The sequence below is a fragment of the Hyaena hyaena genome, unplaced genomic scaffold (genome assembly GCF_003009895.1).
Source record: "Hyaena hyaena isolate Hyena2069 unplaced genomic scaffold, ASM300989v1 scaffold_288, whole genome shotgun sequence".
Taxonomy (NCBI): domain Eukaryota; kingdom Metazoa; phylum Chordata; class Mammalia; order Carnivora; family Hyaenidae; genus Hyaena; species Hyaena hyaena.
The window spans coordinates 1,916,889-1,988,977 of NW_024080922.1; the positions used below are offsets into that span (position 1 = coordinate 1,916,889).

Here is a 72,089-nt window from a genome sequence, read left to right on the forward strand (position 1 = left end):
AACCTGTTTGCAAATACTGTTCTTGCTTTAGGTCTCTGTTGCTGCATTTTTCCCCCAGCCATACACACACACACACACACACACACACACACACACACACGTACAGATAGATCTGTTTTTGCTTTCCCTGGGTTTCTCAGGAAAGAAAAATCCCCCAGGATCTTCCTTTTCTGTCTGCCTGACAAACCTAATAGGAAACTTACATTAATCTGTAAGTGAGGGTAAATGGTTTTTCTGCTGTTTCATAAAGTGCCACATTCAATTCATGGATCCTGAAGAAGGAGGAGCCCCTGGGGGAGCCAAAGTCACCTCTGCGGGGCCAGGGGACCTGCCACTGCAGAGGTGCTGGGTGAGGTGCACGGGGGCTCCCTGCTTCTGCCCGGGAAAGTCTGTCCCCCACCCCTGCTCACGCTTCTCTTACACTGAGAACACTGCCCCCTGAAAAGAAGGCCCAGGGAACTGGATTTCCACCCTCATCTGAGGCGGAAAGGGCAGGCTGGTCTTCCGGCAGCACCCAGGGAGGGAGACACGTGTTAATCGGGAAGCTCAGCCGTTTCCTGCGCTCAGACATCGGGCAACACTAGGTCTCCAATGAGCCACAGGGACTCGAATCCATCCTGACCCAGTGTTGCTTGGAGAAAGTCACTGGTGAGCATCTCCTTAGCTGCAGCCAGCTCTGAGCACAAGACCAGGCCCTGCTCACTTCGGGGGGTGGCCTCTCCGCAGCCTCCAGGAGCCTGTCCCTGCTCAGAGGCCAGAAGGCCCCTTGCCCCGCTCTGGAGTCACCCCCGGAGGACAGGGCACTTGCTGCTTTGCAACAAGCTTTTCTGTGCTCTGTCTTCCCGGCCAGCCCCAGACGTCTAAGCCTCGCTAGCTTCTATCTCCTCTCCAGACCACAAGGCTGTGTGTGCTGTTTGGAGGAACCCACCCCCTCACCCCACCCCTCCCGCCCATGCCCTTGGCTCTGGAGACAGCCTGGGGGGGGGTGTGGGGGGCATGGGGGCTAGGGGGGCGGTCCAGGGTTTCTGTCCTCCAGGGATGGGTGATGAGAACGTCCCTCTCAGGGCCACTGCTCTGCCTGCGGAAGGCGCCCCCTCCCTTGCATCGCCATTGTTCACCCCATGCATCCTGAGAAAGGCAGTCAGGCCTGTTCTAGAAGCAGAGAGGGGCAGGAGCAGGGACTTCTGGGATCTGGCTCTTATTTGTCAACTTCTTCCTCCATGACCTTGAGCCGTTTCCTGCCCGGCACCTCTGCTGCCAGCCGTGGGCGCGGGAGTCGGGCACACAGGCCCTGGCAAGGCAGAGGGGGTCCCCTCTCAGAGGGCCGATTGTGGTGCATCTGAAGGGAGCCGTCGGCCCATCTGTTTGACAGCAAGGCGCTGGAGGCCTGGTGCCGGCGCCCCCACCTCGGCCTTTCAGGCTCCCACGTGAAGCCGCCAGGAAACGGCCAAGTCAGCCCCTGCCGCAACACCTTCTAGAACAGAAGAGGCCTTTCCGAGAATCTTGCTGCACCCCGAGGGCGAGGAGTGTCAGATTCTGCAGCGGGGAAAGCTGGGACGCCTGCCAGCTATGTGCCTGGAGACCTGCCTTTGATCACGACTTGTCACCTCCCAGGAGATGTTCCACTTTCCAAGCAGGTGAAAACCGAACCCGATTAAAAATAGTCAACTGGACTCTTCACACAGTCCCCTCGTAAAGCCAAACAGCCCGTGCTCCGCCCAGTGGCCAAGAACTCGCCCCCCCCCCCCCCGGGTTCCCGGGCTCCGCGGGGGGCCCGTGTGTGTCCCGCAACCGCGCGCGCAGCCCGAGCCCCGGGGTCATGGCTTGGCTCTTGGCCAGCAGGCCGCATGACCCTTGGGCCTTGGCCGCCGGCCCCTGCGTTCACCTTGGTGACCGAGGGGCCCCCGTGACCGTCCCCGCCCCCCCCTCCCCCGCCCTCCTTCCTGTTCTCTCCAGCGCTTTAGGGACCCGAGGTTTCTGGAGCTTTCTCAAAAACTGTGGACGCGTTCCCAGTGGAAATCATGACATTTTCCGTTTCACATTACGTACTCCACAATGCCTCAGGAAAGGAGAGAGAGGGAGAAGGCAAACAAGGCCTGGGAGCCAGTCCCCACCCCCCCCCCCCCTTCTCTGTAAACAGCAGGGCCAGGCCTCGTCTGCGCCACGGTCCTCTGTTTATCCTGGAGTCACCTCCCCGAGCCTGACAGCTCGGCCCCGGCGCTTTCTCCCCCAGCCCCAGGCCTGATGAATAGCGCACCGCCTTTTCTCTTCGCTCCTGCAGCACATCTGGATCAGGGCGTGCCTCTCCCCTTCGTGTGTGTGTGTTTTAACTTTACTTTCGACTGCCATGGTAACTGCTCCATGTTTGGCAAAGGGAAAGAGGAAAAAAAAAAAAAAAAGGCTTGGGGAGAAGAAAAGGAGCTCTGAGCGCGGGGCTGGCGGCCGGCCAGGGTAATCATGCCGCAGAGCTGAAATGAGGCCTCTGGCGGGCAGCCAAGTGACAAAGAACAAAGCTGTCAGTCCCCAATGTTGGCGGCAAAGCCTGCTTGGCACCCTTATATGGTTTCCCAGAACTCCCTGCCTTGGCCGGCTTCCATTCCCTTCAGGGCAGCAAACAGGATTAGCACAGCTCCGAGTTGTTTTTCTCCTCTCTCCTCCAACTGCTCCAGTGACATCATCCGTGCTGTATTCATTTGCCAGCAGGGTGGTTTTTTTTCTCTCTCTCCACCACCTTCCCTCCCTCTCTTCTTCCATCTCTCTCTCTCTCTCTCTCTCTCACACACACACACACACACACACACACACACACTCCACTTCCTTCCTGTAACAGCCCCCTCTCCTCTCTGACTTTCTTGAAACGCAATGTTTTAAGTCATTCTTCTGGTCCATCTTCCCTGTTAACTTAAAAACGCCCCGGTGCTCGTACATTTAGCTGAATCAAGCCAGACGTTGTATTTTATTTTTATAACTGAATTCCTGTGAGATAAAAATCTCATTTTCCTTAGCAGGCTGTAATCAGCACTCACAGGGCTGTGGTTTCCAACTGCCCCATCTCCTGCTTCCTTATGAAGCTCAGCTCAGAAATGAACTTGGCTCCCGTTCAGGTTTAAAGGGCCCGCGGCCGATCCCATGTTGCTTGTTCTCTCCCTCGATCTCTCTCTCTCTCTCACACACACACACACAGGATGTGCATCCAAAGGCCATTATGCACACACATACACGCGCACACACATCCTTAGCTACACAAAGGGTGTGAAGCTACCCACCAAGACAGATGAACACACAATCAGTACACACACAGTGTCATTTCTCTCCCTTTGCAGAAAGAACATAGGTAAATAAATAGAAGCCAAAAGCTGCTTCCGAAAAGACTGGTTTAAACGAGCAGGCAGGCAGGCGTTATGCAACTAATGGCTGGGTTCATGAAAGAAACTGAGGTTCCTGACTGCACAAATGTTCCCCCGCGCCCCCCCCGTCCCCACCTCACTCTGATTCATGAACTAGTTTTCAGATTCATGAATCACTCGGGAGCCAGCAAGAGAAAAATGAGTAGTATTGATCTCATTTCAATTGAAATTGGCTCATTATGGCCATTCTGGCTGTGGACAGCTTTCCGTGACCAGACGCTGGCTGGCATCCGAGGTCTGCCAGCAGGCGCCCCCACCTGCGGGCAGAGGCAGGAGTCCTGGGGTGAAACCTTCCGCAGAGTGTTCCCCTTCTTGTTATCCTCAAATGGGCAGAATAAGATCTTATTATTAAAGGGTGACGGGACTGTGGCTGGACCCTACTGTCTTCCTCCGGCAGATCTGTTGTCTGCTTTTAGAGTTCCCTGTCTTTCTTTGTTTTTACTTTTAATAGATCTTTTACGAGGCATCTCAGGGCACATTCTTTTCTGGATTTCTGGGGACTTCTCAAGGACGACCTAACACAGAAAGTCACCTTCGACTAGGTGACTTCAAATTCAAATCCAACTAGGAGGTCTTGGGGTTCGTTTCTTTGTTTTAGGGCCGACTGCTGCTTTTACCATTGGCTCCCCACCCCAGCCCCCCTCTCTCCAGCAAAGAAGGATGGGTGGATATGGACCTCTAGATTTGGGATGATCTGACTTCTTTAAGGACCAGTTACCTACCCATGGAGGGCTGTCTTCACATGGACACGGGGCTCTGGGATTTTATGAAATGGGTGTCTTCCTTCCCAAATGAAGTAATTAATGTTCTTAGCACCAATTGTCCAGGAAGTGGTCACTGAACCTTGGTCCAGGGGCAGCACAGAGAGGCTCCAGGTGCCAGGCAGGTTCATCAACGACTGCCCACCGAGGAACCCTGCTTCAGCCCAATCGCTTTTCTTCTCTCCACTTGAGTTCCAAGTCCGCCATTTTCCCTCTCGATAGGTGGTCCCTGCTGCAACAGAGCCCAACACGTTAGACCGTCCGCACGGCCGAGAAACCCTCTCTTCCTCTCTCTGACGCTGCTCCTGTGTGAGCAGATCCGGATAGGCTCTTGGCCTTGATTTGCAGTTCACACGGTATTCTGTGCGGTGTCTGTCCCCATGCCCTTCCGCGGCTACGCTTTCACCCCAGGGAGATTGAAAACAATCGACTAGACTTATGCTTTTCAGAAACCCCATAGAAGCTGGCAACCAGGACCAGAAAAGAATTCGATCCCAATCTGCATAATTTTGGATCCAGGCATTTAGAGATGAGATTCTTATCCATTTACTTCAGATATGCAGTCATGCCATTAGACGCATTTTACTTGGCTGGACTTCGATGATGCGACCTGACTCCCTTTTAATCCCTGCAAGGGCCCCGAGAAGCTGAGAGCGGCCCAAGAAGGGAAGAGAAGTTGGATCTGTGTGAATTTCAATAAGCAATTGGTTCAGATGCAAAAAGAGCTGCTTGGCGTTGCTGTGAATTCTACATGAAGGTGCCTTTGGGCTCCGAGCCGCCCAAGCATTTGGGGTGCTGCCTTCAGCCTGCAGGGCCCCATGGGTTAAAATCACTCCCACCAATTTGCTGGCTGGCCTCAGAGCAAATGGGGATAGTGGGTTGGTTCATGTTTTGCATTAACTCGTTTGCTTTTTTTTTTTTTTTTTTCCTATTGCAGCCTCGCATTCTGTGATAGACCTGAATTGCTAAGAAAGCTTTATGTAACACCCACTGGCCCCAGCTTCTCAGAGTAGCAAGTGTTCTGTTTCCAGAGTTCCCCATAAACCTGGCAGCACATCAAAACCTCTGTTTCATAACAGACCAGAAATAGGATTTTCTAATAACATTCCAAGGACTGGACTTATCGTGCAGAGGTCTGGACTTTTATGAATTGTTAATAGTTAACTAAACAGAGACCCCCAGGACGCCCACCCGGCTATCTTTGGGGTCGGGGAGGGGAGGGATGTCGGAAGAAATGTGGTTTCTCCATCCGCGATCTGTTGGTTAGTGACCCGAGGCCCCTTTCAGAGAATTTGCTAAATAATCTCAAACATATTGAGGATCTTACTCATGTTTTAAAAAAAGAAAAAGGAAAAAAAAACTACCTTCTTCCTGCTCCTTCCTTCATTCATGGAGTGTGTGGTTTCCTTCTATTTTGTTCCCAGATGCACTGACAGTTGCAGATTTAACCCCGAGTTTTCATTCAGGAGAGGCCAGCTGTCCCAGATGGACACACCTACTGGGGGACCTGAGTGTCCTGGTGCGACAGAGAAACTGCACATTCGAAACTCAACCACATGAATCGTGGGCTGATTGTGGGTCGCAGAGAGAGAGAAAGAGACAGGACGTGAGGTGGCCATCCTTGCTCACACCCACGCTCTCCCCTTCTGCTCCCCACCCCCGAGCAGTCCACCCTGCCTGGTCCGGTCCTGGTTTAGGTTAGGACAGGGAGTTCCCTGCAGAAGGCCATTTGCAGCCCATTTAGATGTCACTAGGGAGACTTCTTCCCGGGGTTCCAACCGCATATCTCTTTGTTCCATTTCATCAGCTGTGCCTTCCTTCCGGTTCTGCCTGGAACACCATCGCCCGGCCTTCCTGTGCACGTGGGCAGCCCTTCACAACAAAAGAGAGCCCAGGTACAGCGCGGCTGTTGAGGGAAGGACTCAGCATTGGCCAGGCTCACCTCTGGGCAGAACCCAACGTGACTCCAGCGACATAAGATGTTGAAGAGACACCCTCGTCACCTCCCGCATCCCCTGGCACCTCCCTGCTATTTGTCCCTGGGTCAGCAATCTGGACTCACCCCAACAATGCGGGGGCGGGGGAGCTCATCTCCCTGACTGGGATCTAAGCTTCATCTCCCAGAGCCTGGAGCCCTTCCCTCTGGGTTCCTGTGTGGTTTCCCTGTTTTAAGCTTCATTATTGTCTCTCTCTATCCACTCCCCTCCCCAGTTCCTCAATTCCTGCACTATGAGTCTCTTACACCTTCTCATTTTAGAATTTGGCCCCCAGTTGTGCCAACTCAGGACTTTTCCAGGACAATTCTCGCTCGGTTATTTCTTTCCGTGCCATTGACGTAAGATGTCGGGTCACTCAGGTGTTTGTAACACATCCGCATTTAGTGCCACGCGGATTTCATTTACCCGCCGTTTCCTCTTCTGGGTCATTAGTAAAAATAACGAAGAACAGTGTCTCTCCTTTTTCACTCTGTCCCCGTGCTCAGCTGGGCCTCCGGGAAGCCCCTCCCCCATGCCCCCGAAGCCCACAGCGAGAAATGGGTGGGCTTCCAGCACCAGGCTGGGGTCTAATATCCTTGAGATCCATTTAGTGTCTGGACACCTGGTTGCTATGGAGACGGTTGTCATAAAAACACACCGGTCTGTAGAGAGATACAAAACCATCCCTGTGGCACACAGTCGGACGTGGTAGCTCAGAGACATGGCTTGCCGCCTGTCACTTCCTTTTGTTGATACAGTGCCTCTGCCTTTCAAATCCGACCCCGTGGCGACCTTCTTCGAACCAGGCCAATGCAAATCCATTTTCAGTTAATATTTCGTAAGGGACAGTCAAGGGCTTCACCAAATGCCAGATGCCCCTGCCTTCCCGTCCCAAGCTGAGTCAGCCCAGAACAGGACATTCTTCTTTGGCACGCTTTGTTCTCTGCTGCCTGTCATTGATCCGTCAACACGACTGACCAGGCAGAATAGAAACACCGACGGCGTGGACACTTCGGATCAGGTGGCTGGAGATGAGTAACAGGTGTGGAGGGGGAGGCCGGGATGCCCAGCCCAGTTCGGAGGGGCCGAAGCTGGAGGGGACCCCAGAGACCGCTCCAGGACGTAGTGCAAACCCGTGTCTGCTGTCTGCCAGCTCAGCACGGGGTAGTTCAGCAAGAGACCTTATAAGGTGTGCAGGGGTGCCCACTGGCCACCTTCACCCCCTTACCACCTAGATCCTCTGCTTACCACTGGCCGAGGTTAATGTCTCCCTCGGTCTGGTCTATGTGCAGAAACCAGTAAAACACCTCACTCCCCTCCCTCGACTGGGCCGCTCTGGCCGCATAAAGGGGCAGGCACAGATTTATTCTGCAGTTCACAAAGCGTACTGAGAGTCCTTCTGAAATGTGCCTGGGGAAGGGGGTGAAAGAATGATTTGGCGTTCGTAGTTTTAGCTCTGCCATTGGCCGAATGTTCCTTGGAGTAGGAAGATGGCCGGAGAGAACCAGCTAAGGCGGGTGTCACATTATGAATGCGGGCAAGGTTGGCTTTCCTAATGGCTCCCAGCGCTCGACGCTGCAGCTAAAATGTGAGCACCCCTGCCCCCCATAGGTGTGTGTGCATAACACACGAGACCCGGGTGGCCTTCTGTGCTCTTCCTCTGTTTGGAAGATGTGTGACTTCTAGAAGACGGGCCATGACGTCATCTTTGACTTTCCTCCTCAGCAATTCCTCTCCTTCCCCAATGCCTTATTTCCCTTCTTTTTTATTGGGAGATGTGTTTCTGTTTCTATTTCAAACCAAAAAAGCAGTTTAAAAATAAAAGAAAAGGGAAGGGAGCACCGGGTTGGCTCAGCCGGTTGAGCGTCCGACTGGATTTCGGCTCAGGTCACAATCCCAGGGACATGGAATCGAGCCCCGTGTAGAGCTCTGCACTGGGCCTGGAGCCTGCTTGGGATTCTCTCTCTTTCTCTCTGTCTCTCTCCTTCTGCCCCTCCCCTGCTTGCTTGCTCTCTCTCTAAAAGAAGAAAGAAAAAGAAAAAAGAAAAACAAAAAACATTTTAAATGTCTTTTGCTTTAGTCAAACCTATCACATTGCTAACTAAGAGAGGAGGGAGAGATGAGGCCCAGGCTAACAGGTCTGGTTCTGAGAACAAGTAGTGCATTTATCATGCATGATATTAACATGAAATGTGATATAATTTTAAGACACCTGTCCTTAGTGCCCCCGCCTATGGGATGGCATTCCAAAATCCCGGCCTCTGTGCTCTTGTAAATGCTTTAGCCACTTCCATTAAACATCCTGGCATGCGTGTTATTTCAGCCTCTCGTCTACACATCTTCAATTTTTTTCTCCAAATGCCCACTTAACACCTCTTATCAATCGTTTATCGACAATACCATCCTTAGTTCCCAATTGTCCTTCCCCCTTATCTCTGTTGGTTAAGATCATTTTTTAGGGGCGCCTGGCTGGCTTAGTCAGTGGACCATGGGATTCTAGACCTCGGGGTATTGAGTTCAAGCCTCACATTGCGGGTAGAGATTTCTTAAATACAAAATTAAAAAAAAAAAGATCATTTTTCCAAAAGCCGTCTAAAAGCTGAGCCAATATGGAGTCATTTACCTTTCAACTTCCTCCTCATTCATGAAATGGGCCTACATTTTGTTTCTGCACGCCTTCCCCTGAACCAAAGAAAGAAAGAAAAGGGAAAAAAAGAAAACATGTTTTAAAAAACACACTACACCCCTCTCAGTTCCTTTGGCTGGCGTTAAATGATCCTGCCCTCCCTTTTTTGTTTTTTTCCTGCCCTCATGTTGTTCCTGAAAACTTTAACTTAGACCTGATGTTGTTGTTTTCTTCCCGCCGGGTCTCCATTTCTCAAGCAAGTTTAGGAGGGAGTTGCTCTCTGGACTTTTTCTGCCCTGGCCCGGCCGAGAGCCCACGGAGCACTCCTTTCTTCGGGTTTTTTTTTTTTTTTTTTTTGGTCTTGTTTTCACGGGACCTGTAGTCCTGGCCCTGGAATTATGGCGTCTTGTTATCTTTCTCCCAAGGCAACAACAGCTCACATCCTGGCAAACCAGACAATGGCCGTGTGTGTCTTTACTTAGCTTTTATACCTTTTGTTTCAAAATGCAGGATTTCCTTATGGTTTGTTTGGGCTTTTCAAAAAGCTTATTTACTGATCCAGAGAGGTGCCAGACTCACACCCTGAAGAATACAGGCCAAGTTTATATGTGCCTGAAAATACGCCATCATGTCCAGGCCTATTTGATGTTTGGGGCCAAGTGAGAGGCTGATTTGATTGCTGTGTGCAAAAAAAATTTTGATTTGTTGTTTGCCAAAAAAGTGGCTGCTTAAACAGGCCAAAACCTCAGCTCACGGAACCTCTTGTATAGCGAGAGCAAGGCAAACAATGCAGACCAAGATAATGTCTGAAATGGAAAGAATGAGGGTTGCATTTTTAAATTAGGGTCTTGTGTACACATTGGAAGTCAACTCTAATCATTTATTTGTTTAAATTAACTCCCTTGCCTTATTTAAAAGTTGGTATATGATTTTTAAAAGTTTATCCAACTATGTTTAAACCCCCCATTCCCAGATTTTGGGGTCACATACCCAGGCCCTATCTTTATACAATATTTTCTTTTTTTTTTTCATGGTTATTTAGTTTTGAGAGATAACACCAGCAGGGCCTGGGTAGAGAGAGAGGAAGGCAGAGAATCCTATGTAGGCTCTATGCTGCCAGCGCAGAGCCCGACATGGGACTCAAACTCTCGAACCGTGAGATCATAACCCAAGCCTAAATCAAGAGTCCAACACTGAACCGACCGAGCCACCCAGGGGCCCCTACAGTATTTTCAACACAATATACTATCTCAAAAAATGAACACTTTCGTCAAAACACCAGGTCTTTTCAAGAGAGAATATGTGATCTGCGTGATCGCAGCACAAACAAGACGCTAATGCATGAGTTTGCTCCAGCTTTACTCAATTATCTCTAAGAGATGCGGACGAACGTGTTTGTTTTATTTTCATTGATGCCAGTGGGATATCAAATGTCCAAGGAGGGCTGAGGAGAGGTCACAAGAATACAGACAGACTTGTCAAGAATGCACACACAAATGTGCCCAGACAGAAACAAAAGGCAGGCTTGTGCCACTGTTCTCGTTAAAGAACCATGGGGACACGCCCCTGGGAAGACAAAACGTTAGCACTGTGTCTGCGGTGTGGAGCCAGCCCTCTGTCCAAGAGCAGTTCCAGAGCTTGGATCTGGGAGATTCAACAGGATGCAACAGGGCCTGGATCCAAGTAAGTTTTCCAAGAAGTCTGACTGTGTGCTCCAGATGCGTACTGTATGCTTACTCCTTTAGGGTAAGACGGTGTTTCCAGAGATTTCTACGTCCTCTGCCTGAAAGGATCATCACTGCCATCCTATTAGCCTTTACAGCCCGTTGTCCAAGGTTTGAATCCAATGCCACCTTCTCTCTCTCTTTTTTTTTAATGTTTTATTTATTTCTAGGAGAGAGAGAGAGAGACAGCGTGAGCAGGGGAGGGTCAGAGAGAGAGAGAGTCACAGACTCTGAAACAGGCTCCAGGCTCTGGGCTGGCAGTCAGCACAGAGCCCGCCGCGGGGCTCGAACTCACGAACCGCCAGATCATGACCTGAGCGAAAGTCGGACGCTTAACCGACTAAGCCACCCAGGCGCCCCATTAATGCCACCTTCTCTTAGAGACCTACCTCAATCCCCACTTAAAATTGATTTCACTTTTTTTCTCGTGCCCAAAATACAGCACCTTCTGCTGTTATGCCTCCTTCCCTATTACAGCCATCTGTTGGGCAAACCAAATGGTAAGCTCCTTGGGAGGAAAGATTATGTCTTTCTTCCCCCCAGATCACGACTCTGCTCTGTCCAGAGTTTATTGTTTTGCATTTTGATGCCTCTGTCCAGATGTCTCTCGGGAACCATAGATGGAAAGCTCTCTGGGCACATGGACTTCGTTGTTAGTGTGTGTATCCCCAGTGCTGAACAGACCATCTATCACATGGAAGGCGTGACTCAACTGGACTTGCACAACCTATAGAGAGTAGACCTCAGTGTACGTGCAGCTTTCTCAACACTCCCTCGTGCAGATGGTCCCCAACCTATAAGGGTTCAACTTGCGAGTTCTTGGCTTTACAATGGTGTGGGAATGAGATGCATTCAGCAGAAGCCATACTTCGAATTTTGAATTTGGATCTTTCCCTGGCCTGGCAGTACACTCCTCTCTCCCAAGCAGGGCAGCGGCCTTGGCTTCCAGGCAGCTGTGTGATCATGAGGGTCCACAAAGGATCCACGTCCCACCATTTGGCGCTCACACGTCCCTTCTGTTTTTCACTTTGCAGTACAGTATTCAATAAATCGCATAGAATTGAACGCTGCGTTATCAGATAGGTTTTGTGTTAGGTGCTCTCACCCAACTGTAGGCTCATGGGAGTGTCCTGAACACATTTAAGGTTGTCTGGCCTGAGCTGTGATGTTTGTTTGGTTAGATGTGCTTAATGCATATGGGTTTATCAGGAAGTAACCCCATCGTAAGTCCAGGAAGATCTGTGGACATATCTTTCTTGCTGTCTTCACTTAGTCCCTTCCAATTCCTTTTTGGTCCAATGAAAACTGGCTCCTTCCCTTACCTGGAACAGTTTCGTTGTAACTGTTCTCGCTCAGGTTACTGCAAACTTCCTAAGTGCCTATATTCCAAAGGGCATTTTTCAGGACGTACCTATTCAGTCTTCCCCGAATATCTGACACTGGTGATGGTCCCTCCCACTGAAACTCTCTCCCCCATCTTGGTGTCCACGAAGCGACACTCTTCTGGTTTTCTTCCTTTCACAGAACCTTGTGTGTCCAGCTGATATTGGTGCCCCTTGCCTCCTGGGCCCCCTCCTTTCCCTCAGCAACCTTATCCTAACTGTCGCTCCCATATCCCTCTTCATTGGAACGAGCCCCAGATTTTCATCTCTAGCAAAAATCAGTTCACAAAGCTTTGGATGGTCATTCCCCCCAAACGTACCAGACATCTCTGAGTGGATAACCTGTAGCCCCTTTTAAGTCAGTAGGGTCATCATCTTCCCACCAAAATTAGTACCCGCTCTCCACTCCTCATCCTTATTGTATTCCAGAAGCGTCTAGAAGCATCTGCAGCTATTTTGCTCACCGTTCCACCTCCCAGTCACCTCCACATCCCCACTGGTTTATCTTTCTAAAATATTTGCTCTAGAAACTGCCATCATGTCAATCTCCTCCAAGAGTCCCATGCACAGTCTGAGCCCGGCACCAAACGCATAAGGCCTCTGAGCTCGGACTCTGGGTTCCAGCCTTACCAAATGGCTTGTGCTTCCCGAAGACCTTCGAACCTGCCGCCCCTGCTGGCCACCTGGTAGTTCTCCTGATTCTCTGAGACTCACCTCGGCTGTCTCATTCCATGAAGCCTTGCCTGCCCCTCACCAGCAGGCCTGATAACCCTGCCTTTTTGCTTCCCATGTAGCAGTTCTTGCATTGTTTGGCACCCCTTTGGGTTTCCTGTCTTTCTTGTCAACTGGGCTGCGGACCCCTCAATGGCATAGTCACCTGCAGATCCCCTTTTAGGAGGCCACCTTCTGTCACTCATCTTCCCTTAACAGTCAAGTACAATTTGAGGCATTTGGCCAAAGGAAAGACGGGCGTTTAGAGCCCTGGGATTCTGTTCCTCTGGATGCACTGTGCTATTACCTGACCCATCCATTGGAGTAAGAAATGTAATTCAGGTGAATTCACCATTGGGCCCCTTGCTGTTGGCTTTAGGGTTGCGTGAGAAGAGAAATGTGGTTTTCTATGCCGATCTGTTTTTTAAAGTCTTTGCAGTTATTAGCCTAGAAGCGCTTTCATCCTTCCTTCATGCTGAGTTAGAGGCAAGAGACGAGAAACCCAGAGAATCAGCTCCTCCTAAGGCCTTCAGCATATTAATTCACACCTATGGAGCCCTAAGTCCGAACCTTTAAAGGCCCACCCATAAGCTCACCCAAATGCACCCTTTCTCTGTTGTGTTCTTGCTATGTGGCTCAGATACTAAGCTGGCTAACCCTGTGAATTTGCCCATGTTCCTTGTCTGAGGGTTTCCAACACTCCATTTGTGTTTCCTTTTTCATTCTATTGTCACGTAGGAGCAAGTGCGACTGTCCCCGGTCTGCACAAAATGACCAGCCTCCAGCAGGATAGAAACCTCAGCCCAGGAGAACACAGATGGAAATCGAACAGGTCACAAGTCACCTATAAAACCTGAGTTTCGTGTCGTATGGTCTGTCCCAGGCGATGATGCTAAGTACTGACCCCATACAATGCATATGGCGTGTGCTCAGCCTCTCCCATACCTTGGCAGTGACCCCACGTGGCTGGACTTTCCAGGAGCACTGGTTCTTTTCCAGTTAATGGTGAGCATTTAGGTTAGATGCAGGGTTGAATGCAGGTCTGGGAAACACGGCCACACAGCCCACACCCCCACGGCCTCACTCTCAGGCACGGCCTGCCCGATAAAAGAAATGCATAATACATTCTCCCTGATTTTCAGTGATTCCCAATGCGTTTTTCTAATACAGCAGCAACTCCTATTATGCTTTTATTCTTGATTAATCATTTCTCAATGTAGCCTTGTGGGCTTAAAGGCCAGTAAGGAAGAAATTGGGCCGGGGGCAAGGGGCAGGGGTGAGGGAGAGTGCTCCAGACAAGAAGTGCTGCTGTAAATCTTGCAGCAAAATCATCTCTGTGAACTAAACGGCACCTGAATTTTATTCAAGAGAAAAGCTGGCCAGTGACTATGATTTCAAATGATCACTGTCTATACTTCCAATGCACTGACATAAGGGATTTGGGGGTTTGGGGTGTTTTTGTTTGTTTGTTTTGGTTTTTGCAATAACCTAGGGAACATGGGCAAATTGAAGTGATTCTGTGTAGTCTGAAGTGAAGGCTCACTGAAGAATTGGTCTAGAAGTACAAATGATTTACCAATACACAGTACGTAACATAGACACAGACTTCCGGTGTGCAGGAAATACGTAGGTTAAAGAATAGAAGAGCAAAATCCCTAAACATAGCTAATGCTTGCTAGAAATCAAAGATTTTTTTTCTGGAGGTAGGGAGAAGATATTAGGAAACGGGGATTAACACCTTCCTTGGGGTTGTTCACCCATAGTGTACGGTCTACACCGCAGAACAGAGTTTCTCAGAGTGTGGTCTTAGGAAACTTTTCCACTATTTGCGTCTCTTAAGATGTCATGCTGCTCTGTCCCCTGGCTGTGGAGCCTGACATAGGTTCTCGATCTGCTCAAAAGGCTCGATATCTAATTTCCGCGTCTGCACCCTGCAGAAGCCAGTGGAAATTAAGCAGTGATGGATTATCCCACCCACATAGCATCTCGCCCAGGGAAGATGTGTTGAGAACACACACTTTTCTTCTTTTAACGCCATTTCTTCAGAGGACCCGACTCACTCCCTGTAAAGGGGGAAATCACAATGGAGACATGTCCCGCAGCCAAACTGTAACTGTGGGGGGCACGGAAGTGGGGGAGGGGAGAGCAGCGGGACAGCTGTGGTGGTAGGGCTGTCATCACTCACGGGTCATCCTCTGCCTCCACACAGTCACTGAGGGGATTCTGGAGTGAGGTTCTACTGTGAGACGGAGCCACTGTCTGAAGCACATCTTGGAAGGTTCTAGAAGTACCTACTGAGATGGCAAATGTGGAGGACAACCTCATTGGAGCTCCTCCCAATAAGACCAACATGGACGCACTCCCCACCGCCAGCCACCAATCCCTCGCCCACTTGGAATGGAGAAGCCTCTCTACTCCCAACCCCATTGCTGCCATTGTCCTTGCTACACTCCTTGCTGACCCAGCCACAGGCCAAAGACAGGCCCCAGAGTGACGCTGCAAGGTGGGCTCCATAGAGAGGCATCTATGAAAATCCGTGTTGTCCTGATGGCCTAGTTCAGGCCCTCCATAAGCCTGTGCAAGTGGCAGGAGCTTTCTGAAGGACCAGATTTTGGCCTTTCTCTTTGTACCTCTATAAAAGCTGTTTTCCTCTCTCACTGCCTAGTGCAGTCACTTAGAGAGCTTTTAAGAAATACCTATGGCTGGGCCACCCACTGCCCTCCTACCCCAACCGATAAAATCAGATCCTCTGGGGAGGAAAGCTGGCAACGGGGCTTCTTAAAAAGCTCCCGAGACGAGTTTAATGTGCAACCCGGGTTGAGAACTGCCAGGTCGATGGCCATAGCTCTTGGAGAAGAAATAGGAACGTGCCAATGTTTAGGCAAGTTTTCAGTACTTTAAGGAGCCTGACTCTGTGGAGGTTGTATGCCTGGGTTCTGGAAATGCATTGATACATAAAGCACGGCACAGGCAGCCTTATACTTTAAGGAGGGATTCAGACAGATAAAGGATCGTGTCTGTATCAGCTGGTTCTGCGATGAGGCATGTGAAGGTAGCACAGTACAGGGACCCCGCTCTCTAGCAGAGCTGTGAAAGCTTCCTGCAAGAGTTGAAGCCTGAGTGGTTTATAGTATGAGTGGGACCTTGGCAGTCAGAGAGGGACATGCAGCATATTTCAGCAGGAAGGAAGGACAGTGTGCAGGGGGGGAAGCAGCATGGTTTGCCAGGGGACTAGAATGTCATCTCCAGGAGAACAGTGTACAGGTCTTCTCTGTTCATTCTTGAATGCAATCAGGAGCATAACAAATATTAGTGGAATGAATGAATGAGCACATGAGCATTGACTTCTCAAGGGCATAGGGGATGCCAAGAGAGGAGGCTGGGGGACAAACAGGAGCCCCTGATGTGAATGGAATTCTGGGCCATGTGAATTACTCATAAGCCAGTTGTTCTCAACTGGATGGAGAATAAGCATCCAGGAGCACCTGGCTCAGTCGGTTAAGAGCTCTTGGTTTCAGCTCAGGTCACAATCTCACAGTTCGTGAGTTCGAGCCCTGCATTGGGCTGTGTGTTGACAGCGTGGAGCCTGCTTGGGATTCTCTTGCCCTCCCTCTCTCTCTCTGCCCCTCCCTCACTGGTGCTCTCTCACTCTTAAAAATAAATGAGTGAATAAAAAAGAATAAGGATCCATATTTTACGAGAAAAAAATTCTCTCAGACCCTCACACAGTGGCAATAGTACTTCTAGGTACATTGAGAAAATGTATACAGACTAAAAAGTTCCTACAAATTCCACGATTTTTAAAATGAATTTTGATTTTGATCACAGCAGTTATATGCAAGTAATATATTTCTCCACAATACTGAAGTTTAAGGAATTTTACCTTTATTAAAACAAATCATGACTGGGCTCCTTCTAATAAAGGTAGATTAGAAAGTCTATCTCAGTCAATCACCTGGCTTAGAATTTAGGAAGAACTGCCCCAAACCCACATAGCTATCACCCATCCATCCCACATCCTGAACCTGAATGTTCTAAGACTGGGATCTCTGTTACCCTTTTTTAAAAAGGCGACACCCAATGTGAGCCAACCAGGCACCACCCTGTTACCTTCTGAGTTGCCAATCCCTAGCCCTTTGCTCAGTCTGTTTGCTCCCTCTCTATTCCATGCTCCCTCCCCACAACCCCACCAAAAACCAATAAACAAACAGCACAGACCAGTTTCTCTGCATTTTTGTCTCTCATGGAACTCTCCATGGCTCATTTGGAAGCTCAGGCTGTTCAAAGTCTAAGAGGTTGTCTACTTTTTCTGGGGCTGGAAGGAATCAGTCTTTCAGTGTCCAGAGGTCGATGCGGGGCTTTTCCTGATAATACTGGCTAACATTTACCAAGCATGCTGTCCACATTCTGAAGGCATTTGATCCTTACCTCCACCCAGTGAAGGCACTCTCATGTCCTCAGTCTTCCAGAGAGGAATAGAGAGGTTAAGGGAAAATGTGGCAAAATCATTAGAATTTGATGGAAAACTGGATTAGGGGATGAAGGAAAACGAACATAATCCAGGGTGGCTCCCAGATTCTGCTTCAGTCAAAGGAGACGCCATTAATGAGCTGGGGATCCAGGGGAAGACTACTGATTAAACCAGATCCAGCCAAAGGGATAGGACTTTGGCAACGACTATTAAAAACGGATTATCTCGGGGGCGCCTGGGTGGCTCAGTCGGCTGAGCGTCCGACTCTTGATTTCAGCTCAGGTCATGATCCCACGGTCATGGGATCACACCCCGTGTCGGGCTCCATGCTGAGCGTGGAGCCTACTTAAGATTCTCTCTCTTCCCCTCTGCCCCCCTGCTCAGGCATACTCTAAGATTAAAAAAAAAAAAAAAAAAAACCAGCCTTGGAAACTGAAGGAGAAAGATCTATGGGGCTGAGCATGTGCTTTGTGCAGGTCCAGGGTATTGGATGTGCTAGGGCCTGGCTCCAGGGACCCTCTCCTGGACCGTCTCTGTAGCCATTGGGTTTCCAGACAACCACACCTTGCCCTTTGTCGCACGCTGCCCTCGCTCCACAGCTTTGCTGCGGCCACAACATGACCATTAACCGGATCCAGTGCAAAGTGACTTCTAAATAAAACTCTTCAATCACTTCACCTGCAAGGTGTTTCTATGGTTCACTTAACCAACCAACCACTCAGGAGATCATTAGCTGCCCTCTCTGTGCACGACACAGCCGTACCTTAGCAAAAAATAAAATAGAAGGAGATATAATAGACAGTTTTTTGAGTCCCAAAGTGAACCCCGATGGCCAGCACATAGGAGCACGCAGGGAGGTGGTATTTGAAGTGAGAGCTCTCCGGGGGCACCTGGGTGGTGAGGCTGCAGCAGGAACGAGATGCGAGGTCCATGGACTCTGGGAGGGCAGATTGGACTCAGATGGTCGCCGCGGTTATGGTAAGAACTGCAGGCTCTGCTCCCGTTGACCCCTGCGGGAGCCCTGGGCCCCCAGCCCTTCATCCCCACCTGCGGCCCTGCCCCTGTGGCCCTGGGAGGCTCTGGCAGGAGCTCCAGGTGTGTCTACACGAGGTCTTCCTCCCTGGGCTGTGCTCCTCGCCCCTGAAGTCACCCAGGGCTGGTGCTCAGCACCACGCCTACCTCCGGTGCTCTCTGGTAGGGTCCTCCTGGGGCTCCTCGAGCCTGCCTTTTGCAGGGAGGGACCCCAGTGGCTGGAGCTTTGCTACATTCTTGGTCAGACATGGGAGGCCGTTCCTCGGCCCAGCTCTGCATGTCACACTTGCCCCGGCCTGTCGCTCCCGCCCCATAGGAAACCCATGGCTTTCTCACGCCCTCCGACCCCTCAGCACAGGCCTGCTCCGGAGTAGGCCCACCAGGCCCTGCGCTTCCCCGGGGCCCTGGGAAGATTCTCGAGGCATACAAATCATCTGGTGCCAGTAGGTGACTGGGAGGAGGGGTGGGGAGATGGGCCGAGGCCCTCACGGAGGTTTGGGCGGACCCCACAGCTGGGGGAATGGAGGCCCCGGGGAGGGGGGGCGCAGCTAGTGCCGGGTGGGTGGGAGTAACGGTGAAAATAGACATTCGCTTCCATTCCCACTGGGTTGAGACGCGCAGTGGTTTTTCAGAGGGGACTCAGAGGCCCCAGGCGGGAGGGGGCTTTGATGGAAGGAAGATGGAGGAAGAAGCCCATGCACCCTTTAACCCCTGCTTGGACGGGAGGCCTCCCAGCAGCCGCCCAGGGAGCCTGGGACACTTTCCAGCTCGCCCGCAAAAGGCGCTGGCTTCAACCTCTCTCATTTAGTCTCTGCTGCCATCGGGGTGACCCTCACCAGCAGCCCGGGGGTCCCCGGACCTAGTGACCCGACCGCAGCAAAGTCAGCCTCCGCGGCCAGCTCCGAAGCCACGCTGGAACAGCTGATTGTGATGAATGTCCCCGGGACCAGGCCCTGGTCCTCAGCTTGGTGCGAGCCCAGCCCCCCAGGCCTCCGCCTGCTTGACCCCCTCCTCTCCGCTGCCCTCCCCCTCTTCCTGCGAAGCCTGTGCCCTTGCCACCTTCCTGGTTTCCCATCCGTTGTCATCTTGTCTCTCAGAAACCTCTTGGGCATCGGTGAGACCATGAGGGGCTGTCTTCTGGTGGGGCCTCACCACCCCTATCCCCCCTCCTTGCCCTGCCCTGCTTGGTCCCTGCTTCTGTGTTCCCCTCCGCTTACTTTCCACAAAGGATCAGAGCGGTCATCTGAAGGCCATTTCAGGGTCTGTCACTACCTCACTCCCCAGTGAGTCTAGAGTGAAGGCCTCACACCTCGGGGCCCCCAGACCCCGCCAGCGGTCGCACGGCTGACTCACCCCGCACCACCCTCTCCTTCCTCCCAGCACCATTGGCCTGCTGGTGTTCCCTGAACAGTGTTAGGTCTGCCTCAGGCCCTTTGCACTGGCGATCCCCTCCCTTTCCCTGGAATCCTCACCATCCATAGTCCAGGTTTCCACTTAAAGGTCACCTCCTGCAAAAGGCCTTCTGGTCTAAAAGAGGCTCCCAGCATCGTGCCATTAGAGCGCTGGGCACGATGAGTCAGGGCTCTCTTTGCCTCTCCCTTTACCTTAGCTGTGCCCACCTCCTTGCCGGATTGTGGGCATTGTGAGGACAGAGCAGCGCAGACAGATTCATTGTGAGTCTTTGTGACTTCGATGTATATGTCTTTTGGCCCGGGCCCAAATGCAAATATTTTCAGAATTGAAGAAAACTATGCTTCCTGGTGGAATTAACTGCAAGGAGGAAGCCTTTAATACTTTAGTTCTGAGGGAGCCTCCGGAGTCCGCCCCAGGCAAGCCCTAGGCCGAGACTCAAGACTTAAGGCCACCGTAACGTGACCAGGGCCAAGCTAGAGAGAACAGACTGGGCCCAAGGGACGGCTCCCGCCTCTGTGTTTCCTTCTGTCTCTGATTGTCCTCCTTACCCACGGCCTGGGCCACCTTCGGGCTTCCGGGCCTTCTCCAGACCCGCAGCCTGGGCGCCGGTAAGGACTTCCTGACCTCGTCGATTTCACGGTCCCCTCCTGGGCCGTGTGTGGTGAAGCTTTCCCAGCAAAGGCAGGGGTGCTGGGGGTGAGAAGGGCACTCCACGCGGGTCATTAAAACAGACAAACCAAGAGCCACACAAGCTAGGAATGCTCTTCACCTCCCAAAACTGAGACTGGCCTGGGGGGCTGGAAGCAGGGCTTTCAGGCTCAGCTCAGGACACCTCCTGCTGCTGGCAGCTTGGGCCGGGGACCCCTCTCCGCATGGCTGGGCGTAACAAGCCCCGGGTTTGAACTCTGCAAACCCTGGAGAACAGCCTTCAAGCATTTTCCACAAAACCTCCTAGGTCTGCAGGAAGTAAAATTAGCACCTTGATTGTGAGGAGCCAAAGCCCCAAAGAGAAGATCTTGATCTCCCTGCTAACTGCAAAGCCTCCTCACATATTCTCACGGGCTTCCTCTGGGGTTTACAGCAGTTCAGGCTTGCTCCCCGGCCCAGGAGGACCCTGGGTGGGGGTGGGCGATGGAAACAGGCTGCCAAACTCCCATGGAAAAGAGCACTTGCTCAGTTACCCAGGGGCCAGCCGGCCAGTGATCGCGCCACACCGTCTCAGAATGATTTCCTTGGGGTTTACTCAAGTCCATTGTCAGTAAGTATGCAAGGGAAGGAGACGACAGATGGCTCAGTTCTGCTGGTGGAGGGAGATGGACCCCGCCCCCTCCGCGCACACATCCATCCATCCCACTGACCAGTGGCACCGGAAGTTCTTACACATCGTATACTGGGGACTAGAGCCCACTTCAGGAGGCTCCCCATCAGGAGGTAAGCACTTCCCGTCCTGCTCCAGCCCTGCTCATGACCCTTCTCCTCAGCAGACCCCATTAGCCGTGGACACAGGGGTGGAATGGACAGCAGTGGCCCTTGGTTGTATCCCTCACACACCTTTTCTCTCCCCCACTGCTCCACTAGTGGTGCCTCCCTCTGGCCCCCGTACTCTCTGGTTCTTCATGGCCTCCCTGACACCCAGTTTCGCATCCAGATCCTCACGGGGTCAGCCCTTTTCCACCCCCCACCAAAACTCAACGGCTCTCATCTCTACTTCCGCTTGCTGCCAAGGAAGAAACTTGATCATCAATTCTACTCCCTTCTTTCTCTGCAGGGCTAAGGGCAGACACGACCTAAAGCTCTTTCTGCCAGGGTGTTTTGAGTGATGACAGAGAATTCCTAAAGGGACACTGCCCACACCTGTACCCAGGCATTAATTTCTGTTTGTCCCCACCTCTAGGGCCTGTCACACAATTCAGATTTCAGTATAAGTAGCTTGCCATATCTGGGGACATTTTCCTAAGGTAATTACTATCTCTCTGTCTAGATTTAAAAAAAATTTTTTTTAATGTTTATTTATTTTGAGAGAGAGAGAGAGAGAGAGAGCAGGCACGTGTGCGCACACATGAGCAGAGGAGGGGCAGAGAGAGGGAGAGAGAGAGAATCCCAAGCAGGCTCTATGCTGCCGGCACAGAGCCTGATGTGGGGCTCAAAGTCACGAACCGTGAGATCATGACCTGACCTGAAATCAAGAGTCGGACTTTACCCAACTGAGCCACCCAGGCATCCCTCACTATCTAGATTTCAAATTCTAAACCCACTTTGCCCTAGCCAACACATCGGTTAACAGTCAGCTATGACTCTCATGTGCATGAAGTCAGCAAGGGAAAACCCATAAATTAAGTCAGTAAGGGAGGACTCATAAAATACTTGGCAGTCTGAGTTGGGAAGACTTTACAGAACCTAGTTCGGCTCCCTCATCATACAGGCAAGAAAGTTGCATTCAGAGGAGCATGAACATATAAAACAGTGATCTATTTAATCCTTTAAGAGTACATATTGATTCAATGTCAAGTCTGGTAGCTGCGATAGGAGTATAAAGATGAGCCAGTTGTGGGTCTTGCTCTCCAGCAACTTAGGGTTTGATGTCTGAGGGAGATAAGATGCTAATGAACATCGATAACTAGACTGTGTGGTAGGAAGCTGTGAACACCATGCAGACACTAAGAGGACTATAATCAAGTGTAAAGATGAATAGGGTGAACTTCAATGACGTGAGTGGACAACAAGGGACGAGCTGGGCCCAGACGGGGGGACAGAGGGAATTTGTAGGTCTGCGTCAAATGTCTACCCACACCTAGACGATGAAGCCAGTCCCATGCCCTGCTCTGTGCTTGGTTAGTAAAGGCTCACGAACTTGATTTAGCCCATGTTTATAAGGAGTGTACTGTGTGCCCTGTCATGACTAAGAGAGAGACCTAAAGGAGCAAACGCACCTTGGGACTTTCCAGCTCAGCCTGACTCGAAAGAAGACAGCAACTTAAAAGACAGAAAAGGAAACAATCTTCGTTTCTTTTAATATCCTCTGTTGTCCCTAAGTCATTATTACTATTTTCCAATTATAAGTTGGGGTTTTCTCCCAGCTTATTCATACTAATGCTTACAAAATGTGCCAGGTCAGTACACATCATTTTATTTTCAGTGTTTATTTTTGAAAGAGAGAGAGAGAGGCAGAAAGAGAGGGAGACAGAGGATCTGAAGAGGGCTCTGTGCTGACAGCAGACAGCTCAGTATGGGACTTGAACCCATGAACCGTGAGCTCATGACCGGAACTGAAATCAGATGCTTAACGGACTGAGCCACCCAGTACACATCTCTTTTAAAGGCACAGCCCAGCTCTCGAAGGATGAAAATTGCCTGGTACTTGGTGCTTCTCAGAGATGTGCCTGGATAATCTGGCAGAAAAAGGCCATCAGCAAGGAGTATCCATGACCCATTCCATTCTTGTACCTGGCACTGTTGGGATGACAGAAGAAGTGGCAGCCACTTCTCTAAGGGAGAGAAAATGCCCGTGCTTGAAGCATGCAGAGGAAACTGACCCCTAAGTGCAAGACGGCGTGCTCTGCCCTGCGTGCACACAAACACACACACGAATCCTGAGAGCAGGGCCCTGTTCTACTGCCTGACAGTTCTACCACTTCACCCAGCTTCTCCTCCATCCCGGAAGCTTTTCCTTTGCCTCAGGCTGCCCAGCCACCTGACCCGACCCCCCCCCCCACTCCTCCCACCTCCCATCCCTCCTCTGAGACCTCGAGCTAGCTCTCCTTTATGAGCTCTCTCTTCTGAACTTTCAATCTTCCTCACTGGCTCCTTTTCCATATCTTTTAAACATTCCAAAGAACCCCTAGCCTGAGAAACCTTCTTCTCAAGTTACTGATCCAACTTATGCCTTCTCTTTACGGCCAATGTCATTTTTGAGAAGGCGACATTTGATGTGTCCACTAGCCCCTCTGCTGCCATGCCTCCACCCCTGCATTTCACTTCTGCCATGACCACCTCATTGAATGGCTCTCGCATACTCATGCTGCTCTTGGGAGGTAGATGGCCTCCAAGTGTTGGTCTGGACATCCGTTATTCATTTTCTGTGGGTGATCCCCAGTACCTCTGGCTGGTGACTCCCAGATGCAGGTTCCCAATCTTGACCCAAATCCTGGGACACAGAGACTGTATTCCCAACCACTTCCCCAGCAACAAGTCCACCTGGCCATCCCTTGACGACCTTAAACTCAACATACCCTGGACAGACTCCTCCTCATCCTCCTCAAGCCAACCTCTTTCCCAATCTGTGTGACAATTTATGTCATCACCTTATATCCATCTAGCAGGCAGCCTTCAAGCTAGAAGCTCAGGATTCTTTCAGATGCCTTCTTCTTCTTCATGTTTCCTATCTAACTGCTTCCTGATCATCTCTAAAATTGGTTCCCTCTTGTCATTCCATCCCTGATCCTCAAAGTCCAGCTCGCCCACCCACGTACTTTGTCCTGGCTGGCCTCCAAATCTGTGAGTGACAGTGATTTTAGGCAAGAGCCCAGCCCCCTCCTCATAGTTCTCAACTCTCTGCTTCCTGATGCTTGCCCTGTGACCCCACTTGCTTTTCCATTTCTGGCCACTGGGCTTCATTGGTTTTAGATTTCCATGTAATTTCCCGTTATGATTCTCCACCTGGCATGTACCTCTGGTTTGAGTTTAAGGTCACACCCACTGTCTCTTGGAAGAACATCCTAGTCCGTTCCTACTTTTGTGAACCCCACTGGCCAGGCCAGCCCCAAGGCTCCTACCTCTGCTTCCACAGTAATGTGATTATATATGCACTTGTTTCTCACACTGGACTTTTAAGTTTCTTGAGAACACGGACATAATTTACTTGCCTTTGAATTCCATTTCAGGCACAGTGTAGGATTATTAAAATGGAAAGAGTGTGGCACACACAGGAAATGTGTAGAAAGGATTCAGGGCCATACGTGTCCTGTAGGAATCCAGGGGGAAGGAGGGACTGTTGTGGACTGAATCAGTACAGGAAGCTGAACCCCAAACTGAACACAGATGTTGTAATTATATGCCCGAAAAACAGGAAAGTGCTGGTTACTCTGATGAAGCCTGTCTTTTCATTCCTTCCAGTGCCCTGAATTCTTCACTTACTCTGTTACCTTTTTTTAATGCGCTGGGATTACTACTGCCTAAAACACCAAGAAGAGCTGTCCAGGATGTCATGAGAGGCATGGTACAGCCAACATGAAGTCATGGGCCTACAAAGTCTCTGCGCGTCAGGGCCAGGAGTTTGGGAGGCCCTCTTCTGTTTACTTGGACCAAGGGAAACTTGGAGCTCTCCTTGGCCCCAGAGTAGCTCCGGAATCAGAAGTGTTCATCATTCCTATGAGCACATATCCAGGGGGTGTTTGATCATGAGTTCTCCCGCGAGCCAACTCTCCAGCCAAGTGTGAACAGTCCTTGTAGAATTCTGGCCGACACTCCAGGGCCCTGTTAGGTTTTTCCAAAGAAGCATCCTAGGCGTTCTCATTGGTTTCTCCATTTATTGCTTCCTGTCATGCTATCCTGTGATTGGAATACTGCTGTCCTTAAGGCTGTGTCCCTTTGGTACCATGAGCTCAATTCTGTTCCCTGTCTTCCTGGCCTCAGCCCCAGCCAACCCCCTTGGCTGAGAGATCAGTGGACTGTATTGCAGCATCTGCCTGGATTGTGGTTTTTCCTAAGATCTTCCTCGAGGCTGTTCATCACAAACACAAGAGTCGTGTGTATGGTCCATGCTCCATTATTACTTCTCTGGAGGGCACTATTTGGACCCACCTCATACTGAAGGAAAATCCAGCCCCTAAGAAGGAGTTGGGCTGTGCTAGCAATATGTTCAAGATGACTTTTGAGAGCCTGTCGCCTTTAATCTTTCCTCTCCTTTTGGCTACTCACTCTTACCTCCTCGCCCTCCCAGATGTTCCAGAGTTACTGCCAGAGATGACTTGCTATCCAGCGCGAAGCTGTGCCAGCATGGAGAAACCTGGCCAATCTAACAAGTTGGTGCCCAAGAGAAAGCGTGTCTTAACCCCTGACCCTCTCCAGCACGGTGTCTCCCTTAGAAGATGCTTGTGTCCTCAGTATTTCACTGACGTCTTAAGCTTGCCCCAGCTGTGTTTGCAGACCAAGTAACCCAGTAGTTGCTCACTGGTCTTATTCATGGTCAGCTTGTAAGCTATCACAAAGATCTTCTTCTGGTTCCCTTGGTTCCTGGAATGTTTTGATGAGCTCTGTGCAAAAGCAATTTGGTCAGATCATCGTATATTAACATGCACATTCAAACTAAGGAACCAAAAAATCCAAGTCATAATATGGTCACTCATCCTTTGAGATTTCCAAACCCAAATGAAGGCCCTGGGTCTCAGGGATACACAGAAAGAAACAATGGAATGAACAAATACACAAGCAAATAAATAAAGGAAAACGTTCTAAAATCCTAGAAAGCTGCTGTGTCTTTTACCCATTGATGCACATCCATGTAAATGCCTTCTCTTCTTGCCCGATCCAACCTTGTCTCCAGCAACAGATAGATGGTAGATGGATAGACAGATCCAAAGGAAATAACTGTGTCACTCTTCACATTGTGAAGAGCCTCGTTTTACCACATATATAGAATGGCCTGGAATTTCTACCATCTATGTTGATAACATCACCAACTATCACCTTGTATAAATCACAGGATACATCAGTCCCTTGGCAAATGTTTCCAAGTGTGATTTATATACAGTGTCACCAGTGTGGCATCAGGCTTGCTGATATTTTTAAACCAATCGAGCCTTGGTCACCTTGAAGAATGCTTTTTTCTTTTTCCCCCCAGCTGTTTGGTCCATCCTGACCCTTCCTCTCCAGTCCCACGGGCTTTGAGCTCCCTGCTCAGTCTGGTCAGGGCCAGGGGACCCTTTGCCACTCTGTTTGGTGCAGGTCAGCTGACCCTTCACTCCCTCTTGTTTCTATACTGTCTTCTAGCTTCAGAGAGGGGCTCCCCTGAGAATCAGCCGTATGCCGTTTGCACATGGCGGGGCCTGGAACTCTCGACAAAGCACTTTCTATAAACCACCGTGAGAGAGGGCAAAAATAACAATAATAAATAATGCCTCTGAGTCAGCCATTAACCTCTGCCGATGCCGCCTCTGTGTCCGCTGTCACATGTTAACGATGTCACCTAGAATCCCTGATGCAGCCACCTAAGGTTCTGTGGTGTCCCTTCCCCTACAGCAGTGCCGATGAACGCTCCTCCTTCACAGCACATCTGTCCTGTTCCGTGTGGCCGGGCCTGTTTCAGAACTGTCCCCAGGACTTTTATTCCCATTACTGTCTCCATGAAAACTTCCAAATCCTAGATCTCCCTTCCGTCTTTGCTGTAAGCCACAACATTTACTGTTTGGCAATGCACTGCTTTTGCTAGCATGTGCCTTCAGGTCAGAACTCAGTGCTCTGGATTGTTTAAATCTCTGGGTTGAGTTTGTCTTGGGAAACCTCCCTCCTCCCCACCCCCACCTCCTCCCAAACGCCCCAGGGCGCAGCCCTGCAGGGGACTGTCTGCAAAGGTGAATGGGCTATTTCTCGAACCCGAACCTCTCTCTTCTCCCAGCCCTTGCGCTGGCTTTGCTAGACTGCCATGGCTTATTGCGACATTCTTCTCTCTCTGTGGCCTTGCCCTGGCCATGGCAATGAGTGCATACCAGGGACTCTCCTGCAAGTGATGGTGGCCAAGTCTCCCCCCTCCCCATGCCGCCTGTCACTTTGGTGAGCTGAGGAGCACAAGCCAAACCAAACCCAGACCTCCTCTGCAGCCTGCAGTCAAAACCACCACTCTGTTCCAGAGTATAATTTCATTATTTAGCTTCTGGGCTTTCTCTGGCTCTAGAGTCTATCTTGAAACATAAATAGAGAAAGGCGTGGGGCTGCCTCATGCTTCTCTGGAATGCCACGTACTTCGTCATGTGGTTTCTCAGCCTCTGGGTTGAGAGGTCCTCAAAACAGTTCTCCCCTCATTTTATTCATTGTGCGTCTCGCAGTATTTGGTCAACTAGCGTGAGTCTGGTCACCCCCGCTGGGAACACACTACACTAGAAGTCGCAGACACACCAGAGGGTGAGTGTCAGTGTGGGAGCAGAGCATTGTGGGCCCCTGAGGCGGAGGGTGAGAACTTCTTCACAAAGGTGGTGACGTTCGACGTGGCTCTTCAAGGGGGACTCAGTATTTCACACTGAAAGGTCAATGACTGTCCTGGCGGAAGAGGGGTGGGAGGGCACGGGGCCTCGGGGGCTCTGACAACATCGGCGTCAGGTGGAGGTCTGTGCGACCAGCGGGCTATGATGGGCTTGGCCATCAGTGAGGAAGTCTGAGGCCGCCGGTAGGTCCCCACGCGCTCACTAAAGAATTTAGACCTTGTCCCAGGGATTAGCCAGAGTCACTGAAGGTGTTGAAGCAGAGCAGGGTAGGAAGTATGGATCAGAGAGCCCAAGACGAGGGCCGGGAGACAAGCCGTGATGATGGTCTCTGGGCCGGAGAGAGTGGGGAGGCTGGCTTTGTGGGGACACAGAGGAAGGTGACATTTCTGTGACGGAGGTCAACCAAATCCAGACATCTGTTGAGTATAGCGAGAGAAAATGAGGAAAGCATTGGGAATCATGCGGAGATTTTGAATCTGAGAGACTAGAATCAGGAGGTAAGGTCGGACGAGGGCAGGAGTGGGGGCAGGGATGGGACGGAAGTGAGACTGTGGCGGCTTCCGGAAGGTGAGGAAGAGGAGGCAGCAAGTATGGGTGAGTCCTTCATGAAGTTTAGTGGTGAAGAGGAAAAGGGAGGGAGACTCTGAGGGCTAAAGCATTTCTCTAAAATAGGGGAAAGAGCATTTCTGTGAGGAGAGGGGAGGACAGTGGAGAAGGGGAGACTGAAGTGAGCGGCAGAACTGCCATTTATTGAGTGGATCCCGGGAGTCATCCGTGTGTCACACACTGAACACGCATGTGGCATGTCAGGGTCACACTGACCCAGGGAGGTAGGTGTAATCATGCCCATTTTCCAAATGAGGAAACCACCAACCAGTGGATTTCCCCAGGGGTGGGGACTGGCTGAGCAGTGGAACTAGAGAGCATGTTGTGGTGGGGGAGGCGCTCGAGGGCCCAGGAAGGTCTCCCTTTTAGCTTTGGGACTTGGAGCTGTCCATCAGTTCTGGCCAGTGGCCAAGACCAGACGCAAGGGTGTGGGGTTAGATGGCTCGTTCCTGTGAGCTTTGCAGTTACCTAGCATGAGCCAGCTGCAGCGGCTCTCTGCAGGGGTGGAGAGGCTCTCTCTCTGCTTTTCCGCTTCTCAGACCTCTCTGAACATCATATTCAGGAGCGTATGTTTCCCACAGAGCTTGATGTGTGCCAGAAATACCCCGTGTGCCCGTTGCCTTTGTTTTTCACCACTGTCGCTGGAAGAGTCCGTTTTGCCTTCTGCCTGCCCATCTTCGTGAAGCATTGAACTTCAGGAGAGCTACAGCCCACATTTTGCCTCAAAGATTTCTTCTTTGCTTTCTCCCAGTTACCAGGTTGAACCCTAAGCTGATGTTTAGTTTACCTATGGTAATGAGGGATAGGGAACAGCCTTGTGTAATTAAAATCTGAAGATAAGCCCAAAACCATTTTACCCAGTACATCCTTCCCCACCGAGTCTCTGTGCCCATGTTGCTAACAAATAGCAACCTGGCTAATCTGAGGTTCGCCAGTTCTTTATGTGGTGTGTCTCCCCTTGTATAACAGGTTGTGATGAAGCCTTTCAGTCAGTCCAAGGCACCCGAGCTCACTTCCTGGGTCCTTCAAAGGAGGGCGTCTTGGACTTGGGCGGCCAGCTTGACAGATGGCAATAAATCAAAGCTTGCACCTCTTGCTCACGTAGCTCTCTGCTGATGCTGGACAAACACACCTGCCGTCTACCATCAACGTCTAGTGGACTAACTGAATGAATGAATAAGTTTCTAGGCCATCCATTAAAGAAATTTCTGGAACTCATCCGATGCGAAAGACAATTACTATAAAGATTTCCGTGAAGGTGCAGGAGCTCACTACTCTCAATCCCCCTTCCATTTACAATTTGATCACGGAAGACACAAACATAGTCCAATAAGTTACATTTGGGGGAAGATTCACCAAAAAAAGATAGAGTTTATCTGGGATTACATATAAAATTATACTCCTAGGTTTTTCTTTTTAACACTTTCCCAAGTACTATGGTGCAGACTCACAGAGTGAATTTATACTATCATACAGTCAATTCACTTTATCCATAAGGAGCATTAAGCCCAATGAGGATCAAAGACTTGCCTAAACTCTTAGTGAAAGATTGTTCAGAACCAAAATCCATTCAGAGGATCTTAAATTTAAGAGAGGGCTTATTACAGGGATCCCTGGATAGCTCAGTAGGTTAAGCGTCTGACTCTTGGTTTGGCTCAGGTCATGATTTCAGGGTTGTGAGACGGAGTCCCATGTCAGGCTCTGTGCTGAGTACGGAGTCTGCTTGGGATTTTCTCTCTCCCTCTCTCTCTGCCCCTCCCCCTGCTCAAGCATCAACTTTTTAAAAATTTTAAGAGGGTTTGTTACAGAGAAACCTAATGGAAATTAATTGAAAGAGGTTTAGTGAGACCTTGTGGAAACTGACCAGTCCTTGATTAATTCCTCTGACTACCTCCATGGGTCCTTCTGGATTCTTCTCTCTGCTTCCAGAAGCCTCCTTTATGTCCTCTGAAGATTGGCTTTTCTGCTATCCCCTGATCATCCCAAAAGACAGAGTATCTTCCATGCCACCATGACCTTCTAGCTCGGCTTCTCCAGCTGGGCAAGGATCTCCTCAATTGACCCAGCTTGGATCAGATGCCCATCACCCTGGTAAGGAGTGAGATATCCCCCAAGGAGTTGACAAAGGCTTGTGAGTGCAATCACAAGCAAGGAAGGGAGTGATAGCCTTGCTTGATCGCTCCCTGGTCAGGTGCCATCCAAAGATGTACAGTTGACACATTTTAAGAATAATCCAGGGAAGCCTAAGTGTCCATCAACAGATGAATGGATCAAGAAGATGTGGTTTATCTATACCATGGAATACTGCATGGCAATGAGAAACAATGAAATCTGGCCATGTGTAGCAACATGGATGGACCTTGAGGGTGTTATGCTGAGCGAAATAAGTCAGGCAGAGAAGGACAAATATCATATGTTTGCACGTATAGGAGGATTAGGAGGAACTTGACGGAGGAGCAAGGGGGAGAAGAAGGGCGGAAATGGTGGGGGAAAGGGAGAGAGGCAAACCATGAGAGACTCTTGAATGCTGACAAACACTGAGGACTGATGGATGTGGGGGGGAGGGGGGAGGGGCATGGAGGAGGACACTTGTGGGGATGAGCACTGAGTGTTATGTGGAAACTAATTTGACAATAAACTATTTGTAAAAAAAAAATTTAAAAAAAACTATAAGAGAGAGAAAAAAAACAAAGAATAATCCAGGGACACCTGGGTGGCTCAGTTGGTTAAGGGTCTGACTTCAGCTCAGGTCATGATCTCATGGTCTGTGAGTTCGAGCTCCACGTCATGTTCTATGTTGACTGCTCAGAGCCTGGAGCCTGCTTTAGATTCTGTGTCATCCTCTCTTTATGCACTCTGTCTCTCTCTCTCTCAAAAATAAATACTTAAAAATAGGGAGAATAACGAGACAACGAAGAGACAACGAAGAGCACAGCCAGAAAAATGTGGCAGTGAAAGAAAGGGCTTGAAAATTTTGTCACAGAAGAAATGACTGGAGGGACTTGGTACATATAGCCTTGAAGAAGGAAGATTTAAAAGAGATGCAATTCTTTTGTCCAAATATTTGAAGGGCTGGCTTCAGTTTTGAAAGTATTCTGTCTGTGTATGTTTGCAGAGGTCCAGAACTAGTTAACCGACGGGTAAAAATTAAAAGGAGGTAGAGTTTGCTTAAAATTAGGGTCAACATTCTTCCCAATAGAGTTTTCTGGAAATAGGCTGGCCTGTCACGTTTGAGAAGAGATGGGATGATCGCTTGTAAGAAAAACTGTGGAAAAGCTCATAATAGGAATTAAGAGTCGTGTAAAGTTTATTTCAGTTCTGGAATTCTATGGCCCTGCTGCAGGCACATCTGGGTGGCTGGAATCATTGCTGTCACAGGAGTGAAGGCCACTGTGTGTGGTCAATTGGATGGGAGGTATTGGCTGATGCTAAGTGGCCGCAACCCCCCAGAAATGGCAGGTTGCCCTGATCTCCCTTTGGATCCTTTCTATTCTGGGCCTTCTCAGATGTGTTTGAGACAAGCCATCTCAGCTGAGATGCTTGGAGTCATTCATGCCTCCTGACCACCTGCAAGGTCACCATCTGCAGGAGTGGCCGGGGGTTGGGGGAGTAGGTGGGCGGTGTGGAAGGTGGGGCAGGCTGCCCTTCACCCATTGAGTGCTCAAGATATGAAATCGACACCGAGGGGAATGCTTCAGACGTAGCTCATTTGCTTGTAGAGATCAGAAGCCTGTTCGAAGTAGCAGGTTTTAGAAAGAATAAGGGAAAAGTGTAAAGGGACACATTTCAAGGATATAAAAACAGGTATTGCAGCAAACCAAGGAAAGCTGAGCCCCAGGACTCTGGGAAGGGCCAAGCTTTAAGGCCATGGGAACACCACAGCAAGAGTTCACCTCCTTTACATCAGCACCCTGCCGATAGACATACGATGCCAAGCCTCTGCTCCCGGGGGCTTGAGAAAATCGACCTGGTCATCCAGCACAGAGAAAACCAGGGCCCTGAGCAACCCAGCACACTGTGCACTCAACCAGTCCATACTAACATGGAATTCACACTTTTATGGTTTTAACTTCTCTCCTCTTCCTCCATGGTGCCTTTCTCTACGTATCTACCAAGTAATATGACTCCCAATGGATTCAGCCATCCCCAGATACTCGGTCAGCGTGCCTGCTAGCCCAGTGCCTGTGTACAATTCCAAAGAGTTTGGCCAAGGAGATTGACAATCTGGCCTTGATTACTCCTTCTAATTAACTCATTCATGAGTACATTTAACAAATAATTATCAAGTGCTTAATTGTCAGCATAGCTCTCTGCTAGAAACAAACAGGTATAATCTATGGTTCATATCCTCAGGCAGCTCGTTTCCTATCTGGGAAACTAAGACATACGCCCTTAAGCAAATAAGTCCAGTTTCAGGTAATTCCTGAGCATCTCAGAACTATGTGGGTTGAACCAACCTTGTGCTAAAAGAAGTGAGGTCCAACTAATTCAGCACGGTGTGCCAGCTAAGTGAAATCCCAGTGTCTTCCTTCAGCATTGACAGAATCACTCTCTCTGTGGCACTTAACTATAGAGACTTTGAAGTCTTCCGCAATTTATTACACTGAGTCCAAATAAGCAACTTGTAGAATAAAGATTGAGCTCCAGGAAAGATCGGGTACAATCCGGTTAATGGGTGCTGTGCAAGGACAGCCTCTTCCCACGTTCTCCATGCTGCCTGCTATTTCTAGGGAATGATCTTAACCATCCTCGTCAGCTAGCGCAGGACTCAGTGTAAGATTGTCTCCGATCGTCATTGGCCGCAGGACATGGGAGCATCAAGATGGAGCCTCGCACAGACCCTCAGAGCTATAGGAAAGAGAAGCTTCTAGGTGGAATATTTATTTTTTAAGTTTATTTATTTATTGAGAGAGAGAGAGTATACGTGCACATGCATGCGTCGGGGAGAGGCAGAGAGAGCAGGAGAGAGAATCCCGATCACTGTCAGCACGGAGCCCAATGTGGGGCTTGATCTCACGAACTGTTAGATCACGTAGGCGGAATGTTTCCAAACGAGAAAATTACAGGCATGTCTTCGTTGTTTCCATTGTTTTAATTTGTATTTTTAGAAATGGGATTACAAAAGGCACTTTTCCTGGCCCCTTGGAACAGAACTCTTGTGTCCCCCCCCCTCCCCCCCCCCAGCCTTGCCAGGCTGGCCAGCCAGCTCAGCCCCCATGCCTGGCCTCTGCCTTTTACAAAGTGGCCGCTTACTAAGTGGTCCTTCTCTCTTTATCCTCAGTTCATAGTATATCAGCAAGCACTGGTGAGGCTTGCTCTGAGTAGGGCCGAGGCTGAGTGCCATGGGGTAGCCAAAAATAAGAGCCAGCCTACCCTCCGCAAGCTTGAGAGGGAAAAATATGACGTACAGAACAGCTCTAACACAGACAAACTCGTGCTGGAATTTGGATTGAAAGTATATGAAACGTGTTAACTCAAGGGAACATTGATATCTTTCAAAGAAGAAAAAGTCAGGAGATCTAGATAAAAATGGGGGCGGCGGATATGAAGATACAATTCATACTAAAGGAAATCCAAATCCAAGGTAATGGCCTCACGAGAAATAAGAGAAACAGCAATCAAGACAATAATGAGATCCCAGGTTGCATCCATCATATTGGGAGAAAGTATGAAACTGAATAAGGCTAGTTGTTGTTGAAGTTTGAATAAATAGGAGCTTTTTCTCTCTTTTCTTAAAGACTATATTTTGCTTTTTAATTTTTAATGTTTATTTATTTTTTGAGAGACAGAGACAGAGCATGAGTGAGGAAGGACAGAGAGAGAGGGAGACACAAAGTCCGAAGCAAGCTCCTGGCTCAGCTGTCAGCACAGAGCCCAACACGGGGCTCGAACCCATTATCCTGAGATCATGACCTGAGCCAAAGTCGGATGCTCAACCGACTGAGCCACCCAGGCGCCCCTTTTAAGGTTTTATTTTTAAGCAATCTCTACACCCAAGTGGGGCGCGAACTCACAGCTCTGAGATCAAGACTTGCGTTCTCTAACTGAGACAGCCAGACGTCTCAAGAAATAGAAATGTTCATGAAATGGGTGCGGACAATCCAGGGAGCAGTCTGGCAGCATTCATTGAGTCCCATAACTGGGCACAAAACCCAGATAAATCCTGATTATAATAGAATATGTTCAAGGATATCTGCCCAGTGTTATTTGTGGTAGTGCTGAGTGGAGGCCCTGCAATTCTCTAGCAGAAGGAGAGTTGGTATGGGCGTTTGGTGCGGCAATCAGGGTAAGAAAATGGGTGCACGCTCAGCCTAGCCAGAGCTTAATAAACTAGTACTGATTAACGACAATAAGAAGCAGATTGGGATTTATAGCGTAGTGTCGTTTACATACATTCCAAACGTGTTTACAAAATGACCACACCCTCACAGCAGCTACAAAAGTGCCCAGTACAAGGTAGGTTTTCCATAAGTTCTTATTTTGTTGTCCTTCTTAAATATATCTACTAGGCAGCACTACGCATTTTCCAATGATACAAACAAAATGAGATCTGTAACAACGTTTACGTAAATTAAGGATACATGAGCATAAACACAAAAAAATCACGTATTTTTAAGGGCATACACAAATCTAAAAACATATTTCAGGGCATGATTCTTCTGGATGCAGTCATTCAATATTAGAATGAAAGTCCCTGGAGTGAAACAAAATTAATTCATAAATCTCTGTTGTACCCAAGGTCAAATGGCCTCAAGAACACCCACTATGTCCTGGTTTTATATTCACCAGGCAGAATTCTGAAGTCTGAGAGTTTCTTGGATACCTGGTTGACAGAAAAGGCATAAGGAGGGCTTTCCCAAAAGCAACAATGTGAATATTCCATTTATTAGAAAAGGTCTGAGTGGCTCTGAGCAACATAAATTCATATATTGGCATCAGTCTCTTGTGATCTGAGTTATGAAGATCAGTATCCGAAAGCTTAGATGTTTCCTAGTTCCCCCATCTCCCTAAAGCAATGGTTAAATATAGATTTAGGTTCAATTTTGTGTGTTTGTTTGGAAAGAACACTTCATAGGTAGTTCTGTGTACTTCCTAGTGCTCCGCATCAGGGGCACTTAGTGTCTGGTTGAGGCACGGAGAGTGAAATAACACGATGTTTGGGATTCGGTGTAAAATATTTTAGCAAAGGAAGAATGCAAATTTTAAAAAAGAAAATATAAATGTACTGCTACAAAATCTTGATTAAATCTGTTGAGTCTTGTTGGTAGATGTGTGGGGGACTCATAGTATCCTGTGTGTGTGTGTGTGTGTGTGTGTGTGTGTGAAAATTTGAGAGCGAGAGAGAGAGAGAGAGAGAGAGAGAAGTTCTCTTCCCTAATAAAATTGGCAATCTCCCATCTTCTGACTCCTCTTTTCCTATCCAGGCAGTTGCAACATTATCTCACACTTACCATTTTGGTATTCACATTCCTCTTCAATTTTTAACCCCAGAGATTGCTCTTACTTTCTTGGAATTCAGATGATGAATTTAAAAGGATGTTATAGGTTTTCAGCCCGGCTAGGTGTTTTGTAGCAGGAGAGCGTTCAGGTAGTGCAATCGCCCCCCCTCCTTTTTTTTGAAAGGGAGATTTTTAGTTGTGCTTTCAAAATAGTTTTAATTGTTTTCCTAATATACAGGGAATGTATATCATAATCTACATAGTGGCTATCTTCTTATCAAATATCTTACAGATACATGCTATAAATGAATGATAGTAACCCCTGTCTTAGAAAAAAATCCAACTACATTTCCTACTTTAACAATCTTTATACAAATAGGCTAACACAGTGATTTTTTTTTTTTTTTTTTTTTTTTTTTTTAGCATTACCTGGTATTTTGGTTTACTTTTACCTCAGGAGCAGTGAGTGTATAGCACTTAGTTGAGTAAGGTCCTAGGACTGTGTCATCTTCAACTGAGTGGAGTCTAAGAGGTTACAAAGTATTATCTCATTTTACCCACAGAACAGCCTTATAGCACAGCAGGTATTGTCATCGTGTATTTACAGATGGAAAGACTGAAGCCCAGAGACAAGGAAAAGCAGCAAGACTCACCCGCTAAATGCCAGAGCCAAGATTGGGCTCTCAGTCTTCCACCATCCTACAGCATTTGTCCTCCAAAAATCCAAACTGTCTTCTCACAGTGATTATTAGTGTATTCATTTGCAGACTCTAAAGCATCTAAGCCCTAAAAGAAAAAAAAAAATAAAAGGATAACAATAACTTCAAAACCCAAAGAGTGGAGTGGATCCCCCTGTTTTAGACCAAAATAATGAAAATAAAAGTCAGAGTGGGTGGTGAAAAGAATAAATCTGAAGGGAAAAAATCATCTTCTTCAGGTTTAGGGTGACTATCAACTATCTATTCCCTCTCCTGTGTGTTTAGAAAAAAATACTGCAAATACACACATATTCTTCAGACAGGGGTGCTCCTCTACAGCTGGCTGGCCGGTCTTTGCCTGCTTTGTCATTTTCATCCAAACATAAATCTGGGGTTGGGGAGATATTCGTGGCTGGGTCAAAAAGACAGCTTTGGTATGAACTCTTTATACTTGATTCGCCTCTGCATTTGTCTGTGTAGTTTTGCCAAGCATTTTAATAGTTTCATTGAGTATTCTTTATTCTTTTCTGGGAAAAAAAAAAAGCAATTCAGGGCAGTGATAGGAGGAGCACGGAATATGGAATGCCTCTGTCTTCCCTAAAGACTTTGGACCCCCTTCCCATAGTAGATGCAGAAGGAAGCCTTGACCTCTGACTTGCAAATAGTTGGGGATATGTTCCTGGTAGTTTACCACGGTCTTTCTTTGCCTTTAGACTGTGATTTAAATTCCTGTTCAGTCCCTGTTTAGTAGATAATGAAAGTATTAGATTGGAGGGAAATTGTTCGTTCCTGGTAGACAACAGGGTGACATGGAGGCGATATAACTTCATTTGCAAATTGATTTTTAAGTAACTCATTTATTTAATAATTCTTATCCCATACCTTAAAAGATCTTTACATTTATCGTTAGAAAGTAAAATGTAAGCTATGGGTCGGTTAAGCGTCTGACTCTTGGTTTGGGCTCAGGTCATGATCTCACAGTTGGGTTGGAGGCCCACATCGGGCTCTGCACTGACAGTCTAGAGCCTGCTTGGGATTCTCTCTCTTTCCCCCCCTCTCTGCCCTCCCACCCCCTGGCCTCAAAATAAACAAATAAATAAAACTTAAAAAAAAAAGAGTACAGAAAAATATAAAGAAAAAAATAAAAAGCCACCCACACTACTATCTTCTACTACACCCCCCTAAAATGTTTATTAAATAAACTTTTGCTGCTTTTTCTATGTGGTTTTATTTCTCCCCAAAATTTGGGTTTATTATATATAACTATAATAAAATGTATATAAAAATAAGTTTTATATTTGTAAATAAATATAAAATAAAATTATATATAATTTTTTAGAACTTCCTTCTTATATGTGTTATATAGCAGGCATTTCCCCGTGATTGCCATTCTCATGGAACATAAATCTTAAAAAACTTCAAGTTATTCCAATGTAAAGATGTGTCATAATTTACTGGACAAGACCCATACTGCTCAACTTGTTTCAGTTATTTTTGTACGTTAATCAAGTCACCATGTACGTTTTACCCTTGTATCTTTGTGAGCGGGTTGGATTACATCTTTACCATAATTTCCTAGAAAAGAAATCACTGGAGCAAGAGAGGCACAATTTTGAGGTTCTCAGTATGTCTTTAATTTTTTTTTTTTCCCGGAAACAAGTTACCAAGTTCCACGTCCACAGGCCGTGGACGAGAGGGCTTGGTTCCCTGGGCCCTCCTGTTCATTGGTTTAATCCTTTTCTCTGCCACAGGAAAGGAGGGGCCCTGAGGTCACGTGCCCACCCCACTCATAGCAGGATAGAGGTGGGTCACCACTCTGTTTCTCCGAGACCTCCATCCACAGGAGCATGGTGGGGGGAAGGGGGTGCCTGGAGAACTCTAAGTGTTCTGGGAAGATCCTCCCCAGTCCTTTCCTCACTAGCCAGCCCTGCTGACCACAGGACCAACCACTATTTTTTTTTTTTTTAATGTTTATTCGTTTTTGAGAGCGAGTGCTCGAGCAGGGGAGGGGCAGAGAGAGAGAGGGAGACAGAGACAGAAAATCCCAAGCAGTCTCTGTGCTGCCAGTGCAGAGCCTGACTCGGGGCTCGAACTCATGAACTGGGAGATCATGACCTGAGCTGAAGTAGGACAACCGACCATCAGAGCCCCTCAGGTGCCCCCCAGGACCACTCTCATCCTAAACTCAGTTTCAGGACATGAAAGAGGGCTAGCTCGTATTTCATCCAGCTCCACCTCTCCTTTTACATGGAAATTCCCCTCCATTCCTGCTTGATTCTTCTGTGTGCCAAGATGAAGGCAGCTTCTAAAGGCCTCAAGAGGAGTCCGCCTCCAGCAAAGCTTGGAAAGAACAGAAGAAGGACAAGGAATTGCTGTCCAGATGTCCTTGCTTCCGTCCAGCGTGCTTACCCACGCCCTTCACCAGGCTCTCGAAACTTCTCCAGGTAAGAGGTCGGGATAAGAGGCCTCTCATTCTGCTGAGGAGGAAGATGCTGAGAGAGAACAGAACAAAACAAAACCAAACCCCACAAAACTGTTATTTTCCTTCCAAGATGGGAATTTCAAGGCGAGTAGGAAGGGAGAATGGACAGGGAGAGAACATGTAAGTACAGTAATGAATGTGGGACGGAGTCGTCCTTACACGTAACTCAAGGCTGCCGTCCAAACTGCAGGAAGTCAAGGGAAGCACTTCCGATCCCTAGATCTTTCTCTGGCACTCTCGTTCACAGCAGATGGGGGTGTTACACAAGGGCTTCACTCGATACCAACTGCTTTAGGAGTCAGAGTTCTGGGATCCTTTAATTAAAGTATCAAGACACAGGGTTAAGATGAAAGGCTTAGCAGAAATGTGGACTGCGCCCAGCACTGCCGGTGGTCTGCTTGGAACCAGTGAAGGCACAGGAGGGTCCTGTCCCAGCTCGCGCGTGTGGGGGTCTCGCTTTAACGTCTGGTTGGGGGCTTGGGGGACAGTGTCAGGTGGAGAGCCTGGGTGGGAGCTCTGGGCTGAGCTCCTGGAGACTGAGCCCCACTACCCTTGAGAAGCGTCTGTATGTGGATGTCTCTAGAAATACCCCGGTTGCCCAGGAAGCAAGAGGGTGGCTGTCCCGGGCTCAATCACACAGCACACCTGCCAGTCACCCAGCCCGTGTGTTCTCAGCCTCTGGATGGATGAGCTTTCCCAGGGCCCTCGCGGCTCTCAGGATTTACCCTGTGTGCTTTCATTTCTCTGAGTCCGCTAGGCACAGGTTTCCATCCTGGGGCTCCTATACCTTGGACCATATCCGTGATCCTGGAACTAAAAGCCCCAAGATATCTTTTTAAAGAGAAATATATATTTGTACTTATATATTCTTATAACATACGCTTATATCTAAGTATGAATGTGAATCTACCTCCTACTGAAAGGCTGCCTGATGGTGAAGAATCCACCACACATGTAGTCAGAGACCACCCCGCTCATATGCATGGTAAGACCAGCCTCCAGTGGTCTGCAGATGCTAATGAGTTGCCTAAATAGCAACGATCTAGATTTCACATGCTCTGACCACCGCCCCCCACCCCCACACCAATACACAGAATACAGGACTTTCGTCCCCTGCACCAGGCTCCAAGGGCATCTGTGGGCCCTGAGAGGCATCTCACAGGTGCTCATAACAGCCCTGCCATTGTTCTACTTACTCCCCACCAACTCCACTGATGGTCAAGGTCTATGCCCCCCACCCTCAAGAGAACATCCAAGTCCTCCCTGAGTGCCCTGAGCCCCACATTAGTGGAGGTGACAGCCCTCTCCTGCTCTGTGATTCCTCCTCCCTCAAAGTAGAACCCCGTCCCCTCGAACCCCATGAATCAACTCCTACAGCCCAACCTCAAGACCTTCCCACCTGGAGACTGAACACAGATTTATAATGCTGAGCTAGAGACCGTTCCAGACGCAAGTATCACCATGGCTTCCCCATTTCAGCTTCTCCCCCAGCTACCTGCTTCCCTCCCTCTTCAGCTGAGACTCCACCCAAATTCATGCCACCTGAAGCCATGAGTCTTCTTGTCAGGTTTGCATCCTGGCTCACATCCAGATTAGGACCCAGGTGACATTCCTACCTTTGGGCTAGTCAACAACAAGTAGATAGTAAATTGAGTCGAGGAGTAGAAATACTCTCTTGTAGCACCTCCTTTCCTTGAATTTTGGGACAGCACCTTCTTCAGAGGTAACTATTCAGGGACTATCACTGGGCTATCTCTTTAATTCTGTAAGTATGTGCATGTCAACGAATCCAGAATATCGCATGGATACTCTGTGTGAAAATGATCAGCAAAGGGGAGTCGATTTTGTTCTTCCAGTGATCTAGGGTCAGATGAGATCTTATTAAATTTAATCAGCCAGATGTTTGAAAATGAAAAGTTGTTTTTTAATTATGAAAGAGTTCTGTGGGCTCTCTGACTGGCCTGTGCCCTTGGCAAGGTTTCCTGGAAAGAGCCTGACCTCTGGCCTCTGATCTTGATCCTCCCCTTACACTACCTGAGTGCTCCTGGGTAATTCATGTCACTTTTCCGAGTTTCTGTTTTCTCACCTCGAACCGAAAAATCTTGCTGGATTATTGTAAGAATTGGAGACTTCATAGGCACTCAGTAACTGGTCGCCCTTGGAGCTATTATTTAGTCTGGGAATATTTTTCAGAGAAGAACTAGATGAACCATATGTTTATCAACGGCTCCACATCTGTCTTTGAAATATGACTCTCTCTGCTTCTCACACACATATGTCTGCACACACATGCATACACACACAGACACACACACATGTGGGAAGGAGCATGGATTCCAGACCCAGGCTTCCAGGATTTGAGTCCTGGGACCATAGACCCTCTTCTCTTGTGACTTTGGCCACTTAATTGATTAGTTCTTCTCCCTCATCTGTTAAATGAGGGCTGTTGTAGTGGTCGTGAGAATGAAATGAGTTAATATATTTAAACCATTATAAGAGTCGCTAGCACAGAACAAGGCCCAGCGCATAAAAGAGCACACCGGTTAACGATTATTATTAATGCTATTATTCATTATTCTCCTGGCAGGGGAGGGGGTTTGAGGGGGGACTCTGACAGTGAGAAACCTGAATTTCAATTCTCATTTTCACCACTGACCTCTGTTCTGTAACCTCCTATACACTTCTTCCTTTCATTTATGCATCTGCTTCTCTCTCCAGAAGAGCTGGTACCAGTGGGTGTGTTGGGCTCACCTCTTCTAGCCACAGAACAAACCATTTCCCGAAGAGATTCGGAAACAGTACAGAAACAGTCTCTTGGCTTCAGGTGGCCCCGTGGAAAGAGAGGACCACCCCTCTCTCCCGGAGACCTATCTATCAGCACGGTTAGCAAAGGAAGGGGAAGTCATTGCCTGGAGAGTGAACATCACCTCAGTCGATTCTGACCGCCTTGGCAGAGTGTCCCTCATGAGGAGACCAAGGAAGGCTGCTCGACCAATGAAGACCAGCTGTCACCACAGCAAGGCTGGCTCTGACTGACCTTCTGTCCGCCCGGTCTGTCAGCAATCCATTAGCAGTCCCACAAGTGACCCTGGCCGTATTGCATCTCCACTTAACGGGGCTCTTGGGAGTATACATGGATCAAGAACGATGGCGGCCCAGGCCAAGTGGAAGGGTGAGAACTATCATGGCAGCCAGGCAGCCAGGCAGCTGAGTAACAAGTGGTGTGGAGGATGAGCCTTACGGGCACACAGGAGAAGGTGCTGGGGCAAAGGAAGGGGCACTGTGGGGGCAGAGAGAAAGAAAGACTGATGGACCAGGCTCCTCTTACCTTTGGCTCATCCTTGGGAGACCAGTCAAAGAAAGCAGGAAGAGAAGCTAGTTTCCTTTGACTTCCCTAAAGCAAGCGTTCTTCAGAAAAGAGAACAGTGAGCCTAGTTAGGGTGGATAAACTATCTGATGTCCATCCAGAGAGCTGTCTATTAATGGATGTAAAATGGAAAGATGAATCACTGGGACCGATTAATATTTATGAAGAGCCGAATGAGGCAGAGTGAAAAAGACCCCTATGTTGGACAAGAAGGGAAATGGGGAAAATGGATTTGTTTGGGTAAGGTTTCTGTTTTGATTACTGAGTAAGCTTATAGGGCAGGAATGTAGGAGAGAAAAATAACATCTGTATCTAGAAGTTATTAGCTTTGTGCACAAAAGTTCCGAGGGTGCCTACTTTTTGCGTGCCATTCTGTCTTAAAAATAACTTTGATTCTGTAGAGGCAGTTGTGATGGAAAACGCGCTCTGAAGGATAAGCAAGTTTCTTGTGAAAAGAATCCAAGCTATTAAAACTACAGTTAAGAAATGTAAAAAAGTTACTGATTTTACTCCTTCAGATGAAGAGAAATTTATAAGCAGGAGAGAAATTATGGATAGAGGCAAGTTCTGACGACAGTAGTTCAGACACAAGAACTCTCATTACACCAGAGCGAGAGGAGACTGCTTCGGGAAATTTCTGAAAGGTTAAATAGGAAAGCTGAGCCTCAAAATCCTACTGTGATGAAAATAAATGCAGAAGACGTGTTCGAAAGGAGCTACATTGTGTAATCATCAAAGGGAGGACAAAGAGAAGGGAACTTGAAGTCCCAAATAAATAACAGCACCCAGACCATAAAGGACTCTGAATATAGGGGTGCCTGGGTGGCTCAGTCAGTAAAGCGCTCGATTCTTGATTTCGGCTTAGGTCATGATCTCAGGGTTTGTGAGTTCGAGCCCCACATCAGGCTCTGTGCTGAGGGTGGGGAGCCTGCCCGAGATTCTGCCTCCCTTTCCCTCTGCCCCTACCCTTCTCGTGCTCTCTCTCAAAATAAATAAACATTAAAAAAAAAAAGACACTGAATATAGTGCACAGGAACTCAGAAGGTGTGGAAAGATAAGTCAGAAGCCAAAACTCAGTTACCATTATCACGCAAAGGAACATTACTCTTAGTAAAAATAAATGACTTAGCATGTGACCAATACTGCTTTTCTTAAGTACTGCAGAGAAAAGGCTGATAATCACCCCCTATCAAGGGTTTTAAGCCCATTTACGTGAGCCTTAGAAGTAGGAGACTAGAAATGCTTACTGGCCATTGTTATCTTTCAAGGAGCTGAAGCAAACTGACCTTACACACTGGAGTTCGTTAGCACTCGCCAACACAGATTACAACATACAGGGAGGAATTCTCCTCAGGACATTAAGCAATATTTGCAAATGTGTGCAGGTAAGTGTTGACTATTTGATCACTCTGACCAGGAAATGGTTCTCCGCAATGGTGTGATCCCTTTTGCAAAGTGGAAAGCATGAACGTTATCGTCACCGGCTCATCGTGGGGGAGACGGGCTGGAAGGGACCGGCAAAGACTGCAGCTCTTACAGGAAGAACTAGAAATCCATCTGACAACAAATGTTTGTTAAGCACTACGCTGTGTCAGGCACACGAAAAATAGTACCTCCATGGTTAATGAGGCCTTTCAGAAGTATGTCTTCAATTAATTTGCCCGATTTCAGTGACGTGGGTAATGATTACCCTCTTCGTCACTGAGGGGACAGGAGATTTGAAGAGGTTAATTGAGCTGTAGACCTCCTAATTTCTAGTTCTCTGTCCTTCGTGGGTACTTTCTAGGTTTAGATTTTGGCTCCATGGCTTCTTGGCTGAGTGACTCCAGAGAACCCCGCATTCTCACTTGTTAAAATGGAAACACGGAACATCTACCACATAAGGTTGCTGTAAGGATCAAATTGTCAAAATGCCAGACGTGGTGCCTGGCACATAGTAGGTCCTCAGCAAATGTTGGTGTCTCTCCTTTTCCTTAACTGATGTCCAGCTGTCCACCACAGATAGCACCATCCAGTGGGGATAACACAGAGCGGTGTCCCAATGCGAAACGAGGTGACCAGCCAGCCAGGGCTCTGGGGTCAGGCATGGGAGTCCCCTTGGGCCGGCGGGGTGTTGTGTGAGGCCTGGGAGACATAGGGACTTGGACCGAGCTTAGGGGAGGAACGAGATTTGCATGGAGAGACGGGCAAAAGTTGAGCCCGTAGAGAGAACAAAGGCAGAAAGCAGGTAGAGACGGGCTGTGTGTGTGAAGGACCCCAGTGGCTAACCAGTTTGCTAGGCGGTGGGCTAATGTTGAGGAGCGGAGGAAGGGCCAGTAGTAGCCGAGGCTCTTGTGTGAGGAACTTCCACGCTCAAGGGTTTTGACTTCATCCGACAAGGTAAGGGGGGGGTAAGTTAGGTTTTGTCAATTTGGAGCTCATCTATTAAGATAAATTTGGTGCCAGTATGTAGAATGGACTGTCAAGGAAGAGGTAGAAAAACAGAGAAATTTTATATTTTATACACACACACACACACACACACACACAGCCTTTTTCATTACAATATATATATAATCTACTAATCCCATTTTCAATGGCTTGGACATTAATTTTACTCTTGTAATCGATTACAGAGGTTTAAAATTGCTGTGTTTTTTTGCTTTTGTGACATATTACGGTTGTATCTAGAATTCATTTGCTGTTAAATCAAGAATAAAACCCTCAATTACACTGTTGTTCCTCCGGTAAAGCGTAATCTACTTTCAGGCTCTCCCTTTGCCATAAACTCTCCAGGAATGAAACTCGATGAAAAGCAGACACTCACTGCATACGACAATAATTAAATCTCTCCTTGGCAAGTAAAAGAGCAGGACTGAAGGGACAGGTCATTTGGGAGAAAGAAAAGCAGACTTTAATAGGTCAGCACATCATCCTGAAGTTTGGTACCCGCGATCTATTTTGGGGTACAGGATTCTGATCTGTTTTTTTTTAATTTTTTTAATGTTTTATTTATTTCTGAGAGAGAGAGAGAGAGGGACAGAGTGAGCAGGGGAGGGTCAGAGAGAGAGGGAGACACAGAATCTGAAACAGGCTCCAGCACAGAGCCCGATGCGGGGCTCGAACCCACGAACCGTGAGATCATGACCTGAGCTGAAGTCGGACACTTAACCGACTGAGCCACCCAGGCACCCCAGGATTCTGATATGTATTTGAGACAAACCGAAATCCGGCAAGTACCCCAAATTATGGTATGAGTTTGTATTTTCAGAATGCAGGCTGGAAGGCCAAGATCAAGGTGTCAGCAACTTGCTTTCTCCCAGGGCCTCACTCCTTAGCTGGTAGGTGGCCGCTCTCTCTGTGTGTCCTCATCTGGTCTTTCTTCCTTCAGGTCTCTCCCTCCTTCAATAAAAACACCAGCCCTATAGGATTAGGGTCCACCTTTATGACCTCATTTAACTCTAATTACCTCCTTAGAGACCCCATCTCCAAACACTGTCATGTTCTGTGTTATCGGGGGTCAGAACCGCAACGTATGAATGGGGGCTGTGGAGGAGGAGACACAATTCAGCCCCATAGCAGGCCTTAAACAGAGTTAGGGCTGTGACTCGGCTGTCCACCCAGGTGGAGATACAAACGAGAAACAGCAGGGAGCTGTTAGCGGTGCACACGCGGGGCCGCGGCCCCAGCCCCGTGCGGGTTGGAGGGCACTCAGGAGCCTGACACCCAGCACTGGCCTCCCGCAAGTGTGAACAGCATTCCTCCGAATCCCGTTGCTTGCTTGGAGATATTTCTACGTGTCCCCGGTTTTGGGGAAGGGAGCCCTGTGTTCCCTGCGCCCTGCCTCCCTGTTGCCCGAAAAGCACATGATGGAAAACCCCGCCTGAGCTGAGGACAGAGTGAGGGCGAGCGGGCTCTCCGGGCTCCGAGCCGATTTAGGTTGTGGTTGGTGGCTGGAGTGATTGGGCCTCTCCTTGGTGATTGGTATGATCTGGAGGTTGGCGTCGTTAAGGAGAGGTTTTTGTGATGACTTCAGAAAATTACTGTAAATAAGATGGTATTTAGCTGTTTTTAATTTTATACAGCTCATTAGATCATGGTCAAATGAAAACCTTGACATTTGGGGCAGGAAGCATGTGGCAAGTGGGGGTGGGTGGACTTCAGTCAGGGCTGCTGCCCCCAGTGAAAGTCATTGAAGGGTCCTACAGAAGGGGGGCGCGCAGAAGGGGGTCTTTCGAAATCAATGCTAGTGCTTTCCTCTTCCCGACAAAGTTCTCTACTCCATAAACTCCGTGCTGCTGGTCGATACAGGCAGGAACGGAGGAGGCATTGGGGGATGGGAGGGTGGACTCTTTAGGACACGTGGGAGATAGACGTGCGGTGGAGGCAGTGTTCTGATTAGATCAGCCCAGTGGAACACGCTGTCCTCACTCTGTGGCCCTTGGCCCTGGATGTCAGATGTACATAAAGCCTTGACATGCCTACAGCCAGGCTGCACCGCTTGGGCAAAGCTCTAAGTGTTTCTCCGGATGGTTCAGGAAAAGGCAGAGAGTTTTTCTGGGTTGCTGTACCCTTGGCCCAAAAAAGCAGTCACCCAACATTGAGCTGCAAAAAAGTGTAGACCTCTTGGTACATAATCTCAAGAAGAGCTTTGAGTTGCATGCGTATCTGGGCGACAAAATCCCACTGGTGATCCGTCCTGCATTGGAAAAAGGGGTATTGGTACAGCAGCTAAGAGTATGGGCTTTAAGGTCAGAGGACCTAGATTTAGATCCAGGCTCTGACACATTCTTGCTGAGTGACCTCGGGCAATGAGATACCCTCTCCAGGCGCTAGGATAGCACCTACCTCCTGGTAGTGTTGTGAGAGACACTCACACCAGGGCTGTACAGTGACAGGCACATGGGACAAAGAAAGCTCCTGGTCATGATTTTGAACAAAGCCTCCTTAGGACACTTCACAGGGGTTGAGGGAGAGAGGAGACGGGGAGGGAGGAGGGCAAGCGCATCTGCGTATACTTACCTAATCATGGTATCCAGCTGGGGAAGGACAAACTCGCTCTTAGGAAACATCGCTGTAAACACTAGATAATATTAAAACTCTCTTCGCAGGGCTTAGGAGACACACCACACATTTAGTTCCTCTCCAAGTAGAATATGTTGCATTTCCCTTTCTCTGACACTCTAGGGCCTTGAAAAAGTCAGGAAACACCTTTACATGCCTTGGCTCAGACTCGCCTTCCTGTCCTCTTCGTCTTGACGACTGTCCCCGGCCTGGAGTAACTGGCCAGGCGGCCCCAGCCCCTCCGGGTGAGAACTGCTGTCGCCAGAAATCTCTCTGCCAAGCGGTTGCCTCAAAACTTCTGGGAGTTTTGTTTTGTTTTTTTAATTTTGTTTAATGTTTTATTTATTTCTGAGAGAGAGACAGCACGAGCAGGGGAGGGTCAAAACTTCTGGGAGTTTAGGCCGTAGAGCAAGCCTCTGGGGATGTCTTACAAAGACACTTGCAGGTTTGAAAGAGATGGTCATGCACGAGTCTGGAGAAGCAGACCCTCAGGTAGGCCGTGAGGAGGCAACGAGAAAGCACAAAGCACGAGAGGAAGAAAGCAGCGGATGGTGGATGGGAGTGCGGGGGAGGGGAGAGAAAGAAAAGAACAACAGCACTTTCAAAGGCTGCTGCTAAGAAAGAGAAAACCAGTGAAGGGAGCCTTTGCATGTCAATATATATATATAAAACACAAACCTTCGCAGCAACCAGGAGAAATTTAACGTGCAGAAAAATACACACGCCGGGATGTTAAATGCAGCAGGACACAGGATTGTAAACATGGGATGATCACAGCAATGTGAAAACCAAATAAAACCCGACAATGAATCGACAGAAAAACATCCAGGGTGTTGGCAGTGACGGTGGTCTTTGGGAGGTCGGGGGTGGGGTGGAGGTGGGGGGATAATTTTCTACTTCTTCTATAGCGTAAAGAATAGGTTTGTTTTAATGTCCCTTTTGCCCGAGGCTGCATGCATCACCCGCAGCCAGGCGACCGGCAGTCCTGAGAGCTGTGGAGGGCCTGTCCCTCTTTGTCATATGTCACTCGCCCTTTCTTGGACCAGCCTCTATCTCTTCTCCTTGCCACGCTCAGTCCTATTCTGGAAGATGTGCTTTCCTCTTCGGATCTTCCTGCATTTCCCATTCTCCTCCTCCTTCGCCTTGTTTGGCTATGTTTTCGCGCATCCTCCCTGCCATTCCCTTGGTTCTGGGTCCTTCCTCTAGTCCACCGTCTCTCCCCTGCCCTCAGGATAAAGTTCCAGCTCCTTCCGGCTCCAAGAGCCTCCTCGCTTGCCCTTCTGCGTGCTCCACCCCAGCAGGCTTCCAGCCTCGTCCTTAGGCTTTGGCAGCAACCTGTGACTATGTCTACCACAGCACTTAGCACATTTACCAGAAGTGTCTGTTTCTTACCCATCATGTCCCCCAAACTCGAAAGTCTCTAAGGGAAAAGACCATGTCTTAGTCATGGCTGCACCCCCCGTTCCGACTACAGTCCGTGGCACATGATTCGTTTCAATAAATGCTGACCCTCCTGCCAAAACTTAGCCACGGCTGCCCTCTGAACGCAGTCCAAACCCTTAACCTGACTTTCAGGAACACCCAAAGGCTGACTTGAATCTACCTGTGCTGTTTTTTTTGTTTTGTTTTGTTTTTAATATTTTTATTTCTAGGAGAGAGAGAGAGACAGCATGAGCAGGGGAGGGTCAGAGAGAGAGGGAGACACAGACTCTGAAATAGGCTCCAGGCTCTGAGCTGGCAGTCAGCACGGATCCCGACGCGGGGCTCGAACCCACGAACCGCGAGGTCATGACCTAAGCGAAAGTCGGATGCTTAACCGACTAAGCCACCCAGGCGTCCCTGTCCAAAATAACTTTTTTGTACATTTTAAATGCACTACAAAACACAGACTTAGGTCACAATTCTCTCATAGTAATCCAGCTTTGATAGCATCCCCCAGAATGAACATTCTTCCCCCCTCCCCAGCTTAGTTCAGAACTGTATGTATCANAGAGAGAGAGGGAGACACAGACTCTGAAATAGGCTCCAGGCTCTGAGCTGGCAGTCAGCACAGAGCCCGATGTGGGGCTCGAACCCACAAACCGCAAGATCATGACCTAAGCGAAAGTCGGACGCCCAACCGACTAAGCCACCGAGGTGCCCCCTACCTGTGCTGTTTTATTTCCCGCCCCAAGACCCTCAGCACCGCCATGCTGAATATCCACTTTCTCCCAAGCCTACCTTGTCCATATTCTATCCACTCCTTTTCTCACTAAGCCCAGATCCCCCTCCCATCTCTCTTTAATTGCTAATTAAATCCTCTTTCTCTTTCAAGTCCCAGCTCCACCCACTGCCTCTTGAAGCCCGCCCGCCACCACCACTGCACTCACTCAATGTCTGCCACAATCCTTTGCAGTTTCTAGAACTTCTCATGTGCGCCTCTCACTTCCCTAATTAGACTTATGTAAGCCCTGAGCCGTGGTCCTTAGGCACTTGAGTCCCCATGGGTGTCGTGTATTTAGGAACCTCTTGATGAGAGCAGTTGACTGGCTGCTGTGGGTCACTGGCTGGGGAGGAGGTCACTAGGCTGGGTGTGTCTGTTTTGGTTCCTGAGCTGTGGGTCCCTTTCTCACACAGTCTGCGCCTTGAGGGAGGGCCTTTGGACCTAGAAGGGAAAGGTTAGGTCCCTCCAGGCCTCCCTTTGCTGCCCTTCCCCAGAACCACCCAGCACTCCTGGGCTTGCTGAATCTGTAGGCAAACTCTTAGTGTGCAGGGGGAAGCATTAAGAAGAAAATCAGGTTTGTTTTCCTTTTACTTGTCAATTTCCAATAGCTCCCCTCTGAACGCTGTCCTGGCGTTCGAGAACTTACAGGTTTGGTATTCATATCTGTCTTTCATTGACCAGACACTATCCAAATCCGCCCAGCCCACACCTTTCCCTCACTTAGAAAGAACCGGGAAGATTTTCACACACTAGATAAATAAGTGAATTAATTCATCCAGTTGCGATTGCTGCATATGTGATCTCACGTGTTCTTTACCAGATGTCGGCATGTAGGAGTGGCTCTATGTCATCCTGGTTTGCATCACAGGGGCTCTGGCTTGAGCCAACCCCGAAGAATGTGGAGCACCTGGCAAGAGAACAGACTTCCTCAGCCCTGCAAGAACACAGGGCGACGTCACCGCCTCACCCCTTCTTGGCTTTTCTTCTCCCTCCCTGCAAGGGTGTGATGTCAACAGTGGCACTCTGGCCTTGAAGAAGGGACTTGCCCCTTGGAGGAGGGCCTGGCGGAGTGAATTGAGGGGGATCGGGCTTGCATGGCTCGGGGGACCGGGAAGCACTGGAGAGAATATGGGGATGAGACCCCTTGGGACTCCGAACAGCACGGAGGGCAGGAGGTTCTCAGTTCTGGCTCTCAAACCGGGGCCTGCAATTGTCCCCATTGTATGCAGATCAGGGCGGGCTCCTCACCCACCACCGCGTGGCCTTCAGGTGTTCAAAACTGGGGCATGGCCTCTGCTTAACTAGAAAGAGGCCTGGGCTGGTGACTCACTCTAACTCACCTGAGAATGTGGCCCTGGCCCAGATGGCCTGTCTCCCACATCCTGAGCCTTCTCCTCACGTCTGTTGAGAGAGCCTCAAAGCCAAGGGACTGAAGATAGCAAATTTGATTTTTTTGAGTTTATTTGTTTATTTTGAGAGAGACAGACACAGCCCGAGCAGGGGAGGGGCAGAGAGAGACAGAGACAGAGAATTCCAAGCAGGATCCACACTGTCAGTGCTGTCAGCACAGAGCCCGACGTGGGGCTTGAACTCACGAAACTGTGAGATCATGACCTGAGCCGAAACCAAGAGTCAGACCCTTAACCAGCTGAACCACCCAGGCGCCCCAGAGCCAACTTGAGTTTTCAAAACGGGACAGTGGTGAGGGTGAGCCTCCTGGGGACACGGTCTTCCTCCCTCACTGGCTCCTCTCACCTCCAGCTGCCAACTTTTACTTTTTTGAAATGTCAAGGCTCTTTGTGACCTCCCGGGAGCAGCTTGTCTTCTGAGCTTCTGCATTTGGGACTGAGCATCAGCAAATCAAATGGACTAGAGGGACCAGCTACCTAGCCTCACCTCCCTGCCTGGATACAGGGTCCCTGTGCGTGTATATGAATGGGGAGTCCGTACTCAGTTATTCACCATTAAAATCGATACAAGCAGAAAGGCCGTCCCTGGGATTTCATTCATCAGAGATGCCTCATCTGATGACAGCACCGGCTGTCCGCTAACTCTCTCTCCCTAGTCCTCAAGATCTCCAGTGTTGTATTTGGGTTCCTAGAGAAAGGAAAAATATTTTCAGCTTAGAGGGAATCTACCCGGTATCCTTCCAGACTGCTTCAGCCTGTCTGCTTTTAATGGGAAAGAAGTCCTGATGAATGTCAGAGCCCTCTGTGCCGCCCAGATGCTCATGGAAAGACGGCCGCCATGACGGAGGTGTTTCACTCTGTCAAGTACCAACAGGATGAGGTGCAGGACAGAGATTACACGGATTGCCCAGCGAACAGGCTGACCATCAACGTGCCCTACGTGTCCCGGTGGACACCCTCAACTCAAGCTTATATTTTAAAAGAAAATAAACACCCCCAGACAACCTTCTCCTGTGCCTCTCCCCCTTCCCTGCCCTCTGATAACGGAACAAACCCTTTACCGAGTCGTTGGCTGCCTGGGAACAAAGGCCACACAGATCCTGACTCTACACCCGGTGGACTGGGCTCACCCTTGAGACTGGGTCAGCTGGAGATCTAGGTGTAGCTGGACCTCCCTTCACTTCTCAGTGAGGCCTGTCACCGGATCCAGCTTCATCCTGGCTCCCAAGCGGCTCTAGCTAGATGAAACTCGGTCTGAAGACGATTCGAGACTCTTGCTCAACAGCCTTGGGGAATCCTGCACTTTTCCACTGGGAAAAGGGAGCTGCAGAAACCTGCCTGCCCCTGGGGCTCTGACCAGCACCCAGCATCCTGCAGGGCTGCCTGGGCCCCTCCCAGCCCCGGTCTGACCCCACCTGAGCTGGCATCGGCTGGTTGGTCTGGTCTCACCCGGGATCCCTGTTTGCCTTGGCCTCTGTCAAGGAGGCAGGGAGCCCGAGGAGCCAGAGGGTTAAGCAACAGCTTCCCAAGGGCGCATTCCTGCCTGGCGTATCTGATTCCCGGGCCCCCATCATGCTGCCTCTGCATGCTGGTTCCCTGCGTTTGCTCGGATGCCCCATTCTAGAAGAAGGAGTTCAGGCAAGGGGCTCAGTCTGACTGCCGCGGCCCAGCGGTGGATCTTGCCTGGGTACGCGCCTTGCCAACGGAATTCTCAGAATATAGTAAGGCCCCTCGGAGCCGTTCTGGAGTTCTGTTAGCCCTTCCTCCAGGCCCAGTGTAATCAACATGGCCACGTGTTATTTACGATACCTCAACTAGGCAAGTGCTTGATATCAGGGTAGTTTTAAATGTCAGAGGGGCAGGGTCTGGCCGAATGAGTGAAGCTGAGCCCTCCAAGGAGCAGATAAGAGCCTTCTTGGTCACCAGAACGGCTTTGCCCAGGGTCACTCCCCATTTCTCAGATCCTGCCAACCCCGTAAGTGTTACAGGGTTGTATCTGACTATTTTTGCACAGGGGTTAGAAATGTGTGAAAGCAGAGTTTCTCGGCCTCACTCTAGAGCAGAGCTAACAGCACAGGCTGCAGAAGCGGCCATTCTTCTATCCCCATGAACTAGGAGGCGGTAAGCTAAGGAAAGCCTGCTCCTATCCCCATTTTCACATGAGATTCTAGAAACTACCGGGGATGCCCCATTTAGTAAACCTGTCTCCGCATAATTATGAACACCCACCCCCTTTTGCTCTCAAAAGTGCCAGCTGGACGATGGGTATAGTCACCCGACATACCAAGGGCATCGTGTTCATTCTAGCCCTGGTAAGGCTGAGGGAGCTGACAGTGAGAAAGAGAAGTGACTCGTCCAGGCTCACGCGGTGAGTCAGTGGCTGAACAATTTCAGAGAACCCAGGAGCTTTGACTAACATGCCACTCACCCCTGACCCCGCCCTGGTAAGGGAGTAGAAGGGACAGAAACTGGTTGAAAAGACACACCAGCGCTGAGATGGGAATGCAACGGTGGGGAGACTAACCACAGAAAACAACTGGAAGGCAACAGGAATCCCTCAACACATGTTGATTGAGAGGAGATTGCCCACGGCCCCTGCACATGAACCGGGCTTAGAAGACTCCCAGGCGGTGGGCGCAAGATAATATTGTGCAATGAGCCGACCTATAGACGTGAGAGCCCAGTAGCCGCTGGCTGATGGGTGACTTGATGAATTACAAGTGACCGCAGGGAGAAGGGGAGCATGAAGGAGTCATTGCAATCTGGGAAGACTGCAGGGAGGAAGCAGCACACTCCCCGCTGCTGGCAGGAGGCAGGGTATGCTCCGAAGGACCCCCGGGGCTACCAGCAACCCTACCCCGGGGCCACTTTGCGAGGTGAGTATTGAGCTGGCCTCTGGAAGAAGAAGTGTGACCGGAAGCAAGAGACACTAGGACTGCCTGGCTGGAGCCCAGCGTGAATGAGGGATGTGTGGGGACAGTGGGCAGACAGGCCTGCCTGGGGCAGAAGCGCTGGTGTGGGGGGGCGGGGGGGGGGATCAACAGAGATGGACGAAAAGAAACAAAGAATGTCTGCCCAGCATCCTCATTTTTTTGGTTTTCTGGGAAAATGGTGAAACTCTTTCTTGCAGGCAGCGATTATAGAGGGTACGGGTGGGAGCGAAACCACAGGGATTTTTTTTTTTTTCAGGACTGAAAAAATGTTTTCCCCAAACTAAACAAAGTTAGATTGAGAAATTCTACACGGTACCTCAGGGACCTGGTAGCTCATTGTTACCCGGAGGCCCGCCTTCCCACAGGCGCCTGCTTCAGGCTCTAATGGCCGTCTGGGGAGGAGAAGTGGACAGTTCAACTTTTCAGGATCCAAACAGTTATGGTGCTCTTTTGGCCAAATCGTTTTTACCCCCTCCTGTAATGGCACTTGAGTCATCGGCGGTAACACCTTTGGTGGGCCTCAGTGGGACAGGTGAGTGTGCGCCCCGCCCCCCCTTACCTGCCCTGCAACCAGACTCCTCCTCGAAGACACCTGGGAGCCTGTGACTTCGGTGTGGTCCTCTGCATTCAGTGCCCTCAGGGGCTGGTGGCTGCTGTGTTACCTAAAAGGTGATTTCCCTCTAGATGGGGATTAGCTTCATTAAAGAAACGAAGGCATCCCCTAATTACAAGCCTAAACTCTGCCTCAAAGGGGCCTGGGGAAGGAGGGGTGCTGGCCCTGGGTGGCCTTGCCTCCAGTGTGTCCGTGATTTGATTCACCGAAACCATTCATTTTTAGAACTGCCTTTTTATTTATTTATTTTCAACAAAGAGGTAGGACCCTTCAACCTTCTTTAGCAAATTGCAGTGATTTTTTTTTTTTAAGTTTATTTATTTTGAGAGAGAGAGAGCAGCACGAGCAAGGGAGGGGCAGAGAGAGAGGGAGGGAGAGAGAATCCCGAGCAGGCTCAGCACTGTCAGCACACGGACCCCCATGCAGGGTTCGAGCTCACAAACCGTGAGATTATGATCTGAGCAGAAACCAAGAGTTGGACGCTTAGCCAACGGAGCCACCCTGGTGCCACAAGTCATGGTGAGTTTTGAGTGAATGAAAAAGTGAGTAACCCCCCCCTACCTTCCTCCCCCCATCAGAAACAATGTCTCTGATGATGGGAAATACCCCTCCCTCTCCCCCTTAGAGGGGAAAAAAAACCCTTGCAACTGCTCAATGGCACATTGCGGAGTCATATTTTTATTTACATGAAATTCTTGTTCACAGTCATCTGATTTTTGTTAACTACTAGATCTAAATCTCAGGTCTTGTGCTCGCACACCCCTTTAATTAGCATGATATCTTAAATTGTTTTTCAATTGAGGTGGCAGCGCTTCTGTTTCTTATCTGGGAAGCTGGCGGCCCAGAGGCCACCTGTGGGGGACCCATGGGTGGGGGTGAGTTCTCTGCCAGCTCTCCCCTCTCCTTTCTCTCCCCAGTCCCTGCTGAGGGCTGAGCAGTGAAGCCTCGAAGCCTCGGGTAGAAATCTGGGCCCTGGATGAGCCTGGGTTGCTGGTGAGGCCTCAGCTTTGGCCCAAGAGAGGAGAGGGACAGGGATGGTTTTGGGGGGTTTCCTCTCCTGCTCTGGGGCTTCTCTGTTGCCTTAAGGGGCGGGAGAACCCAGATCCTGCTTCTTCGAGAGGGTGGAGTTGGGATGCCCCATCCTCAGTGGGTGGGCTTCTCTGTCTCACACAAGGGCCAGGCACTGACCTGCAGTGTGTGGGAAGGAGGCACCCCATGCCTCACGAGCTGCCCAGGCTTGGACCCTGGACCTCTGCTTTCACTGGTGCCAATGTCCACGCCAGTGACCCAGCAGCTATCTGTCTCCGGGTAGATGAGAGCTGAATCCCAGCACCAACGTCACTTTTTTCCAAGCAGCCCAGATGAGCCACTTAGAAAGACATCTTCAGCTCAGTCCCAGCCCCTGAAATATCAATGGAGGGCCGGAAAGAAGATCCCACAGGAGGCTTCCCCCTACACTGCCCCAGCGAGCCAGATGGGTTCATGCCACAGGGCAGAGTGCCTCGCACCTTCTCAAAGACGGGGCCATGTCCATATACAGGCATACAGTGGTTCACCTTCATGGAGCCAGATGATTTATTTCAAATTCCATTTTGCGCTTTGTTAGCTTTTCCTGAACAGTGTCCAGAAGGCTCTGTGAAAGCAAATCACCGTGGCTCAGCCTCGTGCACTGACCCAAAGGTCCTGTGGGTAAGAACTGCAAAGGGACATAACAATGATGTTCTCCTCAAGGCCCGGGGTGGGGGACCGGGGGAACGGGGTGGGGTGGCTCAGCTCAGTCCCCAAGGTGTAGCACGCACCTGCCTCCAGTGAGAAGCCCGACAGGCCCTTCTCAATTTTCTCTCCTCTTCCAAACCTACACGTAGCTTCTACTTTGATTCTAGGTCACTGTCACCATCTCCGCACAGTGGTCAATGGGAGTGGGTTGGGTAAAGGTAGCAAGAGCCTCCAGAAAGTGGCATGAAGAGGAATTCTTCCGCAAATGGTGTAGGAAGCGTTCGGAAATGGTTGGCCATATGGAGAAAGAAGTTAAGCCGAAGCTGATTTTTACTTTACTCTTTGCTCCCCATACATTTCTTGTGGGTAAAAACTCAAAGACGACATTTGAAATCGTAAGATTTAAAAATTACGGGAGCATTTGTTGATCATGTCTGTATGGCAAGTCCTTTCTAGCAAGGAAGCCACAGACGTAAAAACCACAAATTGCATCCCATCAGAAAGTATCTACTTGTGTATGACAAAGGCACCTTTAAAAACGGAAAAGATTTGCAACACCTATGAGAAACACCGGGCTCCTTTCCTTAAATGACAAAGAACTAGTACAAATCAGTAAACAAAACGCAGAATCACCCAATTAAAAAAATGGGCAAAGAGTATAGATTGAGCAGTTTATAAGAAAAGTAAAACAAATGTCCAATGAGCACTTTCACTTGAAATTGAAAACACACATCCAGGTGGTACCTGGATGCCGCTTTTCTCCTAACCGGCAAAGTGGGTAAAATTTGTACTAGTGACTGCCTGTGGGGATATGCAGAGAAACAGGTATTTACAAACACTGTTATGAGGACCATCAACTGGTGGTCCTTTGCCAATATTAGGATTCTTCTAAGAGCAATTTAGCCATGTCAATCATAATTTTAAATGTACATACCTTTTGATCCAGGAATTCCATTGCCTGAGTCTAGCTCACAACTATAGTGGCAAAATCCTACCATGACACATGACATTGTTTAGAATGGCAAAAAACGTGGGATCCACTGAGACCGGTTAGAACACAGAACTCTCTAGGGTACTTGGGTGGCTCAGCTGGTTGAGCATTCCGCTCTTGATTTTGGCTCGGGTCATGATCTCCTGTTCGTGGCATTGAGCCCTGAGCCAGGCTCTGTGCTGAGCGTGAAGCCTGCTTGGGATTCTCTCTCTTTCTGCCTTTCCCCCTGCTCATGCTCTCTCTAAAATAAAATAATAAAATAAAATAAAATAAAATAAGAAAATAGAACCCAGTGAAGAAGTTTCTAGGAAAAGGCTCAAAGTTGATTGGTGGATCTTGATACAGGGGATCATTGACTTTTGTTTTTTTAGTAAGTAGAGAAGGAAAGCCAAGCTCTGGACAAGGTATTAGCAATATCTGCAATGTTCCCCCACCCGCATTTTTTTTTTTACTGTTTTTTATTTTTTTAATGTATTTTATTTTTGAGAGAGACAGATAGAGGGTGAGTGGGGGAGGGGCAGAGGGGAGGGAGACAGAATTCCAAGCAGGTTCTGCACTCAATATCTGACTAAGGTTTTAAATGGTGTGCCTCATTAGCAAAACCTTTGGAGCACATTCCCCAACATATTTGTTGATTTATTTATAAATATTTATGAGTTTATATAAACAGGTTCAAAAATAGCATGAAATCAGGGGATTAAAACACAGAAAATCTAAGCTCTAATATTTTTCCTGCCCTCCCCTCTCCCGCATTGTTTTAGGGACCCCATTAGCTCTGTGTACTTGTTCCACATTAGAGAGAAGTGGAGTGTATCCCTGTGGCGATTTAAAAATGTGTATACGGAGGCGCCCAGGTGGCTCAGTGCGTTAAGCGTCTGACTTTGGCTCAGGTCATGATCTCGTGGTCCATGGGTTCGAGGCCCATGTAGGCTCTGTGGTGACAGCTCAGAGCCTGGAGCCTGCTTCGGATTCTGTGTCTCCCTTGCTCTCTGGCCCTCCCCTGCTCATGCTCTGTCCCTCTCTCTCTCAAAAATAAAGAAATGTTAAAAAATATTTAATGTGTATACAAATTCTTTGACACTCCTTCCCCTGGAACGTGAGGTCTATGCTTCGCCCCCTTCAAACCAGGCATGTTTTTCTGATCATTGTTCTGACCAACATGTTTTGGCAGAAATGACGATATGTGATTCTGACTCCACGATATGAAAGGTGACGCTGCTTCTGCTTTGTTGCCAGAACAGTTGTTCTTGAAGCCTTTGGCCCCTAAGTGAGCAGTCCAGCTGCCCCGAGATGTCTGTGCTATACGGAAGCCCAAGCTAGCACGGGAGGGAGGGCAGCCCTGCCAGCCCCTGGTGGCCCTGGCCTTTGTCTGGCTGTGACTGCAAAGCATTCTGAGGCCGACCACACGGCCGAGCCCTTCTCACCTTCCCGACCCTCAGAAACCATGTGAGGGAGATAAGAAAATGCTGGCGCTGCCTTAAACCTCTGCAGTTTGGAGTGATAGCTCCACAGCAATAGGTAACCGGAACAATTGTGATCCTAACTTTTCACATGTGGTTGTACGTATGTGAGTGCTGTGTGTGCACGCGCCCTCTGTAAAATTGTAGAAATCCAGTCATGCACGCACACGCTGCATTCTGCAGAATTGTGAGGGGGTGGAGAAGAAACTGCTGGGAGTGGTCATTTTTGGGGTGTTGGGCTGGGCCGAAGGGAGGCCATCTTTGCCAGAGACCCATGCTTGATCATCGTTTGCAGGCTTTACCCTATTTTCCCCCTTGGAATCTTTCAAAAATATAATGTGGCTTTGGAGGAGACATATTCGCTTCTTGAGCATCTGTGCACATGAGGATTCTGCAGGTACCAACTCTGGCTGGACAGTAGCTACGTGCCTAACACCATCTGAAACTGACCCTAGTCACTGATCGTGAAGCCTCTGAGGTCAGACCACGTCAGTTCACATCCTGACTCCCCCGTTTCCTGTCCTCTCCGAACCTCAGTTTCCTCTTTTGTAAAGTGCAAATAATCCTAGTACCTACCTCTCTTCATGATCTATTGCCGCATAACAAATTACCCCTGAACGTGTGGCTTGCGACAATAATCGTTTATTACTCACAATTCCTGTGGGTTATGAATCCAGGCACAACTTAGCTGGGAGCTCCTGGCTCCAGGTATCTCATGAGATGGCAGTCCATCTGTCACCCAGGGCTGTGTCCCATCTGAGGGTCTGCTGAGGTGAGGTCCCTCTTCCATGTCAGTGCATGAGGTTGTTGGCCCGATGCTATTTCTTACAGGCTGTTGGGTTGAGAGTTTCAGCTCCTCACTGGCTACCGGCCAGGGGGCCTCCCTCAAGTTCTCGGCCACAGAGGCCTTCCTACAGGGCAGCTCCTGGCATAGCAGCTGCAGCACCCGAGATAGAAGCCAATCTTTTTATAACCTAATCTTTCAAGTGACATCCCATTACTGCTACTGCACTGTCCTTTAGAATGGAGTATATAAATCCAGCCCACACTCAAGGGGAGAGGGCTATATAAGGAAGAGAATGTCAGGAAGGAGGTGATGATCATCAGGGGACATCACAGCACCTATGGGGTGGTCGCGAGGATTAAATGAATTCATGTCTGAAGCACACACCCGTGTGTTTGAGACAGCATTTGCTCAGCAAACAGGAGTTTTAATCCATGTTAGAGATTCCTGTCTTTGTTTAACATTAAATGTCCAAGTGCCCTTTCTGCAACAAATTTACAGTGAGGTTTCAGTGAAGCCCTTTCTCCAAGAATGTACAAACTCAGACTTGTTGATGGTTTCCTGGAACTCTGGGAGCTAGAACTCTCTTAGAAGCTGCTCCTCCACCCCCACCCTATCCCCCAGGATCTGATATGGGCTGACCCTCTCGTAACTTCGGGCCCCTCACTAAAGTGCATCATGTATTCAACCTTTGTAGAGGTATTTAGCATCTACAAGGAGACAGAAACTCAGAAAGGAACCGGGCACACCAAGCAGACATAGCTACTGCCTTCGCACAACATATAGGTTACTGAGAGGATCTGGATAGAGAAACGGCAGCTTCAGCCGGTCTTAGGAACTCTTAGCCCTGCTAATGGGGGAGGTGTGCGCCTGCACGGGTGCTGGGGGTAAATGGGAGGGTTTTTTAAATTAGTTTTTACATTTAATTTTGGATGTATTTAATTATTTTTAATTAAAACACATTTACTCCGGGGCACCTGGGTGGCTTAGTCGGTTAAGCATACGACTTTCGCTTAAGTCATGATCTCGCGGTTCGTGGGTTCGAGCCCCGCGTCGGGCTCTGTGCTGACTGCAAGCTCAGAGCCTGGAGCCTGTTTCAGTCTGTGACTCCCTCTCTCTGACCCTCCCCTGCTCACGCTGTCTCTCTCTTTCTCTCTCTCTCTCTCTCTCCTAGAAATAAATAAAAATATAAAAAAAACACATTTACTCTTCTATATTTATGACATTTACTGATGCCAGGTGTGCCCTCGCTCAGGGCAGAGGCAGAGTAGTAAACTTCTTGCCAACCTTCTGGGATTGGCTTCATGAGAAGACACTATGGTTCCCTGGGAAACTCAGGCCCCGTTGAGGGGCGACAAAATTAGGACTTCCACGAGTATGTTCATCCTACAGGGCATTTAACCACTCTTTGTAGGAGTATCTATACAGTCTCGAAAGTACGTCTTCATGTAGTTAGCCACTACTTTATGAAAAAATAAGCAATTGCTACACTTTTTTTATTTTATTTATTTATTTTGAGAGACTGAGGGAGGGGCAATGAGAGAGGAAGAGAATTCTTGGGAGAGAATCCCAAGCAGGGCTCGAACTCACGAACCGCGAGATCATGACCTGAGCCGAAATCAGCTGAGCCACCCAGGTGCCCCAGCAATTGCTACTCTTGAGTACTCACTATGGGCCTATAAGTTACAGACAAAGCAAAGAAGCAGGAACCCACGAGCAGTTTATTATGTTTTTATAGAGACCAGAGGCACCTGCAGAGGAAAGGCCCAACATGAGCTGAGGTTGGTCTTCTGCCAAGTTCCAGATGTGTCTGGGCACACCAATTGATCTGTGAAAAGGGTGAAAGGGCAAGTATCATTCTGGATGACTCTAGCTGTAATTAACAGAACACCTGACAAAGTGGCTGAAACAAAACGATGCCTATTATGTTGCATAACAAGAAGTTGGGGGGCGAACTAGTTTGAGGATTAGTTCGTTTAGAAGCTGATACCGAGGACCCAGATTTTCCCATCTCTCTGCTTCTCCATCCCCAGCATTGTTGGCTTCTGTCTTCAGGCTTGCCTCTTCATGCCTTCAAGATGGCTGCCCCAGCTCCTGACTTCATGAGCCTTTCGCAACTGTGTTGGGAGGCAAACAAATTAGCCACTGGCCTCTATTAGAAGCCATGTGGTGGCTCTCAGAAGCTGCACGACAGGCCATATTTGATATGCCTGATCTTTGTAGAAGAGAGGTTCCATAAGTGAAAGAATGGGAATGAAGCAATGTATTATCTTATCTACCTTGTAGTACAGAAATTAAGTTTATGTGCTCACTTTAAGAAAAATGGACCTGTGGATACTTTGGGGATCCCCCTACTTCTAAATTTCAAAGAGTTTGTTCTCTCAGTTCATGGTCCTCCAACAAATGTCCTTTCAAGAACATGAATCGGGCTCTAAGAAGACCATCATCATGGGCTTGATTCAATCATGGGGATAATAGCAAGAATCTGAAAACATTCAACAAGCAGAGAAAAGGGGCAAAAGAATATAACTACAAAGTGCAAATGTTCTCAAAACATTTTAGGCCTTTTCTTCTTACTCATGATTCCCCTTTCTGTGTGGCCAACAACAACAACAACAACAACAACAAAAGAAAGAAAGAAAGAAAAGAAAAGAAAGAAAAAGAAACTTACTTACATGAGGCATGTCTTCTAGAGTGAGCTGACTCAGAGTCTTGATGAGATGAGATGAGAGCTAATTCACAATTACATATACAGGGAACAAGCCTTGCTATGAAGGTAGTCCCTTATCTTACCTAAACCCTATGGTATTAAAATTTATTCATTCAATCAGCAAGTATTTTTTAGCACCTAATCTATGACACACGTTGTTTTAGGCTCAAGTTTTGCCATGGAATCCCAAGTTTCCCCTTCTGATATTTATACTCAATAAACACTTGTCAAAAACCCTACTGGATTGGGGCACCTGGGTGGCTTAGTCGGTTAAGCGTCCGACTTTCGCTTGGGTCATGATCTCGCGGTTCGTGGGTTCGAGCCCCGCGTCGGGCTCTGTGCTGACTGCCAGCTCAGAGCCTGGAGCCTGTTTCAGTCTGTGACTCCCTCTCTCTCTGACCCTCCCCTGCTCATGCTGTCTCTCTCTCTCTCCTAGAAATAAATAAAAAAAACATTAAAAAAATTTAAAAAAAAAACCCTACTGGATTGCAGAACTATAACCTAAAATCAGCCATACCTTTTTGGAAAATATTAACAAAACCTCAGTTGGCAAGATCAAGAACTCAGAAAATCGGGAGTTTAAAGTACAAAAAATAAAAATGGTTTTGTGTGTTGAGTAGTCACACACCCATAAATATGCATCCGTAAATCAAAAATTCTGGAAGACAACAACTTCAAAACAGGCTCTGTCTACATTAAAGATCTGCCCTCCTTAATCTGTATCAGGCGTTCAGTATCTATCTGCAGTATCATGATTTCCTAGGGCATATTCTTCAACAAATGTTATGTTATGTAAACCTTATGTTATTTTATGTTTATAAAGTAGTCCTTAGTGCCTTGAAAGGTAGTATCTTCTTGCATTCACATCCTCCCTTGTTTTATTTGTGCAAATCTCAGCAAAATCTTGTGTAACTGTAGCAGTCCGCTTCACCATGTAACAAGCAACCCCCAAACCTCAGTAATTTATATCCGTAATTTATTTCTACTTCATGATACATGTAGATTATGGGTCTGTTGTGGCCCTACCCATGTTTCTTCTGATTCCAAGATGCAGTGGAAGCAGCAGTGCTTATCTGGAACATGCTATCCTCTTAGAAGGGGGCAGAAGAGCAAGAGACCAAGCTGAATCACAGAATCACATTTAAAGCTTTGGCTCATACAGCATATATCATGTGTACTCACATGTTATTCAAAGTAAATCACATGATCAGGCTGGACAACGACGTGGGGAGGCATTCTCGACCTATAAGAAGGTCTGACGTGGGTAGGGATGTATAATCCTTTTAAAGGAGAAGGAATAGGGGTACCTGGATGGCTCAGTTCGTAGAACACATGACTCATGATTTTGGGGTTGTGAGTTCAAGCCCCACACTGAGTGTAGAGCTTTCTTAAAAATATTTTTAAAACCTTTGAAAAAGGATAAAGGAGCAGGAACAAATAATTGTGAACAATACTCTAATCCACCGCAGTAATCACTTGGCTGTGCCTCCAAATACCGAGGAACTTAAAAGCACATTTTTTTCTTGGCCTTCCTTTCCATCCATTCACTGAAGGGTAGAACGGAGATGCCTCTCCAAACCTGGGACACATAGACCAGGAGAAAGGAAAGTCATCATAATAAGGGGATTGAACTAATCCCATCATTTGATAAGGGGTCATATATTTTTTACCTGTACTAAACAAATATAAAATCACAGTGTCACAACACCGGATTTGTCAAGGGATTGCTATAGTTTATGCAGCATTATTCTGGCAACTTCACCAGTTTGCTTTTAGTCTCTTGGGATTCAACACTGAAAAGAAAGGAAAAGAAATGGCTGGTACTCATGCTAATGCTTGTGTAACGCTTCCGAATTTGCTTAGGCTGCTGTGAGAGTAGTTGCAGAAATGATGAACTCGACTAACACAGACATGCTCTACTTGGAGAATCTGAATTAGAATCAGGAGGGGCGGGATAATATTTGCCCTTCTATGAGGAGTACAATTATAGTGTTACATGTGATTAATCATCAGAGAGACCTAAATCATAGATGTCAATTTATGCCATTGGGACAACAGGAAAAACTAGGACCTCCTGCCTGCCTGCCTTTTAATATTTTTTACCACCTGCTCCATGCCCGACACCGTGAGATATTTCACATTTACATATATACACACCTATTATTTTTACATATCACTGATGTTTTTCACTGTAACCAGGATTTACTTATAGTCATAAAAGATAGCTTACCTTCGATTTCTTGCCATAAGCTCTTTCCCTTTAAATGACTTCATACTTTCTACAGTTGGCTTAAAGGACACATTTTATGATGAGAAGGCTAAAATGAAGTCTTTCTAAACACCTGCCAAAAATGCAATTAACTAACAAGACGACTACTTCACTCCTCGATCTGTGACCTATTGAGATGATGGATGGACGGACGGATGATAGATAGATGGATTGATCGATCAATAGAGAGAGGATAGATAGATGAATAGTTCCCCACACCCTCACTCTTGGTGTAAGAAGAGGAAGGGAATTAATCAAGGCAAAGGAGTTGTTTCTCATTGTCAGACTACCCGCTTCAAATTGGAGAGACTCGTCAAGCAATCTAAAAAAAAACAAGAGCTTTTCAACTTTGCCATTCCAATGACCACTTTGAATATTATCCCTTCTTAAAGAACACGAAGCTTATTTCAACATTTTGTGATAATGGCTAGCATATTACGAAAATGACCAGTCTTTAGTATGTTGTTATGGCCGCCCTTGCAAGCCAATACAGTAGATATTTTTAAAATTCAACTTTGGTTCAGTTTGTCTGGAAAACAAAACAAAACACAACAACAATATGACTGATACTTGTAATTGCACGGGGAGGTAGCCTAGTATAGTAGTTCTATGCTTGCCCTGGCCCGGGCCTGGGTTCAACCTCTCACTCCATCACTTAATTAGAGGTGTGGCCTTGGACAAATGACTTAATCTCTTTGTGCCTTGGATTACATAAATATACACAGGGGTAATGGTACTTATCTCACAAAGTCGTTATGAGAATTAAGTGAATTAACACTTTAAAGCACTTCAAACAGCACTTCACACATTGTGACCGAAACATCAATACTAAATAAAGAGATGGGAAAGGATGATGAAATCCAGTGTATGGAATCCTTCTAAATGCTAACACATGAACAAAATTCTAACTCCGGAGTACTCTGCTTCATGGAGGGAATAACCTGTTCGCGGCATTCAGAGTTTTTAACCTGTGTGTTGCGTCTGGACTTAAGTTAGGACAAGTGTCTACAATCAATGAATGTGGCTCAGATAATGACAATGGTAACCTCCCATGCACCTCGACAGCAGTGATCGTGAGCCATTTCTGGTGAGGATTCTAACATTTGCCAGAGATTTGACTATTGCTGGCTTTCCCCCCAACATTGGTTGTGATGATAATATGAAGGAGAAAGTCCAACACGTGTGCTGAAAATGTTCGCAGGTGCTGTTTGCACATGACTTGCAGCAGAACCGGGGTAAACACTCCTTGATTTCTACTGGTAAAACTTTAACACAAGATAAACTTGCTGACTGCAAAGTGTACCACATGACTGTTCCGTGCGTGATAGCTAATATAAACAGTGTCGGGGGAGCAGAGGCCTCCCAGGGTCCAGGGACCACTGTGTGGACCTTTCTGGAAGGCCAGTCTGGCCACAATCTGCTCTGCGTTCCTCAGTCTCCCACGTTGCTTCTGGAAGACCACTTGTGGGAGACAGGTGGAAGACATGGGACAGAGTTGTAAATCAGAAGTATCACACAGGGAATGTGGATGGTGTCTGTTGACTCACTGCCCCCAACCCACTGACTTCCAATACCCAGGATGGTTTCTGCCAGGAAGTCTCCAGGATTTGCCGATTACCTATGTTACGTTTGCAACTAATAAGAGTCTTAAACAGAAATGGCCAGTCATATACAACAATGCATCTCATAAAGCATTTGGGGAAAGAGGGAAACAGCTTCAAAAGGAGATAGCACCTGAGATAGATCTCTGAGGATATTATTTCTCTGTGATCAAACAGTGCCTCTGATATACCGGGAGTGTTTTTATGAGTGTAAAAATCACTGAAGGAGACTTGAAATAGTTTCCTCTCATGTCAGTTGAATCCACAGAGCCATTAACATTTTCAGAACTTCAAGGCACTGAATAAATAGATTATCTGGATAGATCATCTGAATAAAGCTGAATAACTCATAACCAACCTCATGTAACTACTAGGAGTGGGTAGATCCACAATACTTTATATATTTTTTATTTACATAGAACATTGTATAACCTTACTTATCCAGAAAATAGCTTAGGATCAAGGAATTTTTTTTAATGTTTATTTATTTTTCAGAGGGTGGAGGAGGGAGGGAGGGGCAGAGAGAGAGAGGGAGACACAGAATCCGAAGCAGCTTCCAGGCTCTGAGCTGTCAGCACAGAGCGCCGCGCGGAGTCTGAACCCACGAGCCGTGAGATCATAACCTCAGCCGAAGTCGGATGCTCAACCGAGTGAGCCACCCAGGTGCCCTTAGGATCAAGGAAGTTTTAAAAATTAAATCAAAACTTGAGAAATACATTTCTTACACATACACTTCTCTCATAGGAGAAAGAGCCCACAGGCCCTGACCCAGGAAACGGTTCATGTTTAGTGTACTGCCTTCACTGGTGTGATATTTTTCACTTTCATCCCTACAGTACTTGGAAATACAAAATTAGGAGTAGCGAGACCTTGCTATAGACTTACACGCTAACGAGGAGTAACTGCTGACATCCCACAGAAGGGGGAAATAGAAAAATGTGGAGAGCAGACACGACTCTACTAAAAGGCACAGTGATCTAGATCCCCTCAGTGTGCAGGCTAATGTCCTATCTATCTCAATTGCCTCAGCACATACTTTTGTCATACAATAGCATTAGAAGTGATTCTCCCTGGGATGACCTGGAGACCAAGAAAAGAAAAGGAAAAAAAAAAAAGGTGTTAAATAGAAGTTTCCCAGATTCACGGAAAGCAGTAGAGACTGAATTACATTTTTAGAAAGCTTTCCCCCGAAAACATCTTTTCTTTTCCTTCCTTCTTTCCTTTTAAAATTATTTTTTAATTTTATTTCATTTTATTATTTTAGCTAGTTATTTTCTGGTTCTTTGAAACACAAGCCTTCAATTATCTAGAACCCAGCTTTCCAGAACGGCTACTCCCCCAAAGAGGGCTGGGATTTTATGGTGGTTGTACGGCGTACCACGTGCTATGTAACCAGCTGTGTTTATTACATGTTATGTGATCAGTATTAGTTCATATCCTTTATGGGTCACCTCGCAGTTTTCCCGTTTTTCCCGAAGCACGATGAAAGATCTTGTTTCTCGCAGGAAGAAGAAATGGAGGGGGGCAGGGAATGCATGGAGGCGACCGTAAGGAGAGGGGATGTCAGAAGGAACATCACGCTGTCGGCGCAGGTGGCCGGCAAAATGAGGTTTCCTTAAGAGAACGAACAGAATTTCGCTGTCCCGTTTATTTTTACTTGAGCCCAACTCACAGGCAGACCTCGGAAACAGCTCACGGTCGCCAAAGGCCCTTTCAAATGACGAAGAGCAGAAAGAAAAATCTAAGTTACCTCCCCATACGATATGCGTATCTTGCCAAAGAAACAAAGTGCAAGCACCGCCACTCGGAAAGCAAGCCTTGTAGGTTACAACCTGCCTTTCCGCCCACGCACCATGCCAGTGCGCACGCGCATCTAGTGTGGGCAACACTGCTATGTAGGGAAGGTGTAGTAATTCTAATCGCTACCTTCCTAACAGCCAGGCACTGGGTCAAAGGGCAACACTAATTATCCCTTGACCCTGTGAGCAAACTTAAGTTTCCTGAAAGACACAGAGCTTGCACACAACTGAGGTGGGATTGGAAACGAGGGTGCTTATTAACCCCTAGGCCATACTGTCTCCTGTTGAGGTTTAAACGTTTATCCCTGTGAAGGACCCTCGTTTTTCCCCAGGAACAGGGAACGGTGGAGGAAAAATAGCCCCTTTGGCTATAAAGACTCGGAACAGTGGTGAGCCCTTCTCCACACAGAATAGGATTGCGGGGTGCACTGGTGTTTCTTCATTAACTGGCACATGGCCTCTGGTTGACTTACATGAAACCCCAACATCAGGGGTTGGGAAAGGCTGTGGCCCCTGTAAGAAGAAGGCACGTCTGATGGGGGGGTGGGGGCGGGGGACGGGTTCTGCAGCAGAGAACCGCCTTCTTCATGCTTTCTTGTTCACCGGGAGGCTCTCTGGAAACTCATTTTAAGGGGACGTACATGAATATCCCATAACCTTAAAAATTAACATTCTGGTATGAAAAACAATATGGGATCATTGTAGAAAAATCTTAAAAAACTTTTTAAAGTTACTTAAAATACTTTAAAGAGTCAGAAATAATCACGTGCAACCTTAAATCCTGCCACCTAGAGATAATTAGTTGACATGTTGGTGTGTTTTTCAATATTTTTCTTTTTATATACACGGACAAATATACATACTTAAAATCATGGTTATATGGAATATATGATCACGTATCTGGCTTTTTTGTTTGAATGCTACAGATTGGGCATTTTCCTTTATGAACAACTATCTTTGAAAATAGGATTTTAATTTACACAGCGTTTTATCATACGGATGGACTATAATTTATTTTATTTTTGTACACTGAACTTGTCTTTAACTTTTCCTATATTATAAATAATGCTTCAATAAACATGCATATTCAAAATCATTCTACACACTTCTGATATTTTCTTAGGACAAATATCTAGAGGCAGAATCAGGGGCACCTGGGTGGCTCAGTCCATTAAGCATCCGACTTCGGCTCAGGTCATGACTTCAGCTCAGGTCATGATCTCATGGTTCATGGGTTCGAGCCCCAGAGCCTGTTTCGGATTCTGTGTCTCCCTCCCTCTCTCTCTGACCCTCCCCTGTTCAACTGTCTCTCTCTCTCAGAAATAAATAAAACATTAAAAAAAAAAAAGTAGAGGCAGAATTAACAGGGCAAGAGATATAAACATGTTTAACAGCTCTTGTTAAATGTTTCTTAAATTTTTCAGTATTTTTCTTAAAACGTGTAGGGACTAAGATCTAAAGAAAGTTATGGAGAGAAACGACAGGTTTGGGGTTTTTTTCCTTTTCCTTTTTCCTATTGCTCCATTTCCTTTGGCCTGGGCCAGTCTAAGTATTTGTCATCTTTAGAGTTTAGAATTCATCCTGCTTTTCATGTTTTTCCCCTGTGTCTCAGAAGCACTTAGCCTAGAGATTCATCTTTTATCAATGGTCTGTGTTGCCTTGCCCACATTTGGGGCCTCTGACCCCCAGTTCTGATGGACCCTGCATAGAACCAGGAATTTCTCCGTAGGGAGTTAATTTCAAGGTTAGAACACACAGTGAAATCAAAGGCTTTTTGTCTTTAAAAGAGCAAATAAAATATACAAGAAATGTTTATTCCGTCGAATTCAAAGTCCTCTGTTCATAGATTCTTGACTCTGTATTTCCACATGCTATTTCCAGAATTTTAGCTGATTTCAGGAATATCAAGAAATACTGTTTGCTGCAGAAGACGGTGTTGATTCCTCAAAACTCATTTTTTAATATGGCGGGCGGTTTATGCAATTAAGTTAGGGGTAGTGCCACTTTTTCTTTGACATAATAAAAAATTAAGTGTGCTGTTTACATTTAAAAGGCAGCTAGGATTTCTAACTGTGTCAGCTTTTGCTCCTTTTTTTTTTTCTAAAAATTTACTTTTCAATGAGCATGGAGTATAAAAATCAAGTTAATTGTATGTATACTCTTCTTCTCCTCTTTAAGTAGGTTGAATTTTAATTATCACAAAAATCTATTTCTTTTTCTTTTTTTTAATGTTTTATTTATTTTTGAGAGAGCACAAGCAGAAGGGCAGAGAGAGATAGACAGACAAAGGATCTGCTATCAGCACACAGCTTGATGTGGGGCTTGAACTCACGAACCGCGAGATCATGACCTGAGCTGAAGTCGGACGCTCAACCGACTGGGTCATCCAGGCGTCCCAATAGATATATTTTCTTAAGAGCTCCTCATGATACTTTGTCATGCCCTACTTCTCCCCACTTTACTCTTTTTTAAATCTTGTCTTCTCTATCATACCAAACACATACTGAAAAAATTAAGCAAAATAATTTACTATTATGTACCAATAGAGTCACCAAATGTATTCTCATCTTTCTGGAACTTAAGATATATACACATCTTTGCTGATAGAATCATAGATTTCAAGGGGAAAAAATGGAGTTAGCTGGGCTCTCGGGATTTTAGCCATAACTTACTCATTTGGGTAAAGAAATTAAGTCTGGGGAAGTGAAAAGGCTAGTTACTGAATCTTTGGGATGGTCATTTAATCAAGGATATGGAATGGGAAAAACAATAGAGTAGCTGACTTCTTTACAGCCTTTTATAGTTTATGAAATACGCTCACATTCAACGTTAGAAGGAACCTCAATTCTGGGCCTCAGTAAATGAAACCCCCACATATTCCATTCCCCTCCAGGAGACCCATGGGGCTGATTTCATGTCTGGTATTTATTTCATTTATTGGTTGTTGCTGGTGATAGTATCTTTCACCTAGAGCCTCAAAAGGCATTTAAGATGAATTCATGCACAAAGCAGCAGGCTATCATTTTAGGTGGGTTGGTTTTAAATGGAGAGTAACACACCTTGCCCTAAAAGTTAAGAAACTGTGACCACATCTGGGCGGCAGAATCACAGTATCGGTGGGATTTGCAGATTTTTTTTTTAACAAAGAAGTTACTGGTTACATCTGCCACTTAGAGTGCCAGGGACCAAATTAGATCTCAAAGAAGCTCGAGGTTGTGTCTTTCAAGGTCTGAGAGTGGGCTTCGCCAAGGAAGGCATCAGTTGTGATTTCTCTGCCAGTTATATTTTCACAGAAGATGATGGCAAATACTTCTGTGATGTCATAAAGTAATGTTAATCGCTCATCTGGAAAACAGCGTCCCATGAAACCATTCATAGTTTCCACATGCATCAAGCAATTCTGGCTTTCAGGCACAGAACAAGGGGCACGGAGGAGAACAAGGCATGCCTCCTGCCCCTGGCATGCTCCCAGTCTGATGGCGGCGACATCTGAGCAGCCACATCTACAGAAGGGATCTCAAGCCCTGGGAAAGCTGGGCCTCTCCTGCAGAAGGTGGCATAGTTCATGGTGATCGTCTGGAACAGCTGTTTGGTGATCTTTTCCTCCATGAAGCGGGTTTTACAATATCATGCATTTACTCTTCAGCAGGGTGTATGCGTGTCCTACGGCTGCTGCAAAAAATCACCACACCCTGGGTGGCTTAACACAACAGAAATTTATTCTCATGGTTCTGGAGGCCAGAAGTTGAAAATCAAAGTGTCTGCAAAGCTATGCTCTCTCTGAAGGCTCTGGGGAGACTCCGTCCCGTGCCTTTCTCTTCACTCTAGGTGTTGCTGGCACTCTGGGAGTTTCTTGGGCTCGTAGACACATTCCCCAAGTTCCATGTCTGCTGTCACCTCGTGTCTTTTCCTGTGTCTCTTCCTCTCTTCTGGTCGGGACCACAGTCACATTGGATTAGACCCGACCTAACCCTGTATCATCTTATCTTCACTTGATTACATCTGCAGAGGCCCAATTTCCAAATAGGGTCACATTCACAGAGACGCTGACCTCAGTGACTCCCAGGGTTTAGGACAATTAACAAGTCTCTTGGAGGGATGCAATTCGACCCATAACACAGGGATCTGATACACCTGTGCCCCTTTCTCAGCAGAGACAGTAAAACGCACCAGTTTCCCCCCTTTGGACGGCAGACTGCAGCTTCACGTGCCTGTGCTCAATGACACACCTCAAAAGCCTGGGCACCTTGAGCTCCAGAGTGGGCCAC

The 72,089-nt window shown here is 47.9% G+C and overlaps 1 long non-coding RNA gene across 1 annotated transcript; it reads left to right on the plus strand.

Annotated features, from left to right (window-relative positions):
• Positions 1-27,818: 27,818 nt before the first annotated feature.
• On the plus strand, positions 27,819-29,522 carry LOC120241832. The gene is made up of 4 exons (XR_005530961.1): positions 27,819-27,880; positions 28,371-28,528; positions 28,886-29,062; positions 29,274-29,522. It is a non-coding gene; the product is annotated as an uncharacterized LOC120241832 (long non-coding RNA).
• Positions 29,523-72,089: the final 42,567 nt, after the last annotated feature.